Genomic DNA, 72089 nt, shown 5'->3' on the forward strand with positions numbered 1-72089 from the left:
AGTTTGATAGCCTTGATTGAAAATCGATTACTAAATCGGTTGCTATGCTGATAATTTTTTATAGTAAACAGATTGTTCATCTACATAAAAGGACTAATGACATGAGAATTTTAAAAATTTTTGGAAACTTTTATGTTTTTTGGTAAATAACAATAGAGATCGATTTGTCTAATTTTTTATTAAGATATGACATAGAAATTAATATGTCTAATAAAATAAAAGATTAAGAACTAATGTAATGATTGAAATTTGTTGCAAATTAAATTATTCGATTAATTTTTTAAAAAAAACTTATTTAGTATATTACTCTAATATTAATCTTAGATCTTTAGCCGTTTAGATTTTTAGCCTGTTGTAATAAGAACTTTAATTTTAAGTTGTTAAAATCTTATATCAGAACGAAATCCAGATATCATATATGTCCCTTACTCCCTTTGATCTCCAAAAATCCTGTCTTCATCATCATCGCCACCAGAAGAAAGAATCGAATCAGAATTTAGGAACAAACAGTGAATTGCAGTTTTCATCACTCTCTCTTCTGTACTGTTCCTTTCTCCATTCAGAGAGTTCTTTAATTAAGAAAGTAAAAAAATAAATAAATAAATAAATAGGGGGAGCCAGAAAAAGCAAACACAAGAATTATTACACAGTACTCGCTTTGCTTGCTTCACTCTCTTTCTCTCACTTCCTATACTTTGCTTTTTAGCTATAATAAATAAATGTATTTATATTTATTATTATAATAACAAAACAAAAACACCTCCACCCAATATTTTTTTCTTTTTCTTTTTTTTTTATTTTGAATTATATATATGTATATCTAGTTGAATAGTAACGAAAAGGGTCTTTAATAGTTCAGTTTCTCCGAACTTTTTAACACCAAAGTTTGCAACATTTCAGAAAATTTCTCAGCTCATTTTTTTTTAATTTTCTTTCTTTCTTTCTTTCTTCCCTGCTTTTGCGGCCTCCATAGCAGTCTCTTTGCTCTGCCAATTTTCTGTGCCAATTGGTGGCGGCATTTATTGTTACCTAAGATTTTTTTCATCACAACGTACAAGGGTAAGTGTCAGATTCTCATCAAAGCTTTCAAGATTTTGATTTTGGTTTCCCTTGCATTTAAAGCTTCTTTCTTTCTTTCCCTCTATGAATGAGGGAAACAAAATTCTTAGTCCTTAGTCCTCATCATCAATATTACCCTCCATCACCACTTTGCAGTGTACTATAATCTTCAATTCTCAACCAAAAAAAATAAAAATTTATTTTTCATTTTATTATGTTTCTAACACTGGTACAAAGAGAAAGTGTACAACATTATTAGTATCTGAGTTTTCTTTCTTCCTCTTCAAGCTTTTGAAGAAAGAGACATATCAAGCTAAGGTTTGTGGATTGTGTTATGTTATTGTTCAAAACATTTGTAAAGACTAAAGAGTACTACTAACTAAATAACTATGCTACTTTTTCTTAATTTTTATTTTTTTAAAATATTCTTCTTTTTTTTTTTTTCTGTTTCCTTCTCTATTCCCCACATCTCTTTCTTTTGGATTTGTGTGGGGAAGAACTTAAAGTTTTAATCTTTTTTATTTGTTCTTTTATGGGAATTCTTCAAAAGAATTTTTTTCCTTCCAGATATCTGGATCTGGGGTCTTTCATTTTCTGGGGCTGCGTTTTTATTGGAATATATATTATATCATCAATATTTTTTTGTCTTATTTTCTGTCCTTTTATGTGTGTATTTTCAGATCCACCAAGAAGGAATTTTGGACACAACACTCTTTTTCTTTCTTTTCCTTTTTCTTTGTGGATAAGAAAGGACAATGTTGTCTCAGAAACAAGCAGAGGAAGCAATAGTAGCCACCACCAACAGCTTCAACGAAACAGAACATGAAGGTGGTGGTGGTGGTGGTGGTGTCAATGGTGGAACAACAAGGGAAGGTGAAGAGAGAGAACAAGATCACTCTATGTTCAGTGTTAAGAGCTTCCTTTGGCATGGTGGTTCTGTTTGGGATGCATGGTTCAGCTGTGCTTCAAATCAAGTAAATAAATTTTTATAAACTATATATAAAAAAAAAGATTCCAACTCCAATTATGTGAAATCAATCGCTTTTTGTTCAAAGTCCACTTTAACTTATCAAAGTTACTTTTTAAGAGTTATATTCCAAAAAAAAAATGCTTAAAATATTTTTCATAATCATTTAATTAATTTAAGGTGTGGAGGTGGAAAATAATATCTTTATGTTAATAGTATAAAATATACTAGGAATACTAGTGTTAGTTACATAGTTGAGAAATAATATATTGAAGTTAATTTTTTTAATATTATTAAAATTATTTTTTATTATAGGTGGCTCAAGTGCTATTGACTCTGCCATATTCTTTCTCTCAATTGGGAATGCTCTCTGGGATTTTGCTTCAAATATTTTATGGCATAGTTGGAAGTTGGACTGCATATCTAATTAGTGTACTCTATGTTGAGTATAGAACCAGAAAAGAAAAGGAAAATGTTAGCTTCAAGAACCATGTCATTCAGGTACTTAATTAATTAGTTTCTAATTTTTTATTAGAAACTCTAATCACTAAAATTAAATGAAGGATTAAAAAAAATTATATATTGTCATGGAATTTCAGTGGTTTGAAGTGCTTGATGGGTTATTGGGTCCATATTGGAAAGCAGCGGGTTTAGCCTTCAATTGTACTTTCCTCCTCTTTGGATCTGTGATACAGCTTATAGCATGTGCAAGGTGAGCCTTTTCTTTTTATACACATGGTTTTTATTTTTTATTTTTGAGTTTTTTTTTTTTTTAATTCGATATGGTTAGTTGGTTCTAATTGATGCAAATTGAAACAGTAACATATACTACATAAATGACAAATTGGACAAGCGAACTTGGACTTACATATTTGGAGCTTGTTGTGCAACCACCGTGTTCATACCTTCGTTCCACAATTATCGTATATGGTCATTTCTGGGTCTTGGAATGACTACTTACACTGCTTGGTACTTAGCCATAGCAGCACTCATTCATGGCCAGGTAAAAATTCATTATTAAAAGATATATATGGAAATAGATAAAATTTTAGAATTCTTTTATTTGTATGGTTATTGAAATAGTAGTGATTAAAGTCAATGGTAACGACTTATGGGATAAAATTCTCATATTCTACACTACCAAAAAAATATTTTATTTTAATAAAAACAATAAAAATAACTGCTAATATATTTATTAGCAATTAGATTAACTGTCTTATATTTTGTCATTAAAATATTTTAACAATAATTATACAGTTGCTTATAAAAATTACTTTAATAGCAGCAAAAAGTATATAATTATTGTTATAATATATAATAATATGATAAATATATATTTGTGACAAAAATATAAGTTAAATAAGATATATAATTACTGTAACCAAAAATTTACTGCCAAAAGTAGTTTTTGATGTCATGCTATTATTTTCTTTGATGACAAAATTAACATTTTGTGATGATATGATATGATATGATGTTGTTTCATGTTACTCGAAATAATGATGGTGTTTCAAAAAAACAAAACACAGGCAGAAAATGTGACGCACTCAGGTCCAACAAAGCTAGTGCTTTACTTCACCGGAGCCACTAACATACTATACACGTTTGGTGGACATGCTGTTACTGTGTAAGAACATAATAACTATATTCATTTCTTCTTCTTCATCATCATTCATCTATCTATTTATCTTCTTTCATATTTCTTCCATTTTTTTCAACATGCCTTCTCTTTGCAGCTTTTTGCCGCCCATCTTCAAAGCCAAAATTCATGTAAATAAATAAATAAATAATTTTTTTATTTAAAGAAAAAACAAAATTTTTAATCTTATATAGATATTTAATAATATATTGTTGCATTAGAAAGATTTAAATATATTTAGGATAAACTATTTGAATAAATGGGTTTACTTGAAAATTATTACTATATCTCATTTTTTATGCCACATCAAAATTAAGCAGAATGGTCAATTATTTAATTTATACTGAGGATAATGAGAAATTATGTTCTGGACGTTTTTTTTTTTTGCTATTATTATGACTTTTGAGAATATTTCTTACCTTTTTCTTAAATCTTTAATAAATGGTATTTAATTTGGATAAGTTGTAAGTTACTAACCTTGATAAATTTTATTTGAAAGAATAACTTCAATATCATGTTATTTGAAGGGATAAAAAGTACATTTTAAATGACCAAAATATTATTTAATATTTGTGGAGCTTTATTTCTTGGATCTTATAGACATGCTTGTGTAACTACATACTAACTACTTCTCTGACTGTTGATAGCTAAGTCTTGGAATATATTTCAACTTTAAATATAAAAGCGTGGGATTTTTTTACCTACAAAATAACTACTTTTCAATAAAATTAAGCTAGTTTTTTGAAAAAAGTTTTCTTAAATTTAAAGTAATTAAATTTTAATTTTAATATTTTTCAATAAATAAAACAAACGCATTTCTCAATCCAAAATTTACAATTTACCCTGCTACTAAATATGCTTTTGTACCAAACCGAACCTACCTAGTACCTAGTCTTAGGCGTCTAGCCTAATCTCATGAACATGTTATTTTGGTCAAACGAAAACAAAATTCCCAAAACTCCAAGACGCACAATAAAAACACCCAATTTTAGAAAGAAAAATTTTTGGAGATTAATAATTTTTAGTAGTTTTTGTTATTATTTAATTAATATAAATATTAAATTATTTTTAATAAATAATTTCATTAATTTACATATTTTAAAAAATATATATACAAATTGTATTAATTTATATATGTAAATTTTGATAAATATATATAGATATAATTATATATTTTTATGTATAAAATTTTTATAAATATGGATATAAATTATTTTTAATTAATTATTAGTACAAAATAATATTTTTTTTAAATTTTATATCTTTTTTATTTTTAAATTAATGTGATTATTAATGTTGGTAATAATTGTGAGAAAAAACAACACTGTTGCAGAGAGATTATGCATGCCATGTGGAAGCCTCAAAAGTTCAAGTATATATACTTGTTGGCCACTCTCTACGTTTACACACTAACGCTTCCTTCTGCTGCCGCCGTTTATTGGGCGTTTGGTGATCAGCTTCTTAACCATTCTAATGCTTTCTCTTTGCTCCCCAAAAACCGTTTCCGTGACGCCGCCGTTATCCTTATGCTCATCCACCAGGTATGCATATTACTTATAATTATTCATTTATTTTAAAATAAGGAGATTGGTTAAATAAAAAATCTAATTATTAATATAAAATATTATAAGATTATAATAGTAATTAAATTTTCAGTTTTTGTTTTTTACTTTTTTCATTTTTTCAGTTTAGAGAAACCTTTTCCACTCATTATTAATGTTCACTTTACTTTTCTTTTCTTATTCATTCCACTTTTCTTTGCTTAAAAAGAAGTCAAAAAGTCACATCTTCTCATTTGGGGTGCGGTATTGTTTAGTTTAGAGAAATTCACAAATGAAAAACACTAATGAGTACATGAATATGGGACAACTAATTAACGCTAACTTTTGAGCTGGGTTTATGTTCATATATGTTTAAGATAAACTCATGAAAGACTACGTGAAATTAGTGTATTTTATGTTATAATTTTTTTTCAACTCTTTTATTCTTATTAAGTTTAACACATCTTATTTATGTCTAAATTCCCTTGGCACATTACTTAATTAGTATTTCGTGTATATTCGAATAGTTTGACTATTTTCTACTTGTTTACGTACATATTGCAAACTCTATTTTTTTTTCTACAGAAGTATATTTTTGTTTTAGATTTATATTTTAAATTATATTTTTACTTAAATTATGTTTAAAGTTAAAATGTTCAACGAAGTTTTATTAAAAAAATCGTGTTCATTCAAAAATGATACCAGACTAGCAACAAGCACTACTTTTAAATTTAATTTCGATGCATTGTGAATATAAACTTTATGTGTATATAATTATATGACATTATATTAATAAAAATAGCTATTTTTAATATTAATAACGTGAATGATCATTTAAAAAAATAATATAATTATATAATTATATAAAATATTTTATATTTTTTAATACATTAAAATTAAACTATTTTTTTTTCAACTAAAACAAGTACACTGAATTACTAACTGCCCTTGAAATAATTTTTTTAATTTGTAATCATTTAGTTTAAAGTGCTGATGCGCTTGGAAAGCATAAATAAATATTTTAGTATATGCATACATGAGACATCTAAGTTATAATTATTTGAATATATCTATTCTATATATATATATATATATATATATATATATATATATATATATATATATATATATATATATATATATATATATATATAGTTGAAATCAATAAGATTATGATAATGTGAATGTGTTTTGTGCATCAAGTCAAACCTTTCATCTTCTCGATTAGAATGCAAAGACGGCGTGAAATCTGACATGAACACAATATTTTTTCCGTATAGATCCGTTATATATGTTTTTTAGCAACCCACACAATATGGAACTCGTTACTCAGCCTGTACTTGTTTATGCTACAGAAAAATTGTCCAGGGTTTCAGAAATCGATATTTCATTAGTTTTAGTCATTATATATATATATTTTATAAAAAAAAATCAGAAATATTAATATTTTTTAATAATTTTAATCACTAATTTTAATATAAGAGAAAGTCTTAAAACTTAACATTGTAGTCAATATTAAACATAAAAAGATCCAAAACTCTTAAAAATAAAAATATCTGAAACTTATTTAAAAAAATATTTAAAATTTAAATTCAATAAAAGTTTATTTTTAATTGACGTACTGAATTTAATTGATAATTTGTTATAGAGTTGGTTGAAATTATTAATATTGGTTATCTAACGTTGCTCTTTTAATAAACCTCATATGATAAGTGTATAATGATAATGAATGAATGAATGAAACACATGCATCGTTATTGGATAGATGTTATAGTAGGAAGAATTTTGCATGAATGAATTAGTTGAATAAATATAAATGATTGAATTTAATTTTGATACACAGTTCATAACGTTCGGATTCGCGTGCACGCCGCTGTATTTCGTGTGGGAGAAGGTGATCGGAATGCACGACACAAGGAGCATATGTCTAAGGGCACTAGCGAGGCTGCCAGTGGTTATACCGATATGGTTCTTGGCAATAATCTTCCCATTTTTTGGGCCCATAAACTCAGCAGTTGGGGCACTGCTTGTTAGCTTCACTGTCTACATCATCCCCTCCTTAGCTCATATGCTTACTTACAGAAAAGCCTCCGCCAGACAGGTAAATTTTTCATTGACCCTACCACCATCACTCCCAATCTATCTACCATATTCTATGTGTTTTAATTTGTGGGTTCATTGTCACAAATATGTAATCTTGCTCAACCTCTTTCAAAATTGCCTTCACGAGTCTCGGTTTTATTGTGTGCCCTCCATCAAAATAGATAATTTTTTCTACTCTTGCAGTTGTCTTCGTTTAACGATTTTTAATTATCAACTTCATATTAAGACATGCGAATTTTTGCCTTTGAAAAGTGAACATTTGAATGAAAATGTTTAGAATTGTCTTTGAATAAAAATACAAATTCAATTATTAACACATATCATGTAATTGATTTAACTGAATAAGATATTTTTGATTGAGTCGATTATCTTACATACGTTAATATTTTATTTTATATTTTCACATTAAGACAATTTTAAATATTTTTATGTGAAGTTTTATTAATGTGAAAACTTTTCTCTTTTTCTTTGGTCTTTATTTTATTTGTCATTATCATTTTTTGATATAAAAATTTATCAAAAAGAGAATCGTAATATTTGATTTTTGCTTATTTTCAATGATAAGTTTTACTTGACTAATTTAGTTTGGTCATGATGATTTTTTATTTTTTGATACTAAGATAGAGTTAATCTAGTGATATATACTGTAGAACGGGGGGAATATATATGGAATTTAATGATTGATTAATTTAATTTCTTTGGTGAAATTTAGGGTATAGATTTCTATCTTCACTTGTCAAAGATTTAGAAAAAATCAGTAAAATTTTATAACAAAACCTCTTCGTACGCAATAAGAGTATCAAACATCACTCTTCTTAAGATAAGGTTCTGCTAAAAGAGTTTAGTTGTCTAAAACTTTTCAACTTTTTTTAGATGCATGTTTTTACTTTTTAGGGATAAATCTGAGAAATTAATAAAGTAGCCCATAACAAACTATATCTCAGAATTTCTTGAGTGTGAGCATTTAAGAGTTGGATATATGGAAATAAATATTGAAAGAAGAATTTTAGGGTGGTAGAGGGTCATTTTCGTTTAGTTATTTGGTACAGTTATATGAATCTGCTTAGCTGTTGTTAGTTGTTGACTGATCTCTTTCCCCCCAATAATTCATATTCGTAGATCTGTACGGTGCTGGTGGAGTGTGACTTATGATCGCAATTTTCTCACCTTATTTATTTATTCATTCATGTTTCTGATTCTATGGTTGATTAAATTTCTTTTGCAAAACAAGTCAAAAACTTTAATAGGCCGAAAACTACTTTAATTTAATTTCTAGAGTTTTGCCTAGACTATAGAGTATAGACTAGACCACAAGCTTGAGATTCCAAAATAGAAAACTAAACATAATGTAGGTGATATAACATATTTTGAAAAAGACATTTATTATTCTCTCCCACCTTTGCTAAATGAAAAAATAAATAAATTTAGGGGATGATAAAAATTTATTTTAAAATAGTTTAAAATGATCTTATTCATTAATTATCATTGAAATAATTAAATAATATTAAATATAATAAATATATAATATCACATGAATAAATTATGAATATTAAATTTAAATTTTTTTAAGTCATTGTCTGTCTATTATTATTGAAATGAAAATACTGGTGAGTATATATATGGTATGCAATATTATGTTATACTTTCTACTTAAATTGAATCTCTAATTTTATTTAATAATATAACTTAGCTTAAGATGCAAGTTAGCATAATGCCTCACACAAATTTGAATCCTCTAAATTTTAAATTTTTATTTTAAAGAATAAAACGTGATCTTTTATCATTAAATATTTTTTTCATATTTTTTTTAGTCTCATCTATAAAATAAATAATAAAAAATTATATTTTATTATCTAAAATAAAATTCAAAATTTAGAGGATTCAAATCCAACACTCACACAACACACCTTAGGCAAAATCCCAATCTAGGAGAGTGACCTAAAAAAAAAACCAAACCCCACATGTGATGGTACATTATTATTAGTAGGGACCTTCTGAGTTGATCTGAGTTTTAACCCAATAATACTGTTTGACAATCTTATCAAATCTCCCAATTTGGCATCATTGATCATTTCCCTTTTCTCGGATTTTTCCGAGTAATGCAATAGTATTGTAGGGACACCCCCATATCAAAAAAAAAAAAAAAAAGATGTAAATCTAAAAATTAATTTTTTGTTACAGAATGCTGCAGAGAAGCCCCCTTTCTTCATGCCAAGTTGGACAGCAATGTATGTATTCAATGCATTCATTGTGGTGTGGATATTTGTGGTTGGGTTTGGGTTTGGAGGATGGGCCAGCATGACCAACTTTGTTAGGCAAATTGACACATTTGGACTCTTTGCCAAGTGTTATCAATGCAAGCCCCCGTTGCCACCGCCGCATCCTGCGGCCGTCGCACCACCGCCTCTTCACCGTCATCACTAGACACCGAGCTGACTCACTCGTCTCTACCATTGCTACTAAGTATATTATTAGAGTTCAGCTACAATCACATTTTCCTTTCAATACTTTTGTATCATATATGGGGGATAGTGGTAAATACTTCCCCCACTTTTTTATTTGATGTGTGCTAGCTGGCTTTTTATTTTTTTCTTTTTTTCTTTTTTTTTTGTCATTTTAATTGTTATATAGTTTTTTTTCCTCTTTTACTACTTTTAAGATAAGTTGATTAAAAATAGTGTGCCAAATGTTTATGATTCCTTTGCTATAAATGCATAGGCTAATTAAATTGATCAGATACATGTATGATTTGGTATCTTTTTTCTTTTTTTCTTTTTTTTTCTTTTTAATGTGTTTACATTATGGTTGGATGAGATACTATAAGATTTTCTGTTTGCCATTGTTCTCGTGTGCTAGTAGATTGCAATCTAATTATTACCTTCCATGTCTCCCGAATAAGCCAACATCAAAAAATCAATTTGCAATCTGTGGTCTTAAAGGCATTATTGTTTTTTCTTTTGTTTAATACTCCACTTCGAGATTTTTTATTCCTCAAATAAATATCTATTTGTGATCTTAAAAAATTTGAACACTAACAAAATTAACTATAAAAAAATTAAATTAATATTATACCCAAAAAAAAAATTTAGTTCGACAAAAATGTTCAATAATTAAATTTAGAATAAACTCCATTAAAATTATTCTCAAATTCTCATATCACCCTTTTTATCATTTTTTTTCTACCTTACAACCTTTTCTATCACTATTATCCAACTTTCACACTTCTTGCCATATGACTGACCACTAGGAGTTAGGTTAGACTAATTATTTATGAGAACTCTAATTCAAGTCGCGAAATAAATTTCTATAATTATAAATATACTTAATAAAAGTATAAATTATAATCTATAATTTTTATGAAATATAAAAGTTATATTTTAATTTAAAATAAGATATTTAAAATTTAAAACAATAATACAAGTATTGTAATATCAATAATATAAAATTATAATTAAATAGTTAATGTTAGTAAAAAATATTATATTTCGAAAAGATGCTGAATTCGAGATTTAGTAAGCTTGTATTTTAAGATAATATCAAAAAGGTTTATGATAGGGAATATAAAGCAAGAATTAGTCGAGGCATTGTGTCGAGGATGCTGGCTAATATGTTCGAATTGAAGGTTTAAGAGTCAAAGTTTATTTTCAGTAGTTATTTATGCTAGGCAAAAGAAGCGAGAACAGTTGTTTAAAGACTAAGGAACGTGAAAATTACATCTCAATCTGATTGGTTGAAGATACTTATAAATATGATAAGATTCGAAAGAATTTGGGTTGGAACTTTACTTCAGAAAATACTCGCGCATACTTACATCCCAGGGACTTATTGAGTTTGCTTCGAGTCAATTTTCTGTAGCCTTCTTTCCATCTGTTTTACATTTTTATTTTCATTTTCTGTAAACTTTACTTTCTTCGCAAATTTACTTTTCGAGCAACATTTAATTTTCTTGTTTAATTTTACTTTTCAGCATTTTGTTTTTGAATTCAAAGTCCTTTGATCTTATCAAAGATAATTTATTACTTTCATTTAAAATCAATGCAATTTATTTCAAGTTTAGTCAATTTATTTTTGAAATTGCTTTGTCTTTCAGATTTTCTTTTAATTTTCATTCAATCGAAAGGTCCTTTGATGCGCTTTTAAGAAAATTGGTACTCACAAAGAGGAGTAGGTTTTGCTCCCAAACTACTAGATATCAAACCATCATCGATTTGCTAAAAAAATCGACAAAATAATTGACATGCCCGGGCATAATAGATGCCCACGTGGTAACACATTACAAACTCAACCCCCAGTAACCACTGGTTGGCCTTCTTATGGCCTTTCTCCAGGTTATACACCACCAATAGGTGGTTTAGCTCCTCCAATTCGTTTTGGAGGAACAGTTGGGGTGAATAATGTTCAACTTCCACAATAACATCCTAAGCATTCTCGAGATTATAATATGGGTTCTACATCGAATGCTTCTAATTCGATGATAGTATTTCGACAACATGTAGAAGAGAATCATCATGATTTGGTTAATTTGTTAACCTAGCAAATGACTACCATCTTGAATCCCATGATGGCAGATCATGAGACAAAGTTTGAGCGTTTTGCTAGACAAGTTGAACAGATTGCTCGAATTGTCGATTATGATGTGGGAGATAGGCAACGCATGGAAGAAAATCATGAGGGCATTGAAAATGTGTTTAAAAATGAGAATGATAATGTACTCATGGGCAGGGAAAATCTTCAAATAATTCAGTGGGGCCAAAATGCTGATTATGTGTTGGCTCGATTGTGTGCCAATCAAATTGGTGAGCGCTATCAAGTCACAAGGATAGTTGAGGATGTGCTTAATGGGGTTGGATTCAATGTGAATTTTATGAATCGACCCTATTTTGTTTCTGCTTTTTCTGTTGTTGTTCAAATGACAGAAGTGCCTAGAGGAGTAAAGAATCCTAAGATAATTACAAAATTCGCTGGAGAAGTTGGCAAATCAACTACTGAACATATTGCCCGATATTTATTTGAAATCAGAAATCTGGCTAATGATGAGAATTTAAAAATGAAGTTCTTTCCTTCTTTGTTAACGAAGAATGCATTTACTTAGTTTTTAAATCTTAGGCCTAATTTGATGACGACTTGGACATAGTTAGAAAGTACTTTCCATGCCAAGTTTTATAGAGAGGAGTTAAATGTAGCAGTTACCAATTTAGTGGCTTTGAAACACAATGATGGAGAATCAATTGATGATTACATGATTCGTTTAAAAAATGCTTGAAGTCGATGCTATGTGTCTTTGAGAGTGAAGTAGTAAAGATAACAATTATGGGGTTAGGATTCTATATGCCCCGGCAGTTGCTTAATGTGCATATTCCTTGATACAAGAAGCAATCATGGAAGGGCAATTGAAATTTGATAATGAAAAGAAAGAGATGAAGGTTGATTCTGATCTGTTTGATGCCGGGGCCAATTTTACTTAACCATACTTTGGCGTGAATATGATTGGCTTTTCTTATGATTTTGACATTGCTTTGGGAGGTTTTGAGTCTCATGTTCGAGCGGTTTATCTTGGAGTAGGTGATGGACTGTTAGAGTTCCTAATGCAGCAAAAATTGAATGATCGGGACATATCTTTATGTACTCGATGTAATGCAGTCTTCGACAGCAATCTTCGAAAATGAAAGAATGAAGAAAGAATTGACCCACAAAGAAAAACATGTTAGACAAAGGCAACCAAGTCGAAGGATAGAGGGACAAAGTTCTAGTAGCCCTTGAAGAAGTCCTGCTGCACCTTTGAGCCATTCACAGGCTTTAGGTGTTCAATGGATACGAAATTGCTAAGAACTTCATAATAAGGATGCCCAATACAGGCGTAATCCACAATAGGGACATCAAGGTCCACCTCATGGTCGCTATGCTTATTTTTGAGGTAGGGCAAGAGAATATCAAAGAGGAAGAGGTAGGCGTCAGGCTCTAAGGGCATCTCAGAGTGAGAGAGTCAAGGGGGCAACTCCTTCTCTTCATTCAAGAGTGGTATTCCCTGTTGATGGGGAAACATATTCAAAGAAAATTCCATCCCCTATAAAACTGGATAAGGGCAAGGCTGTGATAGTAGGCCCAGAGGTTACTAAAGAGAAAGATGCTTAGCTGGATGAGGAGTTTTTCGAAGAAGGTGATGATGAAATAGTGAGCACCATTTCGATAATTCCAGCTGAATATCTAGGAGAGTACGAGGGAATTATGGTGAAGATTATGATGTAGAAGACGAGGAGGTTTTCTTATTTATTCGATATGAGGATGCACTAGGCTACTTTTAGAGGCCTAACAAAAAACAAAAATCTCATCTACTTCCCTTACATATCACAGCTTCTATAGGTGGAATCAAGGTGAATAAGGTGTTAATTGATGGAGGAGCAGCAATTAGTTTGTTGCCTGAGAGGATGTTAATGAAAGTAGAGAAACATCCGAATGATTTAATCCCTACTAATATTTCTATGACTGACTATTAGTAGAGTGTCCACTCCTGCAAAAGGGTTGGTAACTCTTGGGGTGCAAGTTGGGTCTTCTGATTGGAACACTATTTTCGTGGTGATTTCATCGAAAGCAAGTTATAACGCATTGCTAGGTGGTGATTAGATACATGGTGTTGGAGTAGTTCCATCGATTGTGCATCAAAGTGTCCTTTTGTGGACGGATGAAGGAAAGCCTGAAGTCATCAAAGCTGATTCTAGTTTATATGTTAAGCAAATGCATGTCGATTTCAGGATATATAGTGCTAAACTGAAGGCCGACAGGGTGCTCACTTTCTACAATTGTGAAGGTTTTTTTCTGACTTCAGAGGGTTTAAATGTGAAGCTTCACTATCTGCAGCTTGATGCTCCTCCGACTGGTTGGGATTGCCCTGCATAGGCGGTAGTTTGAAGACATTTCCCCATGGCTGATGATAAAGATGTCTCAAATTACCTGGTAACTCTAAGTAATTATTTAAGTAATTTCTCTTCTGTTAAAAATAAGAGTGGTTCATCTAATGAAGTCGAATCAAGTAGGAATTTAATTTCAACTTTTTCGGTTTGTAATGCAAATTCGATTCCTTTAATTGAATTTAATCATGGTTTAAGTTCATGTTTTTCTTCTGATAGTATTATCAATCAAACTACTATTGATATAGCATATACTCATTGTACTAAAAAAGATTCAATTGTCAATTTTGTTGATAATAAAGTTTGTTTCATTTCAAATGAGCTTGTTGATTTATCATTTGATTGCATTTATGATTTGGAGCCATTGGGTTTTGAAAAATATTCAGTAGAAGACGATGATGTCGAAAAGATTTTGAGTCATAAGATCCTCTTGAAGAAATTAATTTGGGATCTGATGTTAATGTTCGACTTATTTATGTTTGTAAGAATCTTGATGAACTGTTTCGAACGAATTTGTTAAGTCTTTTACTTGAATATTAAGATTGTTTTGCTTGGGATTATCACGAGATGGTCTCGACCGTTATCTTGTAGAACATCGATTGGCATTGAAACTATTTGCTCGACCAGTAAAGCAAACGCCTCGAAAATTCACTCCTGAAATCAAACAAAAGATTAAAGAAGAGATGGAACGTTTGATTAATGCAAAATTTATTCGGACTGTACATTTTGTGGAGTGAGTATCGAATATTGTTCCAGTAATGAAAAATAATGGAAAGTTGCGAGTATATATTGATTTTCGAGATTTAAACAATATTACACCAAAGGATGAATACTTCATGCCTATCACAGGCATGTTAATTGATTCTGCAGTAGGTAATGAGATTTTGAGTTTTGTGGATGGCTATTCAGGATATAACCAGATTTTCATTACAGAAGATGATGTGTCAAAAACTGCTTTTCGAATTCCTGGGGCATTGGGAACATATAAATGGGTGGTGATGCCATTCGGTTTAAAAAATACTGGTGCAACATATCAAAGTGCAATGAATACCATTTTCCATAAATTTATTGAAAAGTTTATATCGATGATGTTATGATTAATTCGAATTCGGTGGATCAACATCTTGATCATTTATGGCAAGCATTTAGGACAATGGGAAGAAAAGGGTTAAAGATGAATCCCTTAAAATGTGCATTTGGTGTGTTTGCAGGAAATTTTTTAGAATTTGTTGTTCATAAAAAAAGGATTGTCATTGATAAAAACAAAGTTAATGCAATCTTAGATTTGTCTCCCCCTAAATAAAAAAAGAAAGTACAGTCTTTCTTGAGAAAAGTGAATTACCTTCGACAGTTTATATCAAACCTTTCTAGATGAACTCGAATATTTGCACCTTTAGTGAAATTAAAGGATGAAACACAGTATGAGTGGATGGTAGAACATCAAAAAGCTTTCGAATCAATCAAGGCTTATTTATCAACAGCACCAGTGATGGTAATTGTTCGTCCTCACAAGCCTTTAAAATTGTATATCGCTGCAACTATGAATAATATTGGATGTATGTTGGCCCAAGATAATGAGGAATGACATGAGCAGGCTATTTATAATTTTAGTAGGGTGTTAACCAACATAGAGACGAGGTATTCTCCTATTGAGAAATTGTGTTTGTCTCTTTATTAAGCCTGCACAGTAAAAGATGGTTGTTGTTGTAAACGCATGAACAGTGAAATAGTAAGTAAAGAAAGCAAAGAAATAGATCTGGAGTAAAACAATGATGAGAAAACAGTTAAGGCCTCAGAGATGTTTACTTTTCCAGATTAAAACATCTTACCAACTATTTTAACAATGAGTGATTCATTCTGTGACAAACCATAAATGATTAAAACCTAATCTCTTAGCGAATTAATCTCCTCTAATCTTACTAAAACACCACAGACAAGGTCAATTAATTTAGATCAGAGGGTGAAGTTCAGAAAGTTAGTTTAGCGCCACAAAAACCTCAATTACCCAAAGTTAACTAGATTTTATGTGACATATCTAATTATCCCAGGTAAATTGCAGTTTAGGAGGGGTGTTTTCAAGTTGTAGCTCAAGCGAGATAGCTCTCTCGAGAATTACAAGAACTCATGTAGAATAAGGGGTCATTCTCTCGTTCCACCCTAGATTCATAAGATTAAGAACGAAAATAATACCTTAGAATTGAATTAAACATTAATTAAAATAGAAAAGTAATAATTCTAATCCATAGGAATAAACAGAGCTCCTAACCTTAACCAGGAGGTTTAGTTGCTTATGACTTTACAAAACAGGTTTCTGAAAAGTATGGAAGAAGATCTCTTCTTCAACCTAAATGATCTCCTCCTTAAATAGTAAATGCTACACATAAAGAATATTATTTTAAATTAAAAATTATAAAGATAAAATAAGATAAGCCTAAGAAGTGCTAAATCCACTTTGGAAGCCCAATAGCATGTGAAATGGACAGCAAGCTTGGCGTTCAATGCCCAAAAGGGAGTAGCGCCTCTGCCTTCATGCCCCCTTACTGATGTTGAACGCCAAGTTGGGAGATCAATGCCAAAGGAGGAGCTGATAGCTTTTTCGTTCCTTACTCCAGACTTCTCCAAACTGCTCCGAATTTCACCTAAAATCATAAAAACACAAGAAAAACTCAAAGTAGCATCCAAAGGTGAATTTTACACTAAAATATAATAAAATTTAATAAAATCTAACTAAAAATAATATAAAAAACAACTAAAAAAGGGTATAAGATGCTCACGCGTCAGGGATGATAATTTAAATTAGTCATCGTGAGCATATCCACCCTCGCTTCCCCGAACCTTCTTCTCCAATCAGTATTTGTCAACACCCTATCCAATCTTTTAAACACACGATCTAATCCCTCCCATTTAGGTCTCCATCAAGTGAATCGTGACCTGACATATCCCAAATCAATGAGGCCACAAACATTCATCCAATCTTTAAGTTTTCTACATGCCTTTGTATTAGTTCTACTCCCTCTTTTTTTCTTGACGGACAGGAAATTTCATTGAAGTCTCCACAAGCATCCGTTCCTTTTCCATCCTATGAGCTATAGACTTTAAAGTTGTCCAAAGACTTCTTCTATTCTGTTCATGAGGATTGGCATAGACAGCAGTAAGAAACTAGCTATTTTTGTTAAGGATACTAACAACCATCTGTACATATTGACTTTGCAAGATTATCACATTTACTTTTAAATTTGAATCTTTCCATAAAATCCAAATTTCCTCGCTGAAGCCATTTGCTTCTTCTATATGATAATAATCAAACCCACATCTATTAATAGCGTTTCTAGCTTGTTCGCCAATATATCTAGTTTCTAGAAGAATGATAATATTAGGTCTGTAAATTCTATAAAATTTTTTTAAATGAACGAGAGAAAACCTGACTTGCTGCAACTCTACAATTCCAAGAGAACACTATCATGGTAAACAAAATAAAGACAAAGCACTGTCAAAATCAAGCTTACCGCTCCAGCTGCATATCCTCCCTTTCTAGGGAGATATTCCTTTCATTGTCCTCAAAGCTAGGTTAAAAAATCCTTTCCTAGCCTTGTTCTCCATCCTCACTGCCCATCATATCACATTTTAACGCTTCCTCTTCATATTGTAACATTGCCTCCATCATGACATCATTATCAATAGAATGCATATCAGGCGATTTCAGTTTCTTTGTTCCTGCCAAATCTTCCTCCATAAGCACCATTTCAGGTATCATTGTTCTAACCAACTCAGATCCTTGTGATTTAGTCACATTTATTTGATTCTGGTAGTTTTTTGAATTTTCTGAGTGGTCTTTAGTTCAGATCTGTTTACTGTTATTGGTGATCTCAGGTATTTGGTTCTGGTAAGGTTTTGTTGGGAGCGGATGAAATTGAGCTATTGTTTGGTCATTTTTGAGAGGGCATGGTTAGCATTTGGGTTATCATTATTGAGCTCTAAGATAGACTCAGTAGGTTTCTTGTTAATGTTGCTTCTTGAATTATTTTTCTGGTTTTTGGGTTGACCTTTGGATCCTGAAATGGGTTTAGAGGGTGAATTTTATGGTTGGTTTTGGTTCTGGATCTTGTTTGTCTTATTCACACATATTTCTTCTAAAAGGAGTAGTTTATTCCTTCTTGATTGGTGACGATAATATTGGGATTCTCTACCTCCAGTACAGCTAACCTTGTACTAGACACATTCTACTTGTCCTTTTTGCTTCCTCCTCCGCTAACTATGTCCTTCACTTCACTACTCATTCCACCATCAGTTCTTTTACTGTTTTTGCTACGCGTTGATCTTTAGACCACCATTCAAGGGCCAAAAGAGTCACAAGGCTCTTCTATTATTTTTTTGCCCTTATCTTACTTTGGAATACCATTATTACTCTCATCATTCTTTCTTTGCCTAGCCACATTAGTTTGCTCATTCTTATTTTCACCTAGAGCTGATTCCTGCACCGTGCCTCTAGACTCTAGTCACCTTTTCTAATGAACTTCTCTAATTGTAATTTTCCTTCTCATGTCCCACCATTCCACAAGAGAATCAAATATTGTAGAGATCTTCATACTCCACAAGATACTTAACACCATTGATAGCATATTGAGACATCAATGATACTGTTAAATCCAACTCTACACATAATCTAGCAAATTTTTCTCTACACTTATCTGCTGTATTTGAATCCACCTTTAGTGTTCTTCTCACTATGGTTTCTATTTTTCTAAGAGTATCTTTTTCATAATATTCAATGGCTAGGTCAGATAATCTAATCCAAGCTACCACTGTATTAATGGTACTTTTTATGGAGTTGAAGTTGGGCTTCCAAATTCGAATGAAAAGATAATGATCAAAGATTCTCCAAGGACCACCTGCTAAAACAAAGTCTAAATTCTCTTAAAAAAAAAATTTCCCCAAAAAAAATAATTTTTTAAATCTATCACCTCAATACTCCCTTGCTTTTTCCACATGACTTCTAATCTTCTAATCAACACAGAGAGTGAGATTTTTCTTCCCATAAGCTTTATTATCAAGGTATTCCACCATGGGTGTCTCAATTTCTTTATAACAGCTTCATTAATCACAAAATTACAGATGCCATTAACTTTTTCAACTTTAATTTCAAAGCCTCTATTTTCTTCCTGCTGTCTTTCTCCCTCTACTATTTCATTGTTTTCATCACCATCCTGTTCATCACTCTTAGACTGAAAAGCTATAATTTTCGGTGGTTTTAGATACTATACGAGATAAAAAAAAAATGTCGGTTTTATATATCACATTTGTCACTTTAGAAAATCTTATCTATTAATAAGGGAAATCGGGTCACGCTCTAAATTTGTATCACAAGCAATAACCCAGATTCTTGGGCCTAGTCTTCTTTTTGGACAATGACTTATTCTTAAATATAGGAAACATATACCAAAAACATATAGGAAACCTTTCGCCTAGCGCTTGGTGCGTTTAGAAGCGAGGAAGACTTCATGAAGGGAACAGGCCTCGCCAAATATTGAAAAGGGTAAAACAATTTGTTACTGTGGACTCCAATGTAACTACGAAAAAAATTTGATAGAGAAACACCGTTACGGCACAGTTCTACTTCTACCTTGTTTTATAGCTCAACTCTCATAGTTTTGTATGGGAAGTAACTACCCACTCGAGCGAGATGAATAATATGTCTGCATGACGGTGAGAATAAGCAGCGCAATAGCTGCCACAACTCCTATGAATTTCCACAAGTTAGGGATGTGGTCACGGATCAAAACACGGTACAAAGTTCGCGAAAAGAACATGATATTTTCCAAAACTCGCCAACAATGGTGCCAAGTGATTGTGGCGAATCCATGGAACACTTGTGTGACTTGTTTCGCTTTGTGTTGGTTTAGCCTTACACACATCTCACTGTAACTCGAATCCATGTGCTCAGCTCCCTTATAAATCGTCCGAAACATTGTCAACAATTCTTCCTTGCTCATCTTTGATTCATTGATTATCACTCCCTTTTTCTCGAGCCATTTAATGTCATGCTTACAACAAATCAAACCTCGGAAGAACAAGGCATATGAAGTGTTCTTGCATCTTATCCAAATCCTGCTCTGCTCCCAAGCAATCAAATTTCGCCACCTCACTTCCGTAGTTTCCTTAATATGCAAGGGCGGAATCTCCAGTACCGCCTCTTCTTTATTGAATTTTATGTCAAAGTCAAACATGTCAACAAATTTATTACCGTTACCTGTATTGCCGTTTCTTCTACCGGCTGGAATAATTGATATTCCGGCAGCTAGAAGCCTCGTAGCGCATCTTTTTAGCTCTTTGCATGCTGGTCTTACTCCCTTTTGGATTTGACGGCCCTGTTCAACGGTGGAAGAGTGCATCAAGTGAAGTATATGCGCCGTGCCGGAGTCGTTGTGCGGTGGATAACCGAAGGTTCTGCGAACTAAATTCGCTACTCGATGATCACCTTTCATTTCGCTGCCATCGCGGTACACCTTTCTGTATAGCTTCTTGAGAACCACGAACGGGATTTGATTCTCCATCATTGCGATATCGTTCAGTACAGAAACCACCTTCTTTTCTGTCGCCAAGAATGGATCCTCTGAATACTTTCTATCCCTCTCCTCCGGCCGCAAATTCAAGTAATCGTCGAGGCGGAGGAGAAACTCCAAAAGGAAGCATCCATCCACCATCATTATCTTGGATATCTCGTGGGCTCCGAGTTCCAAGTCTCCACCGTAGCATGCACAAATGACTGATTCCAAATTGAGAATGTCGCTGCCACAGAATCTTAGTCTTGAACCTAAAGAAACGCTTTCTTGGGAGCTTCCTTGGCGTTCAAGAAATTCTTTGAGGTAACGCCATTTGGGTTCTTCCATGAGGACCAGTTGCCTGGTTGCTCCCCTATGCAATGGCCCCACGGAAACGAGTTTCGGAACGTATGCTTCCCTTTTCGGTTCTCGAAGCTCATCTGGTATTCGACATATGCTGCATGCCTGAACCTCTCCTTGATCTAAAGAACCCACCATGAATTCAATTGGAACCATCCAATCGTTGCTTCCCATCTTAATATTTTCTTGTGCTTTGGACTCTGCTTCGGCCTCGGGTATATATTTTTGAAGTATAATTGTAAGAAAGAAAGAGGTGAAATGAAATTACCAAGAAAGAGCACAACCACAAGTGTTCTTTTATTTTCGGATCTTTATTTCAACTTGGATTGAAAATATTAGGAGAGCTAACACTTATGACTTATGAGGCACCCCTAACGACGGTTCCATGTGATTTCGTGGAAGGTACACATATAGTGGGCACTGGGCAGTAAAATATGAAATAAATCATCACCTGAAATTGTACAACAGAGTTAGAACGCAGTAATCCTCAAGTTGTCTTGATCTTCTTTTTCTAGTATAATAGTTCTCCGGTGACACGGTTTATATTTAGAGGAAAAGTCTAGGTCTAGTAATTTTTGTGTATATAGCGAGCACTTAATTATTAAAAGAAAAATGAGTGATTTTTTAACATTGGATATAATCTCACATTATTAAAAAATTATTGATGACTAATTAATGGTTACAAAACACAAAAATTACTGACCTTCTAGCATTTTTCTTTATGAAAATAGATAAAATATAGTATTATTATATATAAAGTTTTTTAAGATGATTTTAAAAATTACACAAATCTCAATTTTAGAACTCTTTGTAATCCAGATATGACCAATTATATACCCGTGATTTCTTCCAAATCCATAGCAATTTTATGGGTGATTTATCCTTGTTTAGGTGTCACTATTATAGTCATTGATCAAGAAAAATTTTCAAAGTTCATTAATTAATTTATTAAATATTTTCACACTACATTGTATTCTATATTATTTACATTATACCACATAACATATGTACTCTAAAAAGTTTTTTAAAGTTAATTTGTATTTATTAAAATTAAAATCTAATATAATTTTATATATTAATAAATAAAACTTAATTTTGATATATTATTAATATAAAATATTTATATATATATTTAATCACGTAATGTTATATTAATAAAAATAATTATTTTTCATATCAATTACATAAATAATTATCTAAAAGAACAGATGCAATTGAATGATTATATAAAATATTTTATATTATTAATATATTAAAATTAAATTCTAATAAATATTTAAATTTATTTATATATTTTTATCTATTATAAATTTTTAAATTTTATAAATTATTTTATCAAATGCAATTATTATTATTATTTATACTTATTAAAAATTATTTTTAATTTAATTTACCGAATATAACTATTACAACTTTTAAAAATTATATTTTCAAAGTCATTTTAGTAAGTTACTTAGAAGATTTACTTAAATCCACCCTAAATCTCTTAACATTGTCGTTAAGGTAGAAAAAAAATTAAGAATTTGGGTTAATAATTAAATTTATTCTTAAAATTTTTTTTAATCAAATTAATTTATTAAAAATTAAAAATTAATTATATTTATTTTTCGATCACATCATTAATAATTTCTGTTAATGATTGAGATTGTAAAACGTTATATACATGATACTTGACATGTCTAATTAAACACTAATTAATATGTTTATGAAAATATATTAATTTAATTCTTTTTTCCAAACATAAACCCTATTTTCAATATGATCGAACTATTAAATTAATAAATTTTTATAAATATATTTGGTCAATGTTTAATTAGATATTATGTATGCTATCATTAACATTTTATATCATCAATAATTGACAGAAATTTGTTAATAGATTAACTAAAGAACAAATATACTTCATTCATAATTTTTAAAAGACCCGTTTAATTATAAAATTTTTCAGAGACGAATTTAACAAATATCTCATCTTTAAAGGACTAATTTAATTATTAACCTTTGAAAATTTAGATAAAATTAAAAGGATAAATTAAACATATAAAATTTGAAATCATATCAAAATTGAAATTATAAAATAATCTAAGAGAAAAATTATAAAATTAATTGACTAATTTAATATTATAATATTTAAAAATTTAAAGAGTGGTTAGATTCTAGCTTTTATGTTCCTTACTACTCCATAACTATTAGACTTAATTTTTAAGCTTTACTCTTTTTAGGTTGGACTAACAAAAACATGAAAGTAAAAAAAATAAAAAAACCCATCCTTAAATCCATCTTAATTCTCACCCACATTATACCGTATTTATATATAACAATTATTCATACATTAGGATGTGGTATATTTATGTTATAGGTTCATTATGAGCTTTGACTTTTATACTTCATCAATTAATGTATCTTTGAAAATTTTTCTTGATTAATGGTTGTGATCTAAACAAGGATAAATCACCCACAAAATTACTATGAATTTGAAAAAAATCACCTTGTATATTTATATAATTATATTGTATTTGATATATTTTCGTAAATTTTATATTTATTTAATTTAAATAAAAAAATATCCTTTGACCCATAAATATATTCGTTACACGTGGCATAGATAATTCTTCATGGAATGGTGTGAATTTGTTATTTAGCGAGTATTTAATGTTAAGCATGGTAATAAAAGGCCTGTTTATGAGGATGCTACTCTCCCTAATCTTAATAATTGTGACCCGGCCCCAGAAGTCTCATTTTTATTAACGACAATGGCACTTTCAATTAAGAACGTTTTTAGTTCGGTTATTTAAAAAAAAAAAAAATCATTCAATATGATTGTTTATTAAAATTACGGTTTAGTTTGGTTTTATTTTTTTTTGTTGAAATCATTCGAACCAAACCAAATTAATTAAAATTTGATTTTGTTCGATTTTTTTAATTAATTCAAATAAAAATCTGTCCTATTATTCCATAAAATCATAATATTAAAATCATACAATACAATAAGTCAATAACTAACAAAAGTCTTGATACAATAAAATTTGACGACAAAAAATTACAATAAAATAATTAAAATCATAAAAAGTTTAATAGTCAATACAAAAAAAATTACAATAAGAGAATTAAAGTTATCAAAAATTCAATAGTCAATACAACAAAAGACAATCACGTTTTAGTGTTTTTTCTAGCAAAACAACAAAACATCTTTAAGCAAACTAACCTAAAATTAAAAGGCAATTAATAATAATAATAATAATAATAATAATAATAATAATAATAATAATAATAATAATAATAATAATAATAATAATAATAATATAACACCAGTAGAAAAACATGAGAACATAGCTCATCTTAATGGTACAATATTAAAAAAAATCAGTTATACATTCTAATATCAAAAAGAAGAATTGGAACCATGATAAGATGTACTCAATCAGACTCAACACTAAAATCTTCTTTATTAGAATCAGGAGTGAGTGTAATTTTTACAAAATATATAAAACAAGAAACAATCATAACAAATAATATTTATAAATAAAAATTAGATTAAAAGTTATTCAAAGATAATAAAACACATTATTAATCGAAACTTGACTATATCTAATTCCAACTTCTCTAAATCCTCAATGAGCTCCTCAAGAACTTCCAGCAACAACAAATACTCAACAGAAGTTTCCAACAACAAAATAAAATAGATTGAACAAATTCTTAATAACAATTTACAAGTTTCTAGCAACAATAAATACTCAATAGGTTGAACAATAATCAATAACAACAAATCAACAACAAAATAGATTTACCAGTAATTGAATCAAAAATTGAACTAACCTGACTTAGAGGCTCCATTCTTGAGGACGACCGTTGCTGTGCGTGGAGCCGTGGAAGAGCCGTAGCCTAAGGTGGGTGAGAAACAACCGCAACTGCTGGTGCATGGAGAGACACGGCTGTGCGTGGAGGATGACTAGGAAGGGAGGGAGAGAAACGATGAGTAAGGGGTCCGCGCCGAGAAGAGGGAAGTGCGATGAGGAAGGGAGGGTCGTGCCGAGAAGAGAAATTGCTATGAGGAAGAGAGGGAGAGAAAGTGACGCGCCTCCGCGAAGGTGCTGTTCGGCAGCGACTTCAGGGCTGAGAGGATTTTTATTCTGTAATTGTCATTGAAGCTTTTCCATGGATGATTTTCCCAGGATTTTTTTAAATAAATAAAAAATATTTTATTTACTGAAATAAATAATTAGTAAAATAATTACGAAAATACGTAGCATGTCTTATCTCGTTTACAGTGTAAATGAGATAATTTTACACGTATCTCATTTATACTATAAACGAGATAAGACAGACTGAATAATATATGTATATCTCGTTTACAATGTAAATAAAATACGTGTAAAATTATCTCATTTACACTATAAACAAAATATAATAAGACAAATTTTTAACAGTTATAAAAGGATGTGAAACCCTTGGTATTTTTCACATATATTTCATATCTTCCTCTCCTCCATTTTTCTTCAAAAAATAGGCAAAAATGTCAAGTAGTAGCGGATATGTGGTTGTTGGTGTGTATCCCAATTGTCGTATGAGAAACGGTGACGATAGGGTGATATTCGAGTGTGATAATTCGTTACTGTTGTGCACTTGGCAAGTAAGTTCCTTTTTCGAGTTGAAGAGTCTGATATTGAGTAACCTTGGTGGTTTGGGGAGAAAGAAGATCAGAAGGGTGGGATATAGGTTGCTAGTATTGTCAGAAATAGAGTTTTTCAATTTTGTCTGTTTTGAGTCCATGGCGATGAGCATGTTCGCCTCATGTTGCAAGAATAACACGAATTCAATTTATGGAACATCATAATGAGTTAGAAGTTTTGAACACAAGCAAACCATAAAGGATGGTTACCTTGCTGCCACAAGATACATGTAAACCTGTCGGTCAGGTGGACACCACTGCAGAAATCTCTAGTATATCCAAGACATCAACAGCAGAGTACAACCAGCTATGTCTGTCATGCCTCAGTGTGCTACAGAGCACAGAGAATGGTAGGTCCATACAAGCACCGCCAAGCCCCAAGACAGACCACAACACGTCTGAAAGTCGACAAGTAGTGGCACCCACCAGAGATGCTCTCTAAAAGAAACAGAAGGTTAGCTACATCAAACTCCTGGATGGTCTCCAAACAACTCCTTGATTACTGGTCCAACCTCCTCGAGAATATACTCCTCATCAAACTCTAAATCTGCTTCAAACTGCTCAACCCAGGTGGGTGGTACATCAGAAGGTCCAGCCACTGCAGGCTCAGAGTGTGCGGCCTGAGAAGTTACAACATGGTGCCCCTATGGGTCATCTGGCATCAGTTCAACCTATATTGCGGGAATCAAAAAATGCTGAGCAAGATCTGGATCAGCCTCGTGTACGTACATAAAATCTCGAAGAAGATCACCACTGATCCCGTCTAGGGAGGAGAAAAAGAAAAGAAAAGAATGGTGAGAACCTAAGGTTTCCAACATGGTGAAAGGAATCATAGGGTCTTGGTTTTTACGTTATCGTCAAATGGAAAGTAAAAAGAAAAGAGCCGAGTAACATGTTCATTTTATATATAACAAAAAACAAACACATACACTTAAAGTAATTACAATATCAAACACAATTAATTTACAAATGTGCAACCAACATGATGCATGCCTGTCCCTAGGGCAGACCATGAGCTCAAGCGTTGGTTGTCTATCTGTAGCCTAATGTTACCTGAGGTTACGCTCAGATATGGTTTCTCAACTCAGTCAATAATGCAACTCGACAGTATGCGTCTAGAAGAGAAATAACTTTTCCAGTAAGCATCCCTACCCCACGTTCCTCCTTCTCACCAGACAATCTGCTCTGATTCCGTCAGAGTGAACCTCACCTCTTCTCACTAGACAGTTCGCTCTGGGTCTATTTGGGCTACCACAAATTTATATAATTAATTCTAGTCTTTCCTAGAATATTCACATTTCATTTCAGCATAATTTACTTTTGCTGTTGCTTCTTGGTATCTTAGGGCCTACTTTAAATTCGAACATGTACTTCTAGTGTCTTCTTAGAATATTTAGTCTAACGTCCTACTGGCAATTAATTTTTCTATTTAATAATTAATATAACGAATGGACTCGGAATTGTGCAAATTTTATATTCACGCTCCATGACAGACTGAAGTTTATGACGATGCCCTTTATGCCTGGTTTCGATGCCTATACCTATAATTATGCATGCAACACAGTGATTGCTATATACATATCACCAATTCAAAACCTATTGACTTTCTAAGGCACATATATATTATGAAAAACACACGTACGAGACTTTACATATACAAGGTAATTCTGTAAGTCCAAAGCCTTAATTAATTTAAAACTGGTGTTGAGGCAATCCGATCTGAATGGATTTTTGTAACAATTTTTGAAGTTATGCCATCATTTAAAATATATATATATATATATATATATATATATATATATATATATATATATATATATATATATATATATATATATATATATATATATATAATAGAGAGCAGTGATTTTAATAAATTCATGAAAAATCTAATTCTGAGCAATTGTCCTTCAAAATTAGTGGCATCAAAGGAGACTGGCTTAGCTTTCAAACATACCAAATTTTAGATCAATATCAGGTCACATAAAAAAGATATACCGCTGGGAACGTAGTCCTGTTTTAGAGAAAGCTATTAAAAGTTAGTGAGCTAGTCATCTCCCCATCTGCATATTTATTTTGTCAAACATGGCACTGGTTTGAAATTCAAATTGGGTGTTATAGACAAACAAAGTTTTAAATTGCTATTGGTCTCAACTTAATCACTTATCAGAATCAAAAGTTAAGTTGGTTGGAAGTTGATGCTTTGGCAGCAAGAGAATAGACTATTCTGCAGAGACCAATAATTTTCAAAAATCCATTCCTCTCAATCTACAGATCAATAAGTTCTAAAATTTTAAAGCAACATTCAAGACACACCAAGTTTTTACATAAAAATAATTTTATCCAAAACGGTGGTCTAGTTTGCTCCTAGAGTTCGTTCCAAGTTACTGCCAAACATGCAAAAATTCTGCATCAAGCAATTTAACAACCTCATATACCAAATTTTATATCTACGGTTATAATTCTTCTAAAACCATAATTTTATCTTCCTTTTGATTAAGCAAAGTTTTAAGAATGTTTAGTACAGCCCCAAGAACTCAGAATTATCAATTCACATTTTTACAAGTGCATATACATAATTAAACATTCACTTTCTGCATCATGTCAAAACAGAATTAAAATGCACTTTTCATTAATAAAATGTAATGAACCATCAATCATCACAAGCAAACACAGCAGAAAACATGACATTCTATCTATCCTATCCCATGCTTGTTTGATGTCAATATTCGATGAACTTTGTCTCCAAACTGTCTTCTCGGTTACACACCTAAAGCATCTCAATTCAATTCTTATCATCATCATGGCCTTAAGGGCTAAATTCATGATCACATGAGGGAAGAAGATGAAGCACTCATGTAACACCCTACCATACAGAGTCTTATGTTTAAGTCATAATTCAGAGATGGCAAGGTATTACGACCTCTAAAATAAAAATTTAGTACGTATAGTAGTATGAATGATTGATTATAACTAGGAGCCTTTGTAGAAAAAAGGGGTAAACAAAAATCGCATTTCAAAAGCGCAACACTCCGATCGATAACGTAACGAACAAGAATAACCAACGCGTGATTATATATATACAAAGGAGTGTCAAAAACAGGAATATCAAGACTCAAGATCCAGCTGCGAAGATAACCGGTCCGAGCATAGCAATATATACATATGTTAAAAATAAGGAAAACTCCAAAGGAAACCCAAAGGGACACAAACACATAAAACTTATTCTCCAAAATCTCCCATAAGAGGAGTCATCACGCTTTGTATTATTTAATGGAGATAAAAGTATCTAAACAAAACATATAAACCAAAACATAGCCCCGAGAACAAAGGATCTTCGCAAATCTAGAAGTCTCCAGCATGCCTCAGCGGGAAACCTCACGTCCTGCATCTGAAAACCACAAAATCCGCATGGGTGAGAACCAGAGGTCCCCAACATGGTAACAGCTTCCACATATATAATACATAATAATAGAGGAAAGCCGAAGGCAATCCTAGAACTTCCTCCAGATAATATCAAAGCTTATAAACAAGCTAAACCATAAAGGGCATCTGACTAAGGATACTTCAGTCTAACTAATACTTCCCTTTCCAATTCCTTCAAACCTCCCAACCACCAGCAGGAGTATAATGCAGCAAACACAGTTATATCAGACAAGAAATATACAAATAGGGACAATTAAGGCAGTTAGACAATTAGCAAGTAATATGCAGTCAAATAGGAAATCTCAAACAATTCATATAGTATGCATATGATGAATGCCTGTCCCTAGTGGCTGATGATATCATCTGTCGGTTATAGAGCCAACCCGACAAGTCCTGGCAGTTAACCATTGGACTGTCCCTCTGTTGTGTCTCCCCAACTTGAGTCATGCTCAGTATAACTTGATCATAATCATGATCCATATCCATCACCCTCACTGGTGAATATTTATCCATCACCATCACTGGTGAATATTTATCCATCACCACCATTGGTGAATATTTTTGGGGGTGAGCTCGTTCGGGAATTTCACAGTGCCTGGCCACCCTGACGACATAGGGTTAAAAGAGCTTCAAGTCTCGACCTGGAGCACATGGTGGCTAGCCACTGCTTTCTCCCAGGGAAACTCTCATCTCCGATAATGGAAGTGCAACATTCACAATTCATTCAACAACATATATATATATGCATGTATACATAGCCATAATCATGGCTCCGCCGTAACACGGAAATAATCTAGCCATCCGGCTCACGGTTAAATCCATAACCAGCCGTTTCATTAACAATTATAGCCTTTCGGCCTATGGCATAACAAGCACTTCCACCACCATCCTCCGCATCTCACATAATCATGCTTGATCCTCATTGGTCATTCATTTTCCCCTTGCTTCACTCGCAAGTTACCACATTCACTAGCCTTTCTTCTCATAGCTAGACATATCATAATGATTTAAGATATAAGTGGTGAGATCGGAGGCTTAGAAGTATGAAATTTGGCTTTTAAAACTCAAAAATCAACTTTGGGATGAAAACAGGTCCACGCGTACGCGCACTCCACGCGCACGCGTGGATGGCCTCGAAAACTCATCGACGCGTAAGCGTCATGCACGCTAATGCGTGGATTGAAAACTAGCCAAACGACGTGCACGCGTCAACCACGCGTACGCGTGGGTACTCTCGTGCCCCAGGCACAAAACTGGCATAGTTCTGGCATAACTCTCTGGAAAATGGCTGGGCATTGGGTGCAGCACATCGGCGCGCCCGCGCACATCACGCGTACGTGTGGATGGCGCTTTCGAGAAGAACGGCGCGTACGCGCCAAGTGCGCCTACGCGCGGGGGGTCATTCTGCTAAAAATATTTCTAAGTTAAAAGCTGCAGAATTCACAGTTTCAACCCCCAATCTTCCGACGGACATAACTTCCTCATTTTAAATCGTTTTTCACCCGTTCTTCGAACGGCAGGGACATCCGAGATCCAATTTCATTTTTAAACAGATTTGGTGCAAAACAGAGATCCGTAGTCCAAGTTATGTCCCGTCAAAATATGTCCAAAAACCATGTTTTTCATACAAAACCACAACATGCCATTTTCAAAACAAGCCATATTCAACTCTTTTCAAAATCAATCAAAACATGTCATTTTCATCCCTTTTCTTTGAAATCAATCAAAATATATCAATTTCAACATCAAGCCTCCTCAACTCACACATTGACACTTTACCACAATTTATCAAAATCACTATCTCATCATTTTAACCCACTTCACCCAAGTGGCTCAAACTCAAACATATTGACATATCATATGCTCTTCCTCATGTCAATTCTCAACAACATCAATTCCACTAAATTATCATTGTACACAATCAATATCATACTCACCATCAACATGGTTCAACCCACAATTCAACCATAACCAATCATCAAGCATATATCACAACATGCATATTTCTCATACATCATACCATCAAGGCATCATTAATCATCATCACATATATGACCACATCATATATATCAATAATTCAATAACATCAACAATTCAATGCCTATCTTAGGGCCTCTAGCCTAAGTATTTCCTACTACATTACATATTAGATACGGGAAACCGAAACCATACCTTAGCCGATTTCCCAAGCTCAACCGGAGCACTTCCAAACCACTTATCCACAAGCTCTCAAGGCCTCAATACCTCCAAGAACAGATTTTTCACCACCAAATCCCTTTTTCAAGCTTTTCAAAATCACCAATCAACCTCCAATATTCACATACACACAACCTAAGCCACAATCATCATACCCATACACAACAAACAACAAAATTACACTAGGGTTGAGAATCTTACCACACCCAAGGTCCAAGGAGACAAGATTAACCTTCTCCTTCAAGAGAGTTGGGTCCTATAACATCAAAGAGCCCAAAATCTCAACATTTTTGCTCATAAAACTCGAAAACAAGGCTGGAATTTCGAAAAGCAAAACGTGGCTTACCTTAAGATTAATTGTATGGGTTTTGTAGAGCTCTTCGCGGTGAACGCGTGGCCATAAACGGAGCGGCAATCGGAACTCTAGATCAAAAGTTATGGTGGTTTGAAGATCAAATGAGAGATAGAAGGTTGAGAGAGTGTTCTTCCCCCATTCTCTCTAACTTTCAGCGTGTTTTGAGTGTTGTGAGGAGAGAGAGTGCTGAAAACTAGGGTTTTGGTTTAGTTATGTTGGGCCAAGGGCCCGCTTTGGGTTCGGTTGGCCCGGTTTGGCCCGTTCGGTCCAATCTTGGTCCGATTTCTATAAAATTGGTACCGAAATTCTTGTTTCAGTCTCCTCTATCATATTTAGCCACAAAAATCACATTTTGGGCTTTCTAGAATAAATTCTCATTTATAGGCTAATTAGCCGTTAATTAACCAGGTTTTACATTCTACCCACCTAATTGGGGATTTTGCCCACAAAATTCAAATGCAATTACCTGGGAATAAATGTGGATATTCCGTTCGCATCTCCGACTCAAGTTCCCAAGTGTGTTCCTCAACACCGCCTCGACTCCATGCCACTTTGACTAATGAAACCTCTTTTCCACGCAACCGTTTGACACTAGTATCATGAATTCTGACTGGAGCCACTGGAAGCGTCAAATCTTCCCTTAACTGAACCGACTCAGGTTCTAACACATGGCTAGCATCAGGAGTGTACTTCCGAAGCTGCGACACATGAAACACGTCGTGCAGATTCGAAAGATGAGGTGGTAGAGCCATCCGATACGCCACCGGTCCAATCCTCTCCAGGATCTAAAATGGACCAATGTATCTAGGATTCAACTTCTTTGCCTTAATCGCCCTACCTACTCCCGTGGTCGGAGTAACCTTAAGGAAAACATGGTCTCCTTCCTTAAATTCTAAGGGCTTCCGCCTCTGATCGACATAATTCTTTTGATGACTCTGCGACTTAAGCATCCTATCACGGATTTTCTTGACTTGTTCAGTAGTCTCAGCTATCATTTCCGGCCCTAACAAGCTTTTCTCTCCAGCTTCATACCAACATAGCGGAGATTGACATTTCTTCCCATACAAGGCCTCATAGCGGAGCCATTCCGATGCTCGCATGATAACTATTATTGTATGCAAACTCCACTAATGGCATATACCAATCCCAACTCACCGGTTGGTCCAAAACACAAGCTCTCAACATATCCTCTAGTGTTTGGATCGTCCTCTCGGATTGACCATCTGTTTGAGGATGGTAAGCCGTGCTCAAGCTTAATCGGGTTCCAAAAGCTTTCTGAAATGCACCCCAAAACCTTGAAGTGAAACGAGGATCTCTATCAGAGATTATAGTAGAAGGTACATGATAAACCACATTTTGACGGTTTATCATGCATTGATTTTAAGAGCTTTTAATACCTTTTACCCTCATTTATCCATTGAATTAGCATAGTTTTGTGATTGTCTCCTTATTTGTGCTTAGATGTGAAAACATGCTTTTCAACCCTTACTTTGATGGTTTTAATCTCCCTTTGATTCCACTAGATGCCTTGATATGTTTGTTAGTGATTTCAGATTGAAAAGGCTAGGAATGGATCAAAGGAGTGAAGAGGGAAAGCATGCAAAGTGGAGAAATCATGAAAAGTCAAAGAAGTTGAACTCGTCCATGGACGCGTGCGCGCACCTGGCGCTTGCGCGCACCTGCGAATCACCCCATGGACGCGTACGCGTGCTGTGCGCGTACGCGTCGGTGGTGGTTTATGATTTTTTAATGAATTCGCAACCAACGAATTCTGAAGAGTTGTGGGGCCCAATTGCAACCAACTTTGGTGCAAAAGATGCTATTTAAAGCCAAGGATTGAAGAGAAAAGGGGATTCCATTCATTCACACTCATTAGGATTAGTTTAGAAGTAGTTTCTAGAGAGAGAAGCTCTCACTTCTCTCTAGAATTAGGATTAGGATTAGGATTAGTTCTTAGATCTAGGTTTTAATCTTTGCTTTCTTCTACTTCTACATTTCAATTCCTTGTTGTTAGATTCATTCTTCTTCTACTCTTTTGTTGCAATTTCCTTTATGTTGTTCTTACAATTTGTTGTAGATCTAGTATTGTTCCTTCAATTTTCTTCAATTCAATAAGAGGTAATTCATAATAATTGTTCTTCTTTGCTTTTCTATTGTTGATCTCTTACCTTTGTAGTTAGATCTCTCTTTAATTCTTGCATTTAATAATGTTTACTTCTATTGCACTTTATGTGTTTGTTGAAATGTCTCTTTTAGTTTTAGTGTAGATTTTGTTCCTCTTGGCCTAGGTAGAGTAATTAGTGACACTTGAGTTGTCTAATTCCTTTGTTGATTGATAATTGGAGAGATCGCTAATTGGTTTGGAGTGCACTAAAGCTAGTCTTTCCTTGGGAGTTGGCTAGGACTTGTGGCTCAAGTCAATTCATCCACTTGAATTTCCTTTATTTAGTAAGGGTTAACTAAGTGGTAGCAATGAACAATTCTCATCACAATTGAGAAGGATAACTAGGATAGGACTTCTAGTTCTCATATCTTGCCAAGAGCCTTTTATAGTTGTTAGTTTATTTTCATTGCCATTTACTTTCATGCCTCTTATCCAAAACCCCAAAACAACTCAAACCAATAACAAAACACTTCATTACAATTCCTAGGGAGAACGACCCGAGGTTTGAATACTTCGGTTTATAAATTTAGGGGTTTGTTTTAGTGACAAACAACTTTTTGTATGAAAGGATTATTGCTTGGTTTAGAAACTATACTTCGACGAGATTTTATTTGAGAAATTCTAAACCGTCAAAAATCTAATCATCAATACACCATGAAGTCTCACAATCTTTTTTATGTATAACCGTGCTAGCTCCTCAATGGTGTAAGTAATCCGAATGGGCAAAAAGTGAGCTGACTTCGTCAGTCGGTCCACAATCACCCAAATAGCATCAAAACCAGCCCTAGTCCTTGGCAATCCCGACACAAAGTCCATTGCAATACTTTCCCACTTCCATTGTGTAATCTCTAAAGGTTGTAACATCCCGGAAGGTCTTTGATGTTCAATCTTTACCTTTTGACAAGTTAAGCACTTTGAAACATATTCCGCCACATCATTCTTCATACCCGGCGACCAGAACATTGCCTTTAAATCATGGTACATCTTAGTACTTCCCGGGTGAATGGAGAATCCGCTTTTGTGTGCCTCCTTTAAAATATCTTGCCTCAAAGTGCCAACATCCGGCACAATGATCCTACCCTTGAATCTCCATAACCCATCTTTTTCTTCCGACACTATCCATTGTTTTCCTTGCTCAATAGCCGGTAACACCTTCCATAACGCTTCATCATTTTGATGAGCCTTTAGGAGTTCGGACTTAAAATCACTTGAGATCTCTAATCGGCTCAAACACAAAGTTTCAGATACTTCTCGAGCACCAATTTTCAGACTCTCAAATCCCTTGAGCAACTTCTCCTCTTGAAGCATCATCCAAGCCGCATATAACAACTTCCGACTTAACGCATCCGCCACTACGTTCGCCTTTTCCGGATGGTAATGCAACTCAAAGTCGTAGTCCTTCAACAATTCCATCCACCTTCTCTGCCTCATATTAAGCTCTTTCTGATCAGATGAAACTTGGAACTTAACCCCATAGAGGTAATGCCTCCACACCTTCAAGGCAAACACAACCGCAGCGAGTTCCAAATCGTGTGTAGGATAATTCACTTCATGCGGTCTCAACTGTCGTGAGGCATACGCCACCACATTATGATGCTGCATCAGCACGCACCCTAGACCCTTTAATGAGGCATCACAATACACCTCAAATGGCTCATTCGGCTCGGGTAACACTAACACAGGTGCAGTGGTCAACTTTTTCTTCAATGTCTGAAAGCTCTCCTCGCACTCAGGAGTCCAAACAAACGGAGTGTTTTTGCGGGTTAACTTTGTCATTGGCAAAGCTATCTGTGAAAAGCCCTTGATAAACCTTCGGTAATAGCCATCTAAACCCAGAAAAATCCTTATCTCTGTTATGGTGGTTGGTTGCTTCCAATCCATCACAGCCTCCACCTTAGTTGGATCTATGACTATTCCCTTCTTACTCACCACGTGACCCAAAAACTTCACCTCACTCTTCCAAAACTCGCACTTAGACTGTTTTGCATAAAGTTTCTTCTCCTTTAGAATCTGCAACACGGTCCTCAAGTGTTCCGCATGCTCTTCTTCAGTCTTGGAATAAATCAGTATGTCATCAATGAAGACAACAACGAATTTATCCAAAAACGATGGAAAACTCTATTCATGTAGTCCATAAACACTGCAGGAGCGTTCGTCAACCCGAAAGACATTACAGTATACTCGTAATGACCATAACGAGTCCTGAAAGCGGTCTTAAGGATATCCTCACCCCTCACCCTTATCTGGTGATAACCGGTTCGCAAATCGATCTTGGAGAAAACTCCAGCTCCTTGTAACTGATCCATGAGATCATCAATTCTCGACAAATGGTACTTATTCTTTATTGTAACCTGGTTCAGCTGCCTGTAATCCACACAGAGCCGCATACTCCCATCCTTCTTCTTCACCAGTAACACTGGAGCACCCCACGGAGAGACACTTGGTCGTATAAAATTCTTTCCCAACAAATCCTTTAACTGAGACTTTAGCTCGTTCATCTCTAACGGTGACATCTTATAAGGAGCACTTGAGATTGGTCCCACCCCGGGCACCAATTCAATAGCAAACTCAACCTCTCGGTTAGGTGGAAACTCATCAATATCATCGGGAAACACTTCCGGAAACTCACACACAACCGGAATCTGTTCCAACCTTTGATCATCACCCGAAACGCCCGCGGTTAACAACATGATACCCTGTCATTAGGTTCCGAAACAGTTCACCATCATCGAATTCAAGTAATAATTATTCACCACGACCGGCCCTTCAGTATCTTCCGGCATAAAGTGCATCGACTTTGTAGAACAATCTAGCAGAACATGGTTCTTAGATAACCAGTCCAATCCCAAGATAAGATCAAGACCGATCATCGGCAAGCAGACTAAATTATGAATAAAATCACACTGCTTGAACCTAAAGGAAACTTCCAGGCATCCTAACCTAGTTACCATGGCTTCATGGGTAGCATTATACACTCTTAGATCATAACCTAAGGTTACGATCTTCAATCCTAACTCATGGGCTTTCTCAAATGCAATGAATGAATGCGATGCTCCTGAATCAAATAAAGCATTTAAAGTTTGACCAGCCATTTCATAGTTACCTCTAATGAGTGTCTCAGATCCCTCAGCTCCTACAGCTGAAGTGGTGAACACCCGACCAGTCTGTTGTGCTTTCTCAGCACCTTGTTTCTGCTTCTCAGGACAATTTGCGGCTTTATGCCCTACCTTTCCACAATTGTAGCACAAACCCCATCCGGCCTTACATGGTGCTCTCGGATGGTGACTTCCACACCTAGTACAAGCTTGATCATTCTGAGGCTGCTTCCCATACCTTTTTCCTTGGGAGTTGTTGTTGTTGGGCCTCTTGAAAGAGCTTCCCCTCTTGAAAGACGGACCTCTAGGTGCAAAGCTCTTCCCTCGGTTCTGTAGGAATGATCCTTTGTGACTCTCTTTCTCAGTAATTGCCCTTTTCACACACTCTTCAGCAACCCTACACTTGTTCACTAATTCGGAGAAAGTCATAATCTCCATTGGTCCCACTGAACTGAAAATATCGCTCCGGAGTCCTCCTTCATATTTAACACACTTCCATTCCTCATATTCCATCGGAGTCCCTTGGCACATACGAGAGAACCTGAACAGCTCCTCAAACTTGTCAGTATACTCTGATATGGACATAGTACCCTGCTTCAGCTGTAACAATTCAAGTTCCTTAGCCGTCCTAGCAGAAGTCGGAAAGTACTTCTTATAGAATTCCTCTTGGAAGACATTCCAAGTGATATAGTCATCACCCTGCTGTAGAAGACGTCGGATACCTTGCCACCAATGCGACGCTTCACCTGTGAGCATATAGGTAGCAAACTCGACACGCTGCCCTTCAGGTACCACTTGTGCTTGTAGTGCTCGCTCTATAGCCTGAAACCATGTATCAGCCTCAGTCGGACTAGTAGTTCCCTTGAACTTAGGTGGATTAACCTTCAAAAAGTTTGCCAGCGTCATCAGGCCCTGAACTCCACCTCCATCATTACCATGGTTGTTCATCTGTTGACCAAGAGCCTCAGCAGTGGCTTGCATAGCAGCAGCCATGTGCTCCAACGCAGTCATAAAGTTCACCGGGTCATTAGGGTTATTCTCCGGTGCATGAGCATTCGTACGACCTCTCGCACTATCTCTACCGCATCCACGAGGCGCCATCTGGTTCCTATACACACCAAACAATTGATATTAAGTTGATCAGTCTCAATATCGGAAGTCTAGTGCTTCAAAGTCCCAAATGCATGCTCATGAGCGTTTATGCCAAATATATCAAGCAGATATACTAATAGCACATAACACACACACAGAGAATGCACAGAAGCATAGTCAGTCCATCCCTCAGACTCTACAGGAACGAACTGCTCTGATACCATAATGTAACACCCTACCATACAGAGTCTTATGCTTAAGTCATAATTCAGAAATGGCAAGGTATTACGACCTCTAAAATAAAAATTTAGTACGTATAGTAGTATGAATGATTGATTATAACTAGGAGCCTTTGTAGAAAAAAGGGGTAAACAAAAATCGCATCTCGAAAGCGCAACACTCCGATCGATAACGTAACGAACAAGGATAACCAACGCGTGATTATATATATACAAAGGAGTGTCAAAAACAGGAATATCAAGACTCAAGATTCGGCTGCGAAGATAACCGGTCCGAGCATAGCAATATATACATATGTTAAAAATAAGGAAAACCCCAAAGGAAACCCAAAGGGACACAAACACATAAAACTTATTCTCCAAAATCTCCCATAAGAGGAGTCATCACAGTTTGTATTATTTAATGGAGATAAAAGTATCTAAACAAAACATATAAACCAAAACATAGCCCTGAGAACAAATGATCTTCGCAAATCTAGAAGTCTCCAGCATGCCTCAGTGGGAAACCTCACGTCCTGCATTTGAAAACCACAAAATCCGCATGGGTGAGAACCAGAGGTCCCCAGCATGGTAACAGCTTCCACATATATAATACATAATAATAGAGGAAAGCCGAAGGCAATCCTAGAACTTCCTCCAGATAATATCAAAGCTTATAAACAAGCTAAACCATAAAGGGCATCTGACTAAGAATACTTCAGTCTAACTAATACTTCCCTTTCCAATTCCTTCAAACCTCCTAACCACCAGCAGGAGTATAATGTAGCAAACACAGTTATATCAAACAAGAAATATACAAATAGGGACAATTAAGGCAGTTAGACAGTTAGCAAGTAATATGCAGTCAAATAGGCAATCTCAAACAATTCATATAGTATGCATATGATGAATGCCTGTCCCTAGTGGCTGATGATATCATCTGTCGGTTATAGAGCCAACCTGACAAGTCCTGGCAGTTAACCATTGGACTGTCCCTCTGAAATGTCTCCCCAACTTGAGTCATGCTCAGTATAACTTGATCATAATCATGATCCATATCCATCACCCTCACTGGTGAATATTTATCCATCACCATCACTGGTGAATATTTATCCATCACCACCACTGGTGAATATTTTTGGGGGTGAGCTTGTCCAGGAATTTCACAGTGCCTGGCCACCCTGACGACATAGGGTCAAAAGAGCTTCAAGTCTCGACTTGAAGCACATGGTGGCTAGCCACTGCTTTCTCCTAGGAAAACTCTCATCTCCGATAATGGAAGTGCAACATTCACAATTCATTCAACAGCATATATATATGCATGTATACATAGCCATAATCATCGCTCCGCCGTAACACGGAAATAATCCAGCCATCTGGCTCACGGTTAAATCCATAACCAGCCGTTTCATTAACAATTACAGCCTTTCGGCCTATGGCATAACAAGCACTTCCACCACCATCCTCCGCATCTCACATAATCATGCTTGATCCTCATTGGTCATTCATTTTCCCCTTGCTTCACTCGCAAGTTACCACATTCACTAGCCTTTCTTCTCATAGCTAGACATATCATAATGATTTAAGATATAAGTGGTGAGATCGGAGGCTTAGAAGTATGAAATTTGGCTTTTAAAACTCAAAAATCAACTTTGGGATGAAAACAGGTCCACGTGTATGCGCACTCCACGCGCACGTGTGGATGGCCTCAAAAACTCATCGATGCGTAAGCGTCATGCACGCTAACGCGTGGATTGAAAACTAGCCAAATGACGCGCACGCGTCAACCACGCGTACGCGTGGGTACTCTCGTGCCCCAGACACAAAACTGGCACAGTTCTGGCATAACTCTCTAGAAAATGGCTGGGCATTGGGTGCAGCACATCGGCGCGCCCGCGCACATCACTCGCACGCGTGGATGGCGCTTTCGAGAAGAACGGCGCGTACACGCCAAGTGCGCCTACGCGCGGGGGGTCATTCTGCTAAAAATTTTTCTAAGTTAAAAGCTGCAGAATTCACAATTTCAACCCCCAATCTTCCGATGGTCATAACTTCCTCATTTTAAATCGTTTTCACCCGTTCTTCGAACGGCAGGGACATCCCGGATCCAATTTCATTTCTAAACAGATTTGGTACAAAACAGAGATCCGTAGTCCAAGTTATGTCCCGTCAAAATATGCCCAAAAACCATATTTTTCATACAAAACCACAACATGCCATTTTCAAAACAAGCCATATTCAACTCTTTTCAAAATCAATCAAAACATGCCATTTTCATCCCTTTTCTTTGAAATCAATCAAAATATATCAATTTCAACATCAAGCCTCCTCAACTCACACATTGACACTTTACCACAATTTATCAAAATCACTATCTCATCATTTTAACCCACTTCACCCAAGTGGCTCAAACTCAAACATATTGACATATCATATACTCTTCCTCATGTCAATTCTCAACAACATCAATTCCACTAAATCATCATTGTACACAATCAATATCATACTCACCATCAACATGGTTCAACCCACAATTCAACCATAACCAATCATCAAGCATATATCACAACATGCATATTTCTCATACATCATACCATCAAGGCATCATTAATCATCATCACATATATGACCACATCATATATATCAACAATTCAACAACATCAACAATTCAATGCCTATCTTAGGGCCTCTAGCCTAAGTATTTCCTACCACATTACATATTAGATACGGGAAACCGAAACCATACCTTAGCCGATTTCCCAAGCTCAACCGGAGCACTTCCAAACCACTTATCCACAAGCTCTCAAGGCCTCAATACCTCTAAGAATAGATTTTTCACCACCAAATTCCTTTTTCAAGCTTTTCAAAATCACCAATCAACCTCCAATATTCACATACACACAACCTAAGCCACAATCATCATACCCATACACAACATCTCAATACCCAAACATCATAGAACAACAAAATTACACTAGGGTTGAGAATTTTACCACACCCAAGGTCCAAGGAGACAAGATTAACCTTCTCCTTCAAGAGAGTTGGGTCCTATAACATCAAAGAGCCCAAAATCTCAACATTTTTGCTCATAAAACTCGAAAACAAGGCTGGAATTTCGAAGAGCAAAACGTGGCTTACCTCTAGATTAATTGTATGGGTTTTGTAGAGCTCTCCGTGGTGAACACGTGGCCACAAACGGAGCGGCAATCGGAGCTCTAGATCAAAAGTTATGGTGGTTTGAAGATCAAGTGAGAGATAGAAGGTTGAGAGAGTGTTCTTCCCCCATTCTCTCTAACTTTCAGCGTGTTTTGAGTGTTGTGAGGAGAGAGAGTGCTGAAAACTAGGGTTTTGGTTTAGTTATGTTGGGCCAAGGGCCCACTTTGGGTCTGGTTGGCCCGGTTTGGCCCGTTTGGTCCAATCTTGGTCCGATTTCTATAAAATTGGTACCAAAATTCTTGTCTCAGTCTCCTCTATCATATTTAGCCATAAAAATCATATTTTGGGCTTTCTAGAATAAATTCTCATTTATAGGCTAATTAGCCGTTAATTAACCGGGTTTTACAACTCACCTCCTTGAATTTTAAGAGTTCAGGGGCTAGGTTGGTATTGAAAAAAGTTAAGCAATTGCTTGAGCTAGAAGGAAGCATAATTAAGGTTACACAAAAAAAACTTGAACCGAATTGATGAAGGGAGGGATATTAAAGTTCCTCATGTTATGAACAGATTCTTGATAGCCAAGAAAGTATACGGATGGAAGGAATTCAAGCTTCCCAACCTCCTAGGGAAGGCAAGAACTCGATGGTAATGGCATGGTGTCCGATCTTCCCTCCTCTTGGTTAGCTTGCTCTCTTTCTTTCTTTCTTTCTTTTTTTCTTCTTCGGTGTTTCTATACTCTCACAACGCTCTCTTTCTTTTTCTTCTTGAAGATCATTTTAAGGCACACTTTATAAAGGCTATTAGGGGAACTGGGTGTAAGGGTGCATGGCTTCGGTGTTTTGTTGTTGTGGTGAAGGATTAACATGTGTAATGGTTATTAAATGAGTTAATGGTAAACTAAGCATCGTAACCAAAGGTGCGATCATGGTTGATGCATGGTGGGTTTGGTGATGAGAGAAAAATAGAGTGTGTTCAGGGAATTTAATCATGGTTGGCCTAGTAGAGGTGGCAAGGGTTCGGTTATAAGAGGAAAAAATAGTGTGGTAAGAATTTCAATCATGGCTAGCTAATCCTAATGATATATCTTTAATTAATTCATCATCTAGTTAATTAAAGAGGTAGTGATTAACTTGTAAAAATAATTATTCCGTAGAATAATTAATTATAACGGTAATCCTTGAATTACCATATCTCATCATCAGAAAATTAATATTTATCTAACACATATACGTGTATATTTATTTTACGAAAAAAGGTTTTCGAAAATTCACTCGAAACATTTGGAGTAGAAAATTAGGTTCTTACAGTATGCTCCGATCAACCTGATGAGCGGATAATTTGTATGCTTTTTGGCATTGTTTTTAGTATATTTTTAGTATGATTTAGTTAGTTTTTAGTATATTTTTATTAGTTTTTAGTTAAAATTCACTTTTTTGGACTTTACTATGAGTTTGTGTGTTTTTCTGTGATTTCAGGTATTTTCTGGCTGAAATTGAGGGACCTGAGCAAAAATCTGATTCAGAGACTGAAAAGGACTGCAGATGCTGTTGGATTCTGACCTCCCTGCACTCGAAGTGAATTTTCTGGAGCTACAGAAGCCCAATTGGTGCGATCTCAACGGCGTTGGAAAGTAGACATCCTGGGCTTTCCAGCAATATATGATAGTCCATACTTTGCCCAAGATTTGATGGCCCAAACCGGCGTTCAAAGTCACCCTCAGAAATCCCAGCGTTAAACGCCGGAACTGGCACCAAAATGGGAGTTAAACGCCCAAACTGGCACTAAAGCTGGCGTTTAACTCCAAGAGGAGTCTCTACACGAAAATGCTTCATTGCTCAGCCCAAGCACACACCAAGTGGGCCCGGAAGTGGATTTTTATGTCATTTACTCATCTCTGTAAACCCTAGGCTACTAGTTTTCTATAAGTAGGACCTTTTACTATTGTATTTTCATCTTTGGATTATTTTAGATCCTTTGATCATCTTTGGACATCTAGTTCTTAGATCATTGGGAGGCTGGACACTCGGCCATGCCTAGACCTTGTTCTTATGTATTTTCAACGGTGGAGTTTCTACACACCATAGATTAAGGTGTGGAGCTCTGCTGTACCTCGAGTATTAATGCAATTACTATTGTTCTTCTATTCAATTCCGCTTGTTCTTGTTCTAAGATATCACTTGTTCTTCAACTTGATGAATGTGATGATCCGTGACACTCATCATCATTCTCACCTATGAACGTGTGACTGACAACCACCTCCTTTCTACCTTAGACTGGGTGAATATCTCTTGGATTATTTAACCGGAATCTTCGTGGTATAGGCTAGAACTGATGGCGGCATTCAAGAGAATCCGGAAGGTCTAACCTTGTCTGTGGTATTCTGAGTAGGATTCAATGATTGAATGACTGTGACGTGCTTCAAACTCCTGAGGGCGGGGCGTTAGTGACAGACGCAAAAGAATCACTGGATTCTATTCTGGCCTGATCGAGAACCGACAGATGGATAGCCGTGCCGTGACAGGGTGCGTTGAACATTTCCACTGAGAGGATGGGAGGTAGCCACTGACAACGGTGAAACCCTTGCTTAAGCTTTCCATGGAAAGGAGTAAGAAGGATTGGATGAAGACAGTAGGAAAGCAGAGAGACGGAAGGGAAGGCATCTTCATACGCTTATCTGAAATTCCTACCAATGAATTACATAAGTATCTCTATCTTTATCTTTATGTTTTATTCGCATATCACCATACCCATTTGAGTTTGCCTGACTAAGATTTACAAGGTGACCATAGCTTGCTTCATACCAACAATCTCTGTGGGATCGACCCTTACTCGCGTAAGGTTTATTACTTGGACGACCCAGTACACTTGCTGATTAGTTGTGCGAAGTTGTGTTTATGCCATGGTATTGAGCACCAAGTTTTTGGGGCCATTACTAGGGATTATTTGAGTTTTGAAAAGTATTGATCACAATTTCGCATACCAAGTTTTTGGCGCCGTTGCCGGGGATTGTTGAGTTTGGACAACTGACGGTTCATCTTGTTGCTTAGATTAGGTTTTTTTTTTGAAATTCTTGAAGATGAATTCTAGAGTTTCATGATGATTTGTTGAAATCTGGCTGGCTGTGAAGCCATGTCTAATTCCATTGGACCGAGGTTTCAACTTATCATCACAAGAGCTTGTTGATTTCTATCAATCTTGCTTTTGGAGCAGTGATCTGCTAAGGCTTGGCTGGCCATTGGCCATGTCTAGTGTTTTGGACCGAAGCTTTCCTTGAAAGCTTGGCTGGCTGTGAAGCCATGTCTAATTCCTGGACCGGAGTCTTAGACTAGCATTGCACTGATTCCTGGAATTCTCATTAAGAATTTTGATACCTTTTTTCACTTAATTTTCGAAAAAAAGCACAAAAAAATTACAAAATCATAAAAACCAAAAATATTTTATGTTTCTTGTTGAGTCTAGAGTCTCATCTTAAGTTTGGTGTCAATTGCATGCATTCATTCATGTGTCTTAAGGATCTTCAAATAATTCTTGATGATTTCTTACTCTAATCTTTGAATTCTCTTGACTTGAGTGTTTATGTGTCTTATATGCATTCTCATTAGTGTCAATAGTATACAAACTGCTAAGTTTGGTGTCTTGCATGCATTGTTATTTGATTTTAGTTGCATTTTGATTATTAAAAATCCAAAAATATTTTTAATTTGTGTCTTCTCAAGTCAATAATACAGAGAATTGAAGATTCAGAACATACAGCAGAGGAATTGCACAGAAAAAGCTGGGCGTTCAAAACGCCCAGTGAAGAAGGACAGACTGGCGTTTAAACGCCAGCCAGGGTACCTGGTTGGGCGTTTAACGCCCAAAAGGGTATAGTTTTGGGCGTTAAACGCCAGAATGTGCACCATTCTGGGCGTTTAACGCCAGGATGGCACAAGAGGGAAGATTTTGTTTTCAATGCAAATTTTTTTCAAGTTTTCAAAATTTTTCAAAATCAAATCTTTTTCAAATCATATCTTTTCAATCATATGTTTTCAAAATCAATTTCTTTCTGTTTTTAAAAATACTTGCTATCAATTAATGATTTGATTCAACATTTCACGTATGCTGCCTTTTCTGTTGAGAAAGGTTTAATGTTTGAATCATATCTTGTTAGCCAAGATTTTAATTTTCAAAATCAAATCTTTTTAAAATGTTTTTCAAATCATATCTTCTCAATCACATCTTTTTAAAACCAATCATATCTTCTTAACCACATCTTTTTCAAAATAAGTTTTCAATCAAATCTTTTTGATTTCTAATTTCAAATTCTTTTTCAAAAATCACTTGATTTCTTTCCCACTTTTGTTTTCGAAAATTATCAATCAAAGTTTTTCAAAATGTTTTCAAAATCTTTTACTTGATTTTCGAAAAATTACTTCCCTTCTTCTCACATCCTTCTATTTATGGACTAACACTATCCCTTAATGCAAAATTCGAACTCCATCTTCTTTGATAAAGTTCGAATTTTCTACTTCTGCCTTCCATTTTTCTTTTCCTCTGACACCTCAAGGAATCTCTATACTGTGACATAGAGGATTCCATATTTCCTTGTTCTCTTCTCTTTCTTATGAGCAGGAGCAGAGACAAAAGCATTCTTGTTGAGGCTGACCCTGAACCTGAAAGGACCTTGAAGCGAAAGCTAAGAGAAGCCAAAGCACAATTCTCTGTAGAGGACCTAACTGAATTCTTCAAGGAAGAAGAACTCATGGCAGCCGAAAACAACAACAATGCTAACAATGCAAGGAAGGTGCTGGGTGACTTTACTGCACCTACTCCCGACTTCTATGGGAGAAGCATCTCTATCCCTGCCATTGGAGCAAACAACTTTGAGCTTAAGCCTCAATTAGTTTCTCTAATGCAACAGAATTGCAAGTTCCATGGACTTCCATTGGAAGATCCTCATCAGTTTTTAGCTGAATTCTCGCAAATCTGTGACACAGTCAAGACTAATGGGGTTGACCCTGAGGTCTACAGACTGATGCTATTCCCTTTTGCTGTAAGAGACAGAGCTAGGACATGGTTGTACTCACAACCTAAAGAAAGCCTGGACTCTTGGGAAAAGCTAGTCAATGCCTTCTTGGCAAAGTTCTTTCCACCTCAAAAATTGAGTAAGCTTAGAGTGGAAGTCCAAACCTTCAGACAGAAGGAAGGAGAATCCCTCTATGAAGCTTGGGAAAGATACAAACAATTAATCAGAAAGTGTCCTTCTGATATGCTTTCTGAATGGAGCATCATAGGTATTTTCTATGATGGTCTATCTGAACTATCCAAGATGTCTTTGGATGGCTCTGCTGGAGGATCTCTTCATCTGAAGAAGACGCCTACAGAAGCTCAAGAGCTGATTGAAATGGTTGCAAACAACCAATTCATGTACACTTCTGAAAGAAATCCTATGAACAATGGGACTATTCAGAAGAAAGGAGTTCTTGAGATTGACACTCTGAATGCCATATTGGCTCAGAACAAAATATTGACCCAACAAGTCAATATGATTTCTCAAAGTCTGTCTGGAATGCAAAATGCACCAAGCAGTAATAAGGAGACTTCATCTAAGGAAGAAGCCTATGATCCTGAGAACCCTTCAATGGAAGAGGTGAATTACATGGGAGAACCCTATGGAAACACCTATAATCCTTCATGGAGAAATCATCAAAATTTTTCATGGAAGGATCAACAGAGACCTCAACAAGGTTTCAACAATAATAATGGTGGAAGAAACAGGTTTAGCAATAGCAAGCCTTTTCCATCATCTTCTCAGCAACAGACAGAGAGTTCTAAGCAGAATACCTCTGACTTAGCAACCATGGTCTCTGATCTAATCAAAACCACTCAAAGTTTCATGACTGAAACAAGGTCCTCCATTAGAAACTTGGAGGCACAAGTGGGTCAGCTGAGCAAGAAAATTACTGAACTCCCTCCTAGTACTCTCCCAAGCAATACAGAAGAAAATCCAAAAGGAGAATGCAAGGCCATCAACATGGCCGAATTTTGGGAGGAAGAAGAGGCAGTGAACGCCACTGAGGAAGACCTCAATGGACGTCCACTGACCTCCAATGAGTTCCCCAATGAGGAACCATGGGAATCTGAGGCTCGAAATGAGACCATAGAGATTCCATTGGACTCACTTCTGCCATTCATGAGCTCTGATGAGTATTCTTCCTCTGAAGAGGATGAGTATGTCACTGAAGAGCAAGTTGCTAAATACCTTGGAGCAATCATGAAGTTGAATGACAAGTTATTTGGAAATGAGACTTGGCAGGATGAACCCCCTTTGCTCACCAAAGAACTGGATGACTTGTCTAGGCAGAAACTGCCTCAAAAGAGACAGGATCCTGGGAAGTTTTCAATACCTTGTACCATAGGCACCATGACCTTCAAGAAGGCCTTGTGTGACTTAGGGTCAAGTGTAAACCTCATGCCTCTCTCTGTAATGGAGAAGTTAGGAATCTTTGAGGTGCAAGCTACAAAAATCTCACTAGAGATGGCAGACAACTCAAGAAAACAAGCCTATGGACTTGTAGAGGATATTTTGGTAAAAGTTGAAGACCATTACATCCCTACTGATTTCATAGTCCTAGAGACTGGGAAGAGCATGGATGAATCCATCATCCTTGGCAGACCCTTCCTAGCCACAGCAAAGGCTGTGATTGATGTTGATAGAGGAGAAATGATCATTCAAGTGAATGAAGAATCCTTTGTGTTTAAGGCTCAAGGATATCCCTCTGTCACCATGGAGAGGAAGCATGAAGAGCTTCCCTCAAAACAGAGCCAAACAGAGCCCCCACAGTCAAACTCTAAGTTTGGTGTTGGGAGGCCACAACCAAACTCTAAGTTTGGTGTTGAACCCCCACATTCAAACTCTAAGTTTGGTGTTGGGAGGTTCCAACATAGCTCTGAGCATTTCTGAGGCTCCATGAGAGTCCTCTGTCAAGCTAATGACATTAAAGAAGCGCTTGTTGGGAGGCAACCTAATGTTTTATAATTAACTATTTTCTTTTGTTGTTTTATGTTTTTTTTGAAGGTTGATGATCATGAGAAGTCACAAAATCAATGAAAAAAGCAAAAATAGAATGAAAAACAGAAAGAAAAACAGCACACCCTGGAGGAAGAACCCACTGGCGTTTAAACGCCAGTGAGGCTAGCTGTTGGGCGTTTAACGCCCAGTATGGCACCATTCTGGGCGTTTAACGCCAGAAAGGGGCACCAGACTGGCGTTAAACGCCAGAAAAGGGCAAGAAGCTGGCGTTAAACGCCAGAAATGGGCACCAGCCCGGCGTTTAACGCCAGAATTGGCACAAAACGAGATTTTGCTTGCCATTTGGTGCAGGGATGACTTTTCCTTGACACCTCAAGATCTGTGGACCCCACAGGATCCCCACCTACCCCACCACTCTCTCTCTTCTTCACCCATTCACCAATCACCTCAACACCTCTTCCCCAAAAACCCTTCACCTATCAATTCCCATCTTTCTCTTCACCACTCACATCCATCCTTCATAAAACCCCACCTACCTCACCATTCAAATTCAAACCACTTTCCCACCCAAACCCACCCTCAATTGACCGAACCCTACCCTTCCCACACTCCTATATAAACCCTCCTTCACTCCTTCATTTTCACACAACCTAAACACTACTTCTTCCCCTTCTTGGCCAAAAACAAAAGCCATTCCCATCTCCTTCATTTCTTCTTCTTCTACTCTCTTCTTTCTTCTTTTGCTCGAGGACGAGCAAACATTTTAAGTTTGGTGTGGTAAAAGCATTGCTTTTTGTTTTTCCATAACCATTTATGGCATCCAAGGCCAGAGAAACCTCTAGAAAGAGGAAAGGGAAGGCAAAAGCTTCCACCTCCGAGTCATGGGAGATGGAAAGATTCACCTCAAGGGATGCACTTTCCTCCACAAAACTATTGGGAGCAACTAAACACCTCCCTAGGAGAATTGAGTTCCAACATGGGACAACTAAGGGTGGAGCATCAAGAACACTCCATCATCCTCCATGAAATTAGAGAAGATCAAAGAACCATGCGAGAGGAGTGGTGCGCGAAATTGTGAACAATACTTTTCACAACTCTCATAATCCCCGGTCATGAACCCCAAAAACTTGGTAGCTCAATACCATGGCATTACACAACTTCGCACAACTAACCAGCAAGTGCACTGGGTCGTCCAAGTAATAAACCTTACGCGAGTAAGGGTCGATCCCACGGAGATTGTTAGTATGAAGCAAGCTATGGTTATCTTGTAAATCTTAGTTAGGCAAACTCAAATGTATATGGGTGATGAACGAAAATAACACAAAGGTAAAGATAGAGATACTTATGTAATTCATTGGTAGGAACTTCAGATAAGCGCATGAAGATGCCTTCCCTTCCGTCTCTCTGCTTTCCTACTGTCTTCATCCAATCCTTCTTATTCCTTTCCATGGCAAGCTCGTGTAGGGTTTCACCGTTGTCAATGGCTACCTCCCATCCTCTCAGTGAAAATGATTGCATATGCTCTGTCACAGCACGCGGAATTCAGCTGTCGGTTCTCGGTCAGGCCGGAATAGAATCCATCGATTCTTTTGCGTCTGTCACTAACGCCCCGCCTGCTAGGAGTTTGAAGCACATCACAGTCATTCAATCATTGAATCCTACTCAGAATACCACAGACAAGGTTAGACCTTCCGGATTCTCTTGAATGCCGCCATCAGTTCTTGCCTATACCACGAAGACTCTGATCTCACGGAATGGTTGGCTCGTTTGTCAGACGAGCACTCGGTTGTCAGGCGATCAACCATGCATCATGCAATCAGGAATCCAAGAGATATTCACCCAATCGAAGGTAGAACGGAGGTGGTTGTCAGTCACACGTTCATAGGTGAGAATGATGATGAGTGTCACGGATCATCACATTCATCAAGTTGAAGAACAAGTGATATCTTAGAACAAGAACAAGTGGAATTGAATGGAAGAACAATAGTAATTGCATTAATACTCGAGGTACAGCAGAGCTCCACACCTTAATCTATGGTGTGTAGAAACTCCACCGTTGAAAATACATAAGAACAAGGTCTAGGCATGGCCGTGAGGCCAGCCTCCCAATGATCTAAGATAGCATAAAAAATGAAGATAGCTACCCCGATGTTTCAATACAATAGTAAAAGGTCCTACTTATAGAAAACTAGTAGCCTAAGGTTTACAGAAATGAGTAAATGACATAAAAATCCACTTCCGGGCCCACTTGGTGTGTGCTTGGGCTGAGCAATGAAGCATTTTCGTGTAGAGACTCTTCTTGGAGTTAAACGCCAGCTTTTATGCCAGTTTGGGCGTTTAACTCCCATTTGGGTGCCAGTTCCAGCGTTTAACGCTGGGATTTCTGAGGGTGACTTTGAACGCCGGTTTGGGCCATCAAATCTTGGGCAAAGTATGGACTATCATATATTGCTGGAAAGCCCAGGATGTCTAATTTCCAACGTCGTTGAGAGCGCGCCAATTGGGCTTCTGTAGCTCCAGAAAATCCACTTCGAGTGCAGGGAGGTCAGAATCCAACAGCATCTGCAGTCCTTTTTAGTCTCTGAATCAGATTTTTGCTCAGGTCCCTTAATTTCAGCCAGAAAATACCTGAAATCACAGAAAAACACACAAACGCATAGTAAAGTCCAGAAAAGTGAATTTCAACTAAAAACTAATAAAAATATACTAAAAACTAACTATATCATACCAAAAACATACTAAAAACAATGCCAAAAAGTGTATAAATTATCCGCTCATCACAACACCAAACTTAAATTGTTGCTTGTCCTCAAGCAACTGAAAATCAATTAAGATAAAAAGAAGAGAATATGCAATGAATCCCAAAAACATCTGTGAAGATCAGTATTAATCAGATGAGCGGGGCTTTTAGCTTTTTGCCTCTGAATAGTTTTGGCATCTCACTCTATCCTTTGAAATTCAGAATGATTGGCTTCTTTAGGAACTCAGAATCCAGATAGTGTTATTGATTCTCCTAGTAGAGTATGATGATTCTTGAACATAGCTACTTATTGAGTCTTGGCTGTGGCCCAAAGCACTCTGTCTTCCAGTATTACCACCGGATACATACATGCCACAGACACATAATTGGGTGAACCTTTTCAGATTGTGACTCAGCTTTGCTAAAGTCCCCAATTAGAGGTGTCCAGGGTTCTTAAGCACACTCTTATTTGCCTTGGATCACAACTCTCTCTTTTTTTTTTGAATAGAAATGCTTTTTCTTGCTTCAAGAATCATTGTAATGGTTTTTCAGATCCTCAGTAACATGTCTCCTTTTTCATCATTCTTTCAAGAGCCAACATTCATGAACCACAAATTCAAGATACATATGCACTGTTTAAGCATACATTCAGAAAACAAAAACATTGCCACCACATCAAATTAATTAAACTATTATAAAATTCAAAATTCATGCAATTCTTTCTTTTTTCAATTAAGCACATTTTTATTTAAGAAAGGTGATGGATTCATAGGACATTCATAACTTTAAGGCATAGACACTAAGACACTAATGATCACAAGACACAAACATAGATAAACATAAGCATAAAATTCGAAAAACAGAAGAATAAAGAACAAGGAAATCAAAGAACGGGTCCACCTTAGTGATGGCGGCTCTTTCTTGCTTTTGAAGATCCTATGGAGTGCTTGAGCTCCTCAATGTCTCTTCCTTGTCTTTGTTGCTCCTCCCTTATGATTCTTTGGTCTTCTCAAATCTCATGGAGGATGATGGAGTGTTCTTGATGCTCCATCCTTAGTTGTCCCATGTTGGAACTCAATTCTCCTAGGGAGGTGTTTAGTTGCTCCCAATAGTTTTGTGGAGGAAAGTGCGTCCCTTGAGGAATCTTAGGGATCTCATGATGAGTGGGGTCTCTTGTGTGCTCCATCCTTTTCTTAGTGATGGGCTTGTCCTCATCAATGGGGGTGTCTCCCTCTATGTCAACTCCAACCGAATAACAGAGGTGACAAATGAGATGAGGAAAGGCTAACCTTGCCAAGGTAGAGGACTTGTCCGCCACCTTATAGAGTTCTTGGGCTATAACCTCATGAACCTCTATTTCTTCTCCAATCATGATGCTATGGATCATGATAGCCCGGTCTATGGTAACTTCGGACCGGTTGCTAGTGGGAATGATTGAGCGTTGTATAAACTCTAACCATCCTCTAGCCACGGGCTTGAGGTCATGCCTTCTTAATTGAACCGGCTTTCCTCTTGAATCTCTCTTCCATTGGGCGCCCTCTTCACATATGACTGTGAGGACTTGGTCCAACCTTTGATCAAAGTTGACCCTTCTAGTGTAAGGGTGTTCATCTCCTTGCATCATAGGCAAGTTGAACGCCAACCTTACACTCTCCGGACTAAAATCCAAGTATTTCCCCCGAACCATAGTAAGATAATTCTTTGGATTCGGGTTCACACTTTGGTCATGGTTCTTGGTGATCCATGCATTGGCATAGAACTCTTGAACCATCAAGATTCCGACTTGTTGAATGGGGTTGGTAAGAACTTCCCAACCTTTTCTTCGGATCTCATGTCGGATTTCCGGATATTCACCCTTTTTGAGTGAAAAAGGGACCTCGGGGATCACCTTCTTCAAGGCCACAACTTCATAGAAATGGTCTTGATGCACCCTTGAGATGAATCTTTCCATCTCCCATGACTCGGAGGTGGAAGCTTTTGCCTTCCCTTTCCTCTTTCTAGAGGTTTCTCCGGCCTTGGATGCCATAAATGGTTATGGAAAAACAAAAAGCAATGCTTTTACCACACCAAACTTAAAATGTTTGCTCGTCCACGAGCAAAAGAAGAAAGAAGAGAGTAGAAGAAGAAGAAATGAGGAGAAAGAGAATGGCTTTGTATTCGGCCAAAGGGGAGAGAGATGGTGTTTAAGGTGTGTGAAAATGAAGGAGTGAAGGAGGGTTTATATAGGAGAGGGGGAGAGGGATGTTCGGCCATTTGAGGGTGGGTTTGGGTGGGAAAGTGGTTTGAATTTGAATGGTGGGGTAGGTGGGGTTTTATGAAGGATGGATGTGAGTGGTGAAGAGAAAGATGGGATTTGATAGGTGAGGGGTTTTTTGGGGAAGAGGTGTTGAGGTGATTGGTGAAGAAGAGAGAGAGTGGTAGGGTAGGTGGGGATCCTGTGGGGTCCACAGATCCTGAGGTGTCAAGGAAAAGTCATCCCTGCACCAAATGGCATGCAAAATCACGTTTTGTGCCATTTCTGGCGTTAAACGCCGGGCTGGTGCCCATTTCTGGCATTTAACGCCAGCTTTTTGCCCCTTTCTGGCGTTTAACGCCAGTCTAGTGCCCCTTTCTGGCGTTAAACGCCCAGAATGGTGCCAGACTGGGCGTTAAACGCCCAACAGCTAACCTCACTGGCGTTTAAACGCCAGTGGGTGCGTCCTCCAGGGTGTGCTGTTTTTCTTCCTGTTTTTCATTCTGTTTTTGCTTTTTTCATTAATTTTGTGACTTCTCATGATCATCAACCTACAAAAGACATAAAATAACAAAAGAAAATAATTAATTATAAAACATTGGGTTGCCTCCCAACAAGCGCTTCTTTAATGTCATTAGCTTGACAGAGGACTCTCATGGAGCCTCACAGATATGCAGAGCCATGTTGGGACCTCCCAACACCAAACTTAGAGTTTGAATGTGGGGGTTCAACACCAAACTTAGAGTTTGGTTGTGGCCTCCCAACACCAAACTTAGAGTTTGACTGTGGGGGCTCTGTTTGGCTCTGCTTTGAGAGAAGCTCTTCATGCTTCCTCTCCATGATGACAGAGGGATATCCTTGGGCCTTAAACACCAAGGATTCTTCATTCACTTGAATGATCAACTCTCCTCTATCAACATCAATCACAGCCTTTGTTGTGGCTAGGAAGGGTCTGCCAAGGATGATGGATTCATCCATGCACTTCCCAGTCTCTAGGACTATGAAATCAGTAGGGATGTAGTGGTCTTCAACTTTAACCAAAACATCCTCTACAAGTCCATGGGCTTGTTTTCTTGAATTGTCTGCCATCTCTAGTGAGATTTTTGCAGCTTGTACCTCAGAGATTCCTAACTTCTCCATTACAGAGAGAGGCATGAGGTTTACACTTGACCCTAAGTCACACAAGGCCTTCTTGAAGGTCATGGTGCCTATGGTACAAGGTATTGAAAACTTCCCAGGATCCTGTCTCTTTTGAGGTAGTTTCTGCCTAGACAAGTCATCCAGTTCTTTGGTGAGCAAAGGGGATTCATCCTCCCAAGTCTCATTTCCAAATAACTTGTCATTCAGCTTCATGATTGCTCCAAGGTATTTAGCAACTTGCTCTTTAGTGACATACTCATCCTCTTCAGAGGAAGAATACTCATCAGAGCTCATGAATGGCAGAAGTAAGTCCAATGGAATCTCTATGGTCTCAGTTTGAGCCTCAGATTCCCATGGTTCCTCATTGGGGAACTCATTGGAGGCCAGTGGACGCCCAGTGAGGTCTTCCTCAGTGGCGTTCACTGCCTCTTCTTCATCCCAGAATTCGGCCATGTTGATGGCCTTGCACTCTCCTTTTGGATTTTCTTCTGTATTGCTTGGGAGAGTACTAGGAGGGAGTTCAGTAATTTTCTTGCTCAGCTGACCCACTTGTCTTTCCAAATTTCTAATGGAGGATCTTGTTTCAGTCATGAAACTTTGAGTGGTTTTGATCAGATCAGAGACCATGGTTGCTAAGTCAGAGTTATTCTGCTTAGAACTCTCTGTCTGTTGCTGAGAAGATGATGGAAAAGGCTTGCTATTGCTAAACCTGTTTCTTCCACCATTATTGTTGTTGAAACCTTGTTGGGGTCTCTGTTGATCCTTCCATGAAAAATTTGGATGATTTCTCCAGGAAGGATTATAGGTGTTTCCATAGGGTTCTCCCATGTAATTCACCTCTTCCATTGAAGGGTTCTCAGGATCATAAGCTTCTTCCTCAGATGAAGCATCCTTTAGTACTGCTTGGTGCATTTTGCATTCCAGACAGACTTTGAGAAATCATATTGACTTATTGAGTCAATATTTTGTTCTGAGCCAGTATGGCATTCAGAGTGTCGATCTCAAGAACTCCTTTCTTCTGACTAGTCCCATTGTTCACAGGATTTCTTTCAGAAGTGTACATGAATTGGTTATTTGCAACCATTTCAATCAGTTCTTGAGCTTCTGCAGGCGTCTTCTTCAAATGAAGAGAGCCTCCAGCAGAGCTATCCAAAGACATCTTGGACAGTTCAGAGAGACCATCATAGAAAATACCTATGATGTTCCATTCAGAAAGCATGTCAGAGGGACACTTTCTGATTAATTGTTTGTATCTTTCCCAAGCTTCATAGAGGGATTCTCCTTCCTTTTGTCTGAAGGTTTGGACTTCCACTCTAAGCTTACTCAATTTTTGAGGTGGAAAGAACTTTGCCAAGAAGGCATTGACTAGCTTTTCCCAAGAGTCCAGGCTTTCTTTAGGTTGAGAGTCCAACCATGTTCTAGCTCTGTCTCTTACAGCAAAAGGGAATAGCATTAGTCTGTAGACCTCAGGGTCAACCCCATTAGTCTTAACAGTGTCACAGATTTGCAAGAACTCAGCTAAAAACTGATGAGGATCTTCCAATGGAAGTCCATGGAACTTGCAATTCTGTTGCATTAGAGAAACTAATTGAGGCTTAAGCTCAAAGTTGTTTGCTCCAATGGCAGGGATAGAGATGCTTCTCCCATAGAAGTCGGGAGTAGGTGCAGTAAAGTCACCCAGCACCTTCCTTGCATTGTTGGCATTGTTGTTGTTTTCGGCTGCCATGAGTTCTTCTTCTTTGAAGAATTCGGTCAGGTCCTCTAAAGAGAGTTGTGCTTTGGCTTCTCTTAGCTTTCTCTTCAAGGTCCTTTCAGGTTCAGGGTCAGCCTCAACAAGAATGTTTTTGTCTTTGCTCCTGCTCATAAGAAAGAGAAGGGAACAAGAAAATGTGGAATCCTCTATGTCACAGTATAGAGATTCCTTTAGGTGTCAGAGGAAAAGAAGAGTAGAAGACAGAAGTAGAAAATTCGAACTTATCAGAGAAAATGGAGTTCGAATTTTGCATTAAGGGATAGTGTTAGTCCATAAATAGAAGGATGTGAGAAGAGGGGAGGTGATTTTCGAAAATTAAGTCAAAGATTTTGAAAACATTTTTGAAAAGCATTACTTAATTTTCGAAAATGAAAGTGGAAAAGAAATCAAGTGATTTTTGAAAAAGATTTTGAAATTAGAAATCAAAAAGATTTGATTGAAAACTATTTTGAAAAAGATGTGGTTAAGAAGATATGATTGGTTTTGAAAAAAATGTGATTGAGAAGATATGATTTGAAAAACATTTTAAAAAGATTTGATTTGAAAATTAAAAACTTGACTAACAAGAAAAGATATGATTCAAACATTAAACCTTTCTCAACAGAAAAGGCAACATACTTGAAATGTTGAATCAAATCATTAATTGGTAGCAAGTATCTTTAAAAATGGAAAGAAATTGGTTTTGAAAAAGATTTGATTGAAAAATTGATTTGAAAAAGATTTGATTTTGAAAAGATTTTGAAAACTTAGAAAAAATTTGATTTGAAAACAAAATCTTCCCTTCTAGCCATCCTGGCGTTAAACGCCCAGAATGGTGCACATTCTGGCGTTTAACGCCCAAAATGCTACCCTTTTGGGCGTTAAACGCCCAACCAGGTACCCTGGCTGGCGTTTAAACGCCAGTCTGTCCTTCTTCACTGGGCGTTTTGAACGCCCAGCTTTTTCTGTGCAATTCCTCTGCTGTATGTTCTGAATCTTCAATTCTCTTTATTATTGACTTGAAAAGACACAAATTAAAAATATTTTTGGATTTTTAATAATAAGGAAAAATCAAAATGCAACCAGAATCAAATAACAATGCATGCAAAACACCAAACTTAGCAGTTTGTATACTACTGACACTAACAAAATGAAAATGCATATGAGACACTCAAAACACTCAAGTCAATAGAATTCAAAGATCAGAGCACGAAGATCATCAAGAATTACTTGAAAATCCTTAAGACACATGAATGAATGCATGCAATTGACACCAAACTTAAGATGAGACACTAGACTCAAACAAGAAATTTTTGGATTTTATGATTTTTTTAATTTTTTTTGTGTTTTTCGAAAATTAAGTGGAAAAAGATATCAAAATTCTTAATGAGAATCCCAGGAATCATGCAATGTTAGTCTAAAGCTTCAGTCTAAAGGAATTAGACATGGTCAGCCAAGCTTCAGCAGAACATTGCATTCAAGAGCTAAATTGATGAAGATCAATCAGCTTTGGTGATGATAAGAACATCACCTTGAAACACTAGAATTCATTCCTAAGAACTCTGAAGAAAAAATACCTAATCTAAGCAACAAGATGAACCGTCAGTTGTCCAAACTTGAACAATCCCCGGCAACGGCGCCAAAAACTTGGTGCTTGTTGCCGGATCTTGGCACTGATGTTACCAAAAGCTTGCTCAAAACTTGAACAATCCCCGGCAACGGCGCCAAAAACTTGGTGCGCGAAATTGTGAACAATACTTTTCACAACTCTCATAATCCCCGGTCATGAACCCCAAAAACTTGGTAGCTCAATACCATGGCATTACACAACTTCGCACAACTAACCAGCAAGTGCACTGGGTCGTCCAAGTAATAAACCTTACGCAAGTAAGGGTCGATCCCACGGAGATTGTTAGTATGAAGCAAGCTATGGTTATCTTGTAAATCTTAGTCAGGCAAACTCAAATGTATATGGGTGATGAACGAAAATAACACAAAGGTAAAGATAGAGATACTTATGTAATTCATTGGTAGGAACTTCAGATAAGCGCATGAAGATGCCTTCCCTTCCGTCTCTCTGCTTTCCTACTGTCTTCATCCAATCCTTCTTATTCCTTTCCATGGCAAGCTCGTGTAGGGTTTCACCGTTGTCAATGGCTACCTCCCATCCTCTCAGTGAAAACGATTGCATATGCTCTGTCACAGCACACGGAATTCAGCTGTCGGTTCTCGGTCAGGCCGGAATAGAATCCATCGATTCTTTTGCGTCTGTCACTAACGCCCCGCCTGCTAGGAGTTTGAAGCACGTCACAGTCATTCAATCATTGAATCCTACTCAGAATACCACAGACAAGGTTAGACCTTCCGGATTCTCTTGAATGCCGCCATCAGTTCTTGCCTATACCACGAAGACTCTGATCTCACGGAATGGTTGGCTCGTTTGTCAGACGAGCACTCGGTTGTCAGGCGATCAACCATGCATCATGCAATCAGGAATCCAAGAGATATTCACCCAATCGAAGGTAGAACGGAGGTGGTTGTCAGTCACACGTTCATAGGTGAGAATGATGATGAGTGTCACGGATCATCACATTCATCAAGTTGAAGAACAAGTGATATCTTAGAACAAGAACAAGTGGAATTGAATGGAAGAACAATAGTAATTGCATTAATACTCGAGGTACAGCAGAGCTCCACACCTTAATCTATGGTGTGTAGAAACTCCACCGTTGAAAATACATAAGAACAAGGTCTAGGCATGGCCGTGAGGCCAGCCTCCCAATGATCTAAGATAGCATAAAAAATGAAGATAGCTACCCCGATGTTTCAATACAATAGTAAAAGGTCCTACTTATAGAAAACTAGTAGCCTAAGGTTTACAGAAATGAGTAAATGACATAAAAATCCACTTCCGGGCCCACTTGGTGTGTGCTTGGGCTGAGCAATGAAGCATTTTCGTGTAGAGACTCTTCTTGGAGTTAAACGCCAGCTTTTATGCCAGTTTGGGCGTTTAACTCCCATTTGGGTGCCAGTTCCAGCGTTTAACGCTGGGATTTCTGAGGGTGACTTTGAACGCCAGTTTGGGCCATCAAATCTTGGGCAAAGTATGGACTATCATATATTGCTGGAAAGCCCAGGATGTCTACTTTCCAACGCCGTTGAGAGCGCGCCAATTGGGCTTCTGTAGCTCCAGAAAATCCACTTCGAGTGCAGGGAGGTCAGAATCCAACAGCATCTGCAGTCCTTTTTAGTCTCTGAATCAGATTTTTGCTCAGGTCCCTTAATTTCAGCCAGAAAATACCTGAAATCACAGAAAAACACACAAACGCATAGTAAAGTCTAGAAAAGTGAATTTCAACTAAAAACTAATAAAAATATACTAAAAACTAACTATATCATACCAAAAACATACTAAAAACAATGCCAAAAAGTGTATAAATTATCCGCTCATCAAGGAGCAACAAAGACAAGGAAGAGACATTGAGGAGCTCAAGCACTCCATAGGATCTTCAAGAGGAAGAAAGAGCCGCCATCACTAAGGTGGACCCGTTCCTTAATTTCCTTGTTCTTTATTTTCCTGTTTTTCGAATTTTAGTGCTTATGTTTGTCCATGTTTGTGTCTTGTGATCATTAGTGTCTTAGTGTCTATGCCTTAAAGTTATGAATGTCCTATGAATCCATCACCTTTCTTAAATAAAATATGTTCTTAATTGAAAAAGAGAAGAGTTGCATGAATTTTGAATTTTATAACAGTTTAATTATTTTGATGTGGTGGCATTATTTTTGTTTTCTGAATGTATGCTTAAACAGTGCATATGTCTTTTGAATTTGTGGTTCATGAATGTTGGCTCTTGAAAGAATGATGAAAAAGGAGACATGTTATTGAGGATCTGAAAAATCATTAAAATGATTCTTGAAGCAAGAAAAAGCAATGAAAAAAAAAAGAAAAATTCGAAAAAAAAAGAGAAAAACGAAAAAAAGAAGAAAAAGAAAGAAAAAGAAAGAAATAAAGTTGTGATCCAAGGCAAAAAGAGTGTGCTTAAGAACCCTGGACACCTCTAATTGGGGACTCTAGCAAAGCTGAGTCACAATCTGAAAAGGTTCACCCAATTATGTGTCTGTGGCATGTATGTATCCGGTGGTAATACTGGAAGACAGAGTGCTTTGGGCCACGGCCAAGACTCAATAAGTAGCTATGTTCAAGAATCATCATACTTAACTAGGAGAATCAATAACACTATCTGGATTCTGAGTTCCTAAAGAAGCCAATCATTCTGAATTTCAAAGGATAGAGTGAGATGCCAAAACTGTTCAGAGGCAAAAAGCTAAAAGCCCCGCTCATCTAATTAATACTGATCTTCATAGATGTTTTTGGAATTCATTGCATATTCTCTTCTTTTTATCTTAATTGATTTTCAGTTGCTTGAGGACAAGCAACAATTTTAGTTTGGTGTTGTGATGAGCGGATAATTTGTACGCTTTTTGGCATTGTTTTTAGTATATTTTTAGTATGATTTAGTTAGTTTTTAGTATATTTTTATTAGTTTTTAGTTAAAATTCACTTTTCTGGACTTTACTATGAGTTTGTGTGTTTTTCTGTGATTTCAGGTATTTTCTGGCTGAAATTGAGGGACCTGAGCAAAAATCTGATTCAGAGACTGAAAAGGACTGCAAATGCTGTTGGATTCTGACCTTCCTGCACTCGAAGTGGATTTTCTGGAGCTACAGAAGCCCAATTGGCGCGCTCTCAACGACGTTGGAAAGTAGACATCCTGGGATTTCCAGCAATATATGATAGTCCATACTTTGCCCAAGATTTGATGGCCCAAACCGGCGTTCAAAGTCACCCTCAGAAATCCCAGCGTTAAACGCCAGAACTGGCACCAAAATGGGAGTTAAACGCCCAAACTGGCACTAAAGCTGGCGTTTAACTCCAAGAGGAGTCTCTACACGAAAATGCTTCATTGCTCAGCCCAAGCACACACCAAGTGGGCCCGGAAGTGGATTTTTATGTCATTTACTCATCTCTGTAAACCCTAGGCTACTAGTTTTCTATAAGTAGGACCTTTTACTATTGTATTTTCATCTTTGGATTATTTTAGATCCTTTGATCATCTTTGGACATCTAGTTCTTAGATCATTGGGAGGCTGGCCACTCGGCCATGCCTAGACCTTGTTCTTATGTATTTTCAACGGTGGAGTTTCTACACACCATAGATTAAGGTGTGGAGCTCTGCTGTACCTCGAGTATTAATGCAATTACTATTGTTCTTCTATTCAATTCCGCTTGTTCTTGTTCTAAGATATCACTTGTTCTTCAACTTGATGAATGTGATGATCTGTGACACTCATCATCATTCTCACCTATGAACGTGTGACTGACAACCACCTCCGTTCTACCTTAGACTGGGTGAATATCTCTTGGATTCTTTAACCGGAATCTTCGTGGTATAGGCTAGAACTGATGGCGGCATTCAAGAGAATCCGGAAGGTCTAACCTTGTCTGTGGTATTCTGAGTAGGATTCAATGATTGAATGACTGTGATGTGCTTCAAACTCCTGAGGGCGGGGCGTTAGTGACAGACGCAAAAGAATCACTGGATTCTATTCCGGCCTGATCGAGAACCGACAGATGGATAGTCGTTCCGTGACAGGGTGCGTTGAACATTTCCACTGAGAGGATGGGAGGTAGCCACTGACAACGGTGAAACCCTTGCTTAAGCTTGCCATGGGAAGGAGTAAGAAGGATTGGATGAAGACAGTAGGAAAGCAGAGAGACGGAAGGGAAGGCATCTTCATACGCTCATCTGAAATTCCTACCAATGAATTACATAAGTATCTCTATCTTTATCTTTATGTTTTATTCGCATATCACCATACCCATTTGAGTTTGCCTGACTAAGATTTACAAGGTGACCATATCTTGCTTCATACCAACAATCTCTGTGGGATCGACCCTTACTCGCGTGAGGTTTATTACTTGGACGACCCAGTACACTTGCTGGTTAGTTGTGCGAAGTTGTGTTTATGCCATGGTATTGAGCACCAAGTTTTTGGGGCCATTACTAGGGATTATTTGAGTTTTGAAAAGTATTGATCACAATTTCGCATACCACAACCCATGAATTATTCTGATTTCAAGATATTTGGTTGCCCTGCATATTCACGTGTGAGTGATGTTATACTTGAGGCGAGGGCAAGAAGATGCATATTTCTAGGGTATAAATGATGGGGTGAAAGGCTACAGACTGTAGTGTACAGAGAAAGCTGGTTTCCCTACAGTCATGATAAGTAGAAATGTCACTTTTAACCAGGCTTCAATGGTAAATTAAAAGCAGGAGTTTAAAGTAGATCATGCAAACCTAAATTATGGTGTCCAGAAGTAGATGGCGCTAGAGTTTGATGATAAGAAGATAAAGCAAGAATAAGAAAACTAGCCTATCACTTCAACTACTACTCAACCTGAAATAGAACAACAAGATGAATCAAATTAGAGATACTAGTGGAGAAACCAGAAAAGAAAAACCATACAGTATTGTAACTGGTAGAGAAAAGAGACAAATTCAAAAACCTAACTGAAAAGAAAGATCATATTTGCTTGTTGAAGAAGTCATTGTACGACTTGAAGCAATCCCCTCCTAGGCAATGGAACAAGAGGTTTGATGCTTTAATGATTAGTATTGGTTATAACAAAAACCAACATGATAACTGCATCTACTCTAAAGAGCTTTTAGATGGTTCATAAATTTATTTGTGTTGTATGTTGATGATATGCTAATTGTAGCCAATGATATTAATGAAATGAGCAAGTTGAAGGCTTAGTTGGGAAAGGAATTCGACATGAAAGACTTGGGTGTAGCAAAGAAAATTCTGGGAATGAAAATTCATAAGAAGAGGCATTGTGGTCGGTTGTACATAACACAACAGAGTGATATTACAAAAGAATGTTCGAAAACTGGGGAGAAGGAGGAGTTTATGTCTCGTATACCATATTTTAGTACTATTGATAGTCTCATGTATGCCATGGTATGCACTAGGCCAGATATTTCACAAGTAGTAAGTGTAGTAAACAAATTTATGAGCAATTCTAGAAAGGTAAACTAGGAAGCTGTGAAATGGATTATGAGGTGCTTGTGAAGCTCGATGGATGTATGTTTGGTGTTTAATGGTCAGAAGAATTACAAAGTTGTTGGCTATGCTAATTCTGATTATGCAGCTGATCTAGATAAAAAGGGCATTGACGGGCTATATCTTTACATTCTTTAGATGTACTATTAGCTGGAAGGTGATATTGCAATCTATAGTTGCACTATCAACAACTAAAGCTGAGTAGATGGTATTAACTAAGGTTGTTAAAGAAAGTATTTGGCTACATGGTCTTTTGGATTAAGTCAAGAGGTACAATCATACATTGTGATAGTTAAAGTGCTATTCACTTGGCTAAGAATCTAGTCCATCATGAAAGGACTAAGCACATTAATGTTCGACTTCATTTTATCAGAGATTGTATCAATACTGGAGTTGTTGTTGTTGTTATTCAGAAGATAGCTATACCTGAGAACCCAGCAAATATGATGACCAAACCACTACCAATTAATAAATTTATACATTGTTTGAACTTAGTCAATGTTCACAGAAGTTGAAAACTACTACAAAAAATAAAAGCCAAGGTGGAGATTATTGGACGGTTAATGGCTTCTATTTTTGGTCAAAGTTGATGGCTTTGTAAAATCAATAAGTTGGCATCAAAAGGAAGAAAATGTGGCACAAACACAGCTGTATAAACCTGGTTCTATCGTGCAAATTTTGGCCTATAAAAGAGGCCTCCTGGTAAATGGGTTAAGAGCATCAATTGGAAGTTAGAAATCAAAGCTTATTGTAAATTTTTTAGTGAGATACTTTTGTAGTGAATGAAATATTATAAAGAGTGCGTGATATAAAATTAGAGTGTTGTGAAGAATAAACACTGGATTTTAGGTAGACTCTTTAGTACTTATTAATTACTACAAATTGTAGTAGAAGAGTGTCTCACTGTGATTGCACTATATTGTAATTACGATTAAATATAGTGGATATTTTCAGAGTTTGGCCCATGGTTTTTCCCCAACAATTTCTGTTCCTTGCATACTGTTCACTGTATGGGTACTATTCACCGTATAGTACTATTTACCTATACGGTTATTGTTCACCTGTATGAAATTACAGTCTTTACAGTTTTATTTGAAGTATTTATCGGTGATGCTTAACATCAACTTTGGTGTGTTTTCACTCACGCTCATAGTGTTTAATATAATGGGAGTATATTCGACTCTAATTATCCCAAAAAGAATGAATGAAAAGGAAGAAAAAGAGTGAGGAAGAAGGAAGGCCTACATGAAGAATTGATGAGTGAGTGAGTGAGGAAGAAGGACAAAAAGAACGTGATTAAAAATTTAAGGGGTTGAAGTGGTAGATAAGTACTTGTATGCCAAACGCTGAGATCATAGAATTTCTCGTGATGACATCAAGATTAGCTAGCTATTCTTGATAGCCTTTTTTAGTAAGAAGTAATTTGATACTAGCGATAACCTGGATCTAGTTATTATTCTGTAATAAAGAAAATAGTAGTTACAACGGACTTTGTATAGATAACAGCGAGTACACAGTTGTGTTTGTATATATAACAGTTAGTACTGGCTTTATATGGTTTAAAAAACATTAAAATCGATCGGTTGGGCCGGTCAAACCGGAAACTAGTGACTGGAGCAACTCGGACAATAAGGAAATTAAATTTGCCTCCCTAAAAAAAGCACATAGGACCATTAAAACTGGCCAGAAAATTGGTCGGTTTGATCAAACCAGGACCCAACCAGTTCATAAAAAACTGCTCTAACGACTCTATTTCGAAACTTTATTTTAGGAAAAAATCAAAACCATAAATTTTCAATACCCCCAGCTATGTTTCTCTTTGGCCTCCCCACCACGAGCAAAATGCAGGGAAGTACGCAGTTACGTGCAATAGAGAGGAAGCCTCCATCGTGTCACCGTTCTTCAACATCCAGGCACTGCCGTCCTCTGTACTGCTCCAGCGTTGTCTCAACGCATCTGTTCGCCACACTTTTCTATCTGTTCTGAGCATTTATGCGTGTTTTGAGATCTGAGCTTCTGCCATACTTGTTCTGAGCTTCCGCTGCATCTGTTTTGAGCTTTCGCTGCCTCTGTATTGCCGTGCTTCTACCGTTGTGTTCCCTTTCTGTCGCTTGTTCGAGCTTCGGGCCTCCAGTCCGCTGTTATTGCGATCCTTTCTCCTCTGTTTTTGTCGAACTTCTGTCATGGTGTCGCCATGCTTGTGATGCTGGTTAGCCCTCATCTGAGCTCCTTCTCCATTGCGTGTTCAAGGCTTCGAGCTCCAACATCATCTGTGTGAGTTTCAGAATGTCTAAAAGGTGCACTACAGCAAATAAGGATTTTTGCAAAGGTAAAAAATCATTGCCGTAGATAAAAAACCGTTCCTAAAACTTTAGGCAATTATTTGGCAACGGTTTTTGACCTGTGGTATATGCAGCCGTTACCAATGCTCATAGGCAACGGTAACAAAAAACCGTTGCCAAAGTTATTGGCATAGGCAACGGTTTTGAAAGAAAATTTTAAACAACCGTTTCGAACCGTTACTCGATAAGCAACGTTTAGAATTGTTCTCTTTCATGATCCAACGGTTTAAAACCATAACTGGACAGGCAACAGTTTAAACTGTTGTAGTTTTATTATTCACAAAGCCAACAGTTTTAAAGCGTTACTATTGGTATCATTTTTTGGCAACGGTTTTAATACCATTTTGATTTTATAGTCGTCTAAGACAATGATTTTAAAGCGTTACTATTGGTGTCATTTTTTGGCAACGGTTTTAATACCATTGCCATTTTGTAATCATCTTTGACAACGGTTTTAACACCATTGTCTTTTGTAACTTTTGACAACAGTTTTTTGTAATATATAATTCTTTATTTACAATAGTCTTCTCGTGAATGAAATTAATTCTAATTTTTTTAATTATTTAGTATCAATAAATAATCTAAACTATTTGAATCAAGTCACTAAATAAAAATAATTGAACATTTTTCATCAATTTGACTTATAAAACTATTGTAAAATCCACAATCACATTATATTATCATTGCAAGATAACATAATATTAGTCTAGATCACATCTACTTGTACTTATATCATCATCATTTTTCAAAATACCATAATACTATAGCCTAAGTCATGACAACCTCGAACTATATCATCAAATTTTGCAATAATTATAATGACAAGAAAGAGTTGAAATAGCTAAGTAGCAAATAGATTTATCATCATGTCCACAAGTTCATGACTTTTACTCTGTAACATTTGCTCTTAAAAATTTGACCTTAATCAAGTTCGATTTCCCCTTCAACATAGTAATAATGTTTACTAAAAATGTTTACTAATAATGTTTGAGAGAGAAGACAAATGTATTACACATACTAATAATGTATTACACATCTTTAATACTAATAATGTTTACTAAAAATGTTTGAGAGAGAAGACAAACATATATATCATGACATTCTTCTATTTGGATACGCAAAATTATTGAATTAACATCAACATAATCAACCATTATTTAAGATATGATAACATATAAAAACTTTAACAACAAATAATACCTCTTCATGCGCATCATTGTTCGGATTGCCCAAAGTGCTTCCTAGTTGAGCAGCTAACATCTCAAGGTCTACTCCAGAGCTTTTTTGTTGCAGCATCATCTTAACAAGCAATTTTAGTTCATCTACTTCTTTTTGAATCACATCAACCTTACCCTCTAATGTTCCTATTCAGATATTATTCCTATTCAGACATACAAAGGGCATTTGTCTTCATAAAAATAAATTTAGTTAAGCTATAATATAATCAAATTAATATTTATAATTTCAAGGACAAAGACCAAGATAGGATTTTATTTTATTTGACCTAATTTCAGTGACAGATTTATCACTTGATAAAATATAAATTGTAATGTGAAAATAAAATCCATGATGCTCATCAAACCCGCTATCATAACTTGTGCGTGTGTGTGGAACTAGCCCACCATATGCAGCTACGCAAACATAATAATTTTACGTGATTTGAAACGTGAAATTGAAATAAAGAAAAATTAAAAATATTATAATAAGTTTGAGCAATATATATTTTGTTTAAATTGATACTGGCCCCATTTGTGAAAACTTTCTCTCTTAATTCAATGAATGACAAGCAACTAAAAACTTTCCTAAAGAAAAAATAAGAAATAATGAACTAGGACTAAATAGAAAGATGCAGAAGCTAGAAAAATAGATAACTTACAGTGAAAGTAAACTAAACTATTATTTAGAAAAATGATAGCAATTACACCTCAATTACATCGTGAGAGTTATTAATAGCCTAGTGCACCAATCACAGACTCTCACAACTGCTATAAAAAAAACTAACTATTTAATACTTGAGTCTTGATTTTCTTGTTCAGGTTTTGCTACTTAACTAAACTAAGTTGGTGCTATCCCTTACAATTTGATTCTAACTCTTATACAGTTTACCTAAAGAGCAATATTATATCGCTAGTAAATATTATCATTCTGGTGAGCAATAATTTACATCCAGAATCATGATGGATGTAACAAATATAATAATGATACCTTGTTAAAAAGAAAAGTCTTGAAAAACAGAATTGAATTCAAGTAAGAGATGTTGGAAGCCTAGCTCAAATTAATCAATTCGAGTAAGATAATCGTGCTTATTAATGAAAATAATAAAAAGCCATGTCCTCACATACCACCATTTTCATCATCATGCTCACCATGCACTCTTTCTCAACCCACCCTGCTGCCCCCACCAATTAATAGATCCAATAAATCATTTATTAAAATATATCCCTATTATACAAAGAAGTCATCATACATAAATCTTTCACAGCGATAAATTTAAAGAGAAATGATGTCATAAAATGTTTTTAAGGAGATAAAAAATTTACCTTTCAAAGTATTGTCTATGTCCTCAGCTTCAGTTGGATAAATATAATCCTTGTCCAGCTCCTCTATTACCTTTGTCAGGACATGCCTCTTATTATTTAAAACTTCATGCTGTATTATAGCAGGGATACCAAGAATAGTCAAAGTTGGTTCTTTGTATGCAGGAACCTAACAATATTTATAATGGCAACAACAAGATACAAAAGTAATGCCCCAAAACCAAAAGAACATCTAAATTTGAAAAGAAACTTCTTTGGAAGATAGATTTGTGTATACCAAAAAGGAAGAACTACAAAGGAATGCCAAATATGCTTCATCTTTAGATGCCCATATTCAGAGTTGTACAACACTAGTAGACAATATAATAAAACGAAAAAATTGCAATTGAGGGATAAATGTAACATACAGGAGTAGATCCTTCTAGTGACACCCTCACTCTCGAAAAGGGCAAATTTCCAGCTAAGAAAGAATTGCCACTTTCAAAAATCTTGAGGGTTGCACCCTTCAGTAGGCCATCTATGAATAGAAGAATCAGTTGATGGAAACCATATGCTATCATCATGCAAAGCTAACTAAAGTATCGGGTGTTTACCTGTACAAAGCAAAACACTTTCCCTCATTTGCAAGTCTATAATGTAAAACTGGAGGTAGAAAAGATTTAGGGATTAGAACATGTGCTCATGATTTCAATAGAAGACGTCACATCAAGCCATCATTACATAAAAAGGTTGACTTTAAAAGAAAACTGCACTCACTGAAAAATCTCACTACAAGAAAAAAGGCCTGTTGGTACACTTTTTTTTTCCACGCTTTAAAAGCGAGACCAAAAGTAGTAAATGGCCAAACTTTTACGAGGGTGGCCACTGATTTGAGATTTGGCCAAACTTTTTTTGGCACGCTTTTACGAGGGTGGCTACTTATTTGTCATTTAGCCACGCTTGAAAAGTGTGGCCATAAAAGAAAATCGGCACTCTTTTACGAGGATGGCCACTGATTAAAATTTTGGCCACCATTTTTTTGTCACGCTTAAAAAGCATGGCCATAGAGGGAAACCGGCACGCTTGAAAAGCGTGGCTATATCGTGTTTATTTTGGCACCGTAAAAAAATGTGCTGATAGAGTTCCTTCCCCTAAAATTTAGTTTTCCACCTATTTTTTCCCACATTTAACCTTTTTTTTTTCTAAGTTATCAAATTTAACCCTAAAAATGATAACAACAACACACTAACATTACTTTTGTTACCAAATTCACTTTTAAACCTAAAATTCACTTTTCAAACCCTAAAAGGCGCTGTCAGCTTCATCTTCTCAAACGTAGCCTTCGTCATTCATCCATCTTCATCATCTCGAACCATCTTCATCACTGCTCTTCATCGCACCCTGCCTTCACCGCCTTCGTCGTCACCTTCATCGTTCATTATGGTGGTCTTCCTCGAGCTTGACGTTGCCGTCACTGTTAGTGGTCATTGTCTTCCTTGACGCTGCGTTGAAAGGGTTTTGAGTGGCTTTTCCTTGAAAGGTTCAGAAAACCCTAACCTCCATCACACCGCCATCTATGTCACTATCACCACCCTTCGCGCTCAAGATCGCAACCAGGTTCGTCGTTGTGTTAGCCAGCTTGCCATTCCTCGCCAGTTCGTCGTTCTGGTCGTCGTGCTACTCGCCTTTCTCTCTCGCGGTTCTGCTCGCTTCTCTGTCACGGTTCTGCTTGCGGTGCTGCTCGAAGGTTAGTTCTCTCTCCCTCGCTCACACAAACCATAAGCTGCCATCCATTACCAAATTCTCAAGTATTTCCCTTTTTATCTTCCATGAAATATTTTCATAAAAGGGTCCAAGAAATCAAAGCCAAAATCTAATTTTTCCATCTGCAAAATTTCACCTGCTGAATTCGAATCTCTGTTTCTTAAGAAATCAGTCCTGTTCAGTACATAGAAGTGATCAGGTATATAGTTTGAGTTTCTTTTTTGCACTTTTTTTAATAATTTGGGTTTTCTTCCATTTCAGTTCTTAGTTTCTGTGTTGATTCCTGAACTGCTTTTTTTAAGGAAAAAAATATCTGGTGTGAATGTGATATTTTTTAAAGATATTTTAGCATTAGTTTTCTCAGAATTTAATTTTCATTTTTTTACCAAATTATGGAAATTAGATCAACAGTTTGATACAAATGAGACTGAATGGTAAACCTCGAAAGTTTTGGTCTCATTAATGCTCTATTCTGTTTGGCATTACTCTGTTTCAGAATTTCCTCTAGTCTTTCATTATTTTAATCTCTTATTCAATTTGAAAGAAACATAAAAAAGTGTTTTTTTAATTACTATGTTTTTATTTGATTCTACTTTTTGCTCATCATATTGATGTTGCACTGAATTCTTAGTGATGGACACTTAAAGGAAAAATATGTTGCATGGTAAACAGGGATGTTGAATTACGATATTTTAATTCTTGATTGGTAGCCGATTTTGGCTGAAATTTGTGTTAGTGATAATAGAAGCAGAAAAAGAATACCTTCAAACTTTGAGAATAGATTTCTACTTCAATGGCTGGTGCCAGTGAAAGGTGGATTGATCGTCTTCAGTTTTCCTCATTGTTCTGGCCACCCCCTTTAGATGAACAACAACGAAAGTTACCATCTTAATAACTGTTACTCCACCTAGTAATTGAATTGTTCATTAGACACTATTAATATCGAATTGTAATTGTCGCAATATGTGACTCACACTACTGTTTTGTGATTAAATTTAATCTTAGTAATTCTTATCTAATTGAGAAACAGTTGTGATTGGCTTGTTTGTAGTATATATAACTATATAGCTCTTAATTCTATGGATTAATTTGGTTGTTGGAGAAATACTAGGTGCTAATTCTAGACGTTTCACATTAGATTATTTTGGGAGTGAAGTGTTTATGGGTTGACTTTAGCTCTGTAGAGTGCATGGCTATAAAAGCATAGCTAGAGAATAAATTGAGATATGGATTATGAACATCAATTTCCATAACTGATGCATGAGTTATAGTGTCACAAAATGGTTACATTTTTGCAAAATGTCAGAAAATTCAATGATGAACATACATATTTTCTTGGAAAATTGTAATGGAAACCTGTGTTTTATTTTGTCACATGATGACTTATTAGGATTGTGTGTTCTGCTGACACAGATTTATGGTGAAGATGAATAGTCATTTGGATTCTGGAAGTAAGGTACTGGAGTTTTTAGTTGCCCTTCTGGAAAAAAGTCCAATGTACAGTCTCTATTTAGATTTCAGTTATCTTGTCACTTTTATGCCAAAACAATTTATCCTAGCTTCATGTTCTAGCATTTGTTATTAATTAATATAGTTTGATACAAGTATATAGTTGAGCCTTAGTTGTATTTTACTTAATAAACTCTCTATGCTTTTCCTTCTTTTGTCATTGTCCTTTCTTTTTTTTAATCTGTTACTTGGCCAGACAATGACTCATGGGAACAATGAAAGATAGAAAGAAAGAATACTTTTAAGAAGAAAGGTGAGTTGGATATTTTACACGAGTTAAGTGTCATCTGTCATGTTAAAATTAGAAGTGTTATATTGACGGATATAGAAGAGGTAGATGTAATTTCCTCTAACATTTATGAATGACTAATATTACCATTCTATTTACTTCTATTGCAAGTCATCTATTTTTCTCCTTCTGCACCCTTTTTGTTTTCTATTTTCTGTTTTCTGTTTCTTCTTTCTCCTTTCATTATGCTTCTGGTTCTT

The 72089-nt window shown here is 36.2% G+C and overlaps 2 protein-coding genes and 1 non-coding gene across 4 annotated transcripts; 1 reads left to right on the forward strand and 2 right to left on the reverse strand.

The window, feature by feature from the left end:
* Nucleotides 1–628: 628 nt before the first annotated feature.
* LOC112750006 (auxin transporter-like protein 2) lies at nt 629–10064 on the forward strand. 2 transcript variants are annotated; one of them, XM_025798484.3, is made up of 9 exons: nt 629–1059; nt 1740–2033; nt 2342–2527; nt 2626–2738; nt 2846–3029; nt 3556–3653; nt 4999–5206; nt 7050–7307; nt 9491–10064. In XM_025798484.3, exons 2-9 carry the CDS (start codon nt 1815–1817, stop codon nt 9731–9733), a joined length of 1509 nt encoding a protein of 502 aa, XP_025654269.1. In that variant the 5' UTR covers nt 629–1059; nt 1740–1814; the 3' UTR covers nt 9734–10064. The 2 variants fall into 2 exon arrangements, with proteins under 2 accessions (XP_025654269.1, XP_025654277.1); XM_025798492.3 differs by having other exon boundaries at nt 637–1377.
* Nucleotides 10065–16403: 6339 nt separating this feature from the next.
* LOC112727640 (uncharacterized) lies at nt 16404–21584 on the reverse strand. Its single transcript, XM_025777493.2, has 2 exons — nt 20462–21584; nt 16404–16853 (listed from the first exon to the last, which is right to left on the reverse strand). The coding sequence occupies exons 1-2, from the start codon at nt 21285–21287 to the stop codon at nt 16615–16617; spliced, it is 1065 nt and encodes a 354-aa protein (XP_025633278.2). The 5' UTR covers nt 21288–21584; the 3' UTR covers nt 16404–16614.
* A 25046-nt stretch (nt 21585–46630) lies between these two features.
* LOC112766830 (small nucleolar RNA R71) lies at nt 46631–46738 on the reverse strand. Its single transcript, XR_003184572.1, has one exon. It is a non-coding gene; the product is annotated as a small nucleolar RNA R71 (small nucleolar RNA).
* Nucleotides 46739–72089: the final 25351 nt, after the last annotated feature.

This window comes from Arachis hypogaea, chromosome 2 (genome assembly GCF_003086295.3).
Source record: "Arachis hypogaea cultivar Tifrunner chromosome 2, arahy.Tifrunner.gnm2.J5K5, whole genome shotgun sequence".
NCBI lineage: Eukaryota > Viridiplantae > Streptophyta > Magnoliopsida > Fabales > Fabaceae > Arachis > Arachis hypogaea.

Bases quoted from the DNA above. Each gene is read 5' to 3' on its own strand.
- LOC112750006 (XM_025798484.3), top strand. From the start codon at position 1,815: ATGTTGTCTCAGAAACAAGCAGAGGAAGCAATAGTAGCCACCACCAAC. The intron at 2,034-2,341 runs GTAAATAAATTT...TTTTTATTATAG, and splicing joins TCAGCTGTGCTTCAAATCAA to GTGGCTCAAGTGCTATTGAC. The intron at 5,207-7,049 runs GTATGCATATTA...TTTGATACACAG, and splicing joins TCCTTATGCTCATCCACCAG to TTCATAACGTTCGGATTCGC.
- LOC112727640 (XM_025777493.2), bottom strand. From the start codon at position 21,287: ATGGGAAGCAACGATTGGATGGTTCCAATTGAATTCATGGTGGGTTCT. The intron at 16,854-20,461 runs GTAACGGTAATA...TTATGATTTTAG, and splicing joins TAGAAGAAACGGCAATACAG to GTGAAATTCGGAGCAGTTTG.